General features: G+C 43.5%; 3 protein-coding genes and 3 non-coding genes across 6 annotated transcripts in view; all 6 read right to left on the minus strand.

Annotated features, from left to right (window-relative positions):
• Positions 1-12013: 12013 nt before the first annotated feature.
• NCL (nucleolin) lies at positions 12014-21481 on the minus strand. Its single transcript, XM_037850094.1, has 14 exons — positions 21297-21481; positions 20036-20152; positions 17904-18378; positions 17335-17538; positions 17140-17226; positions 16822-16960; positions 16121-16245; positions 15254-15377; positions 14778-14935; positions 14202-14325; positions 13837-13970; positions 13163-13289; positions 12622-12848; positions 12014-12487 (listed from the first exon to the last, which is right to left on the minus strand). Exons 1-14 carry the CDS (start codon positions 21312-21314, stop codon positions 12414-12416), a joined length of 2133 nt encoding a protein of 710 aa, XP_037706022.1. The 5' UTR covers positions 21315-21481; the 3' UTR covers positions 12014-12413.
• On the minus strand, positions 12961-13095 carry LOC119545014. Its single transcript, XR_005219005.1, has one exon. It is a non-coding gene; the product is annotated as a small nucleolar RNA SNORA75 (small nucleolar RNA).
• Positions 13618-13696, minus strand: LOC119545027. Its single transcript, XR_005219009.1, has one exon. It is a non-coding gene; the product is annotated as a small nucleolar RNA SNORD20 (small nucleolar RNA).
• On the minus strand, positions 17028-17094 carry LOC119545026. Its single transcript, XR_005219008.1, has one exon. It is a non-coding gene; the product is annotated as a small nucleolar RNA SNORD82 (small nucleolar RNA).
• A 20712-nt stretch (positions 21482-42193) lies between the features above and the next one.
• On the minus strand, positions 42194-59086 carry LOC119544699 (general transcription factor II-I repeat domain-containing protein 2-like). The gene is made up of 7 exons (XM_037850196.1): positions 58863-59086; positions 53346-53803; positions 50922-51060; positions 48394-48518; positions 47645-47768; positions 44388-44523; positions 42194-43693 (listed from the first exon to the last, which is right to left on the minus strand). Exon 7 carries the CDS (start codon positions 43677-43679, stop codon positions 42342-42344), a length of 1338 nt encoding a protein of 445 aa, XP_037706124.1. The 5' UTR covers positions 43680-43693; positions 44388-44523; positions 47645-47768; positions 48394-48518; positions 50922-51060; positions 53346-53803; positions 58863-59086; the 3' UTR covers positions 42194-42341.
• A 12133-nt stretch (positions 59087-71219) lies between these two features.
• Positions 71220-71551, minus strand: part of NMUR1 (neuromedin U receptor 1) — a 6678-nt gene continuing 6346 nt past the window's right edge. Inside the window, exon 3 of the mRNA XM_037850197.1 lies at positions 71220-71551. This exon is cut by the window's right edge and continues 1520 nt beyond it. The gene's annotated coding sequence lies outside the window, so the exon portion shown is untranslated.

A 71551-nucleotide genomic window follows, 5' to 3' on the forward strand; every position in this document is an offset into this window, starting at 1 on the left:
ACCCAGTGTTCTTTTTTACTTCAATTGCTCTTTTTCACTCTAATTATTATTCTTGTTATTTTTGTGTGTGTGCTAATGAAGGTGTCAGGGATTGATTTAGGTGATGAATGTACAACTATGTAATGGTACTGTGAACAATCGAAAGTACGATTTGTTTTGTATGACTGCGTGGTATGTGAATATATCTCAATAAAATGATGATAAAAACAAACAAACAAACAAAAAAAAAAAACGAGTATTCCTGTAAAGCAATGAAATGATGCCCATAAACCAATAAACTGTAGAATAAACAAGAATGCTAAAAAAAAAAAAAAAAAAAAAAAGAAAGAATGAATGGGTCTATCAAAGATCTGAGTAGTCTGACTCAGGCAAAAAGAGAGTTCCCAGCCAGAAAGCACAGGCAGACGCTATTCTCCTTTTTCTCACCTGCCTTTGGGAATTACACACCTCTTCTGCTACACTGTACTCTTTAGAAGCAAACTTCTTAAGTCCAGCGCACATCCAAGGTGATGAAGAGTCACACTCCACCTTTTGCAGGGAGAAGGGTCGAAGAATTTGTCAACAGATTAAAAAACCACTGTACCTTATATATAAAAGATGTTATAAGAAACAGAACTCTAATATTCACATTTCTCGTAAAACCAGAAATGGCTATGTTTCTCTTGAGCAACCAGTTTGGCTTTTATTTTGTGAAGTGAATCATTCTGTAAGTGGTTTTCCTCTTTTCTCAGCTGTCAAGATGCTCAAAATAAAAATGTTGGCTTACCTTCAGCTTGTGTATAAGAACTTAAGGCATGTATTTTATGGATTAAACTTACTCATGACTTCAAAAAAAAAAAAAAAAAAAAGCCAATCCATTTCTGGTACTTTTCTTAACAGCAGCATTAGCAAACCAGAACACCCACTGTCATCATTGTTATTCAACATTGTGCTAGAAGTTCTAGCTAGAGCAATTAGGCAAGAAAAATAAAAGGCATCTAAATTGGAGAGGAAGAAGTAAACCTTTCACTGTTTGCAGATGACATGTTTCATACATAGAAAATCTAGAAAAATCTATAGCAAAGCTACTAGAGCTAATCAATGAATACAGCAAAATGGCAGGCTACAAGATCAACATACAAAAATCAGTAGTGTTGCTATACGCAAATAATGAGCAACTGGAGGAGGAAATCAAGAAAAAAGTTCCATTTATAATAGCAACCAAAAGAATCAAGTATTTAGGAATAAACTTAACCAAGACCACAAAGAAAACTACAAGAAACTGCTAAAAGAAATTGAACAGGACCTTATAAAAATGGAAGAACATACTGTATTCATGTATTGAAAGAGTAAATATAGTTAAGATGTCAATTCTACCTGAAGTGATTTATAGATTCAAATGCAATACCAATTAAAATCCCAATAACTTACTTTGCAGAAACAGTAAAACCAATAACCAAATTTATTTGGAAAGGCAAGCAGTCCCGAATAAACAAAAATATCTTAAGAGGAATGAAATGTGAGGTCTCACACTACCTGACTTTGAAGCACACTACAAAGCTACAGTGGTCCATACAGCATGGTACTGGCGTAAGGATAGATATACTGATGAAAGGAATCAAACAGTGTTCAGAAATAGACCCTCACATCTGTGGACAATTGATCTTTGATAAGGCAGTCAAGCCAAAGCAACTGGAACAGAGCAGCCTCTTCAATAAATGGTGTTTGGAGAACTGGATATCCATATCCAAAAGAATGAAAGAGGACTCCTATCTCACACCTTATACAAAAATTAACTCAGAATGGATCAAAGACCTGAACATTAGCAGTAAGACCATAAGACTCTTAGAAGAAAATGTAGGGCAATATCTTAAAGATCTTGTGATAGGAGGTGTGTCCCTAGACCTTTCACCCAAAGCACAAGCAACCAAAGAAGAAATAGATAAATAGATAAAACAGATATGTGGAATCTCCTCAAAATTAAACACTTTTGTACACCAAAGGACTTTGTCAAAAAAGTAAAAAGGCAGCCCACGCAATGGGAGACAATATTTGGAAACCACATATCAGATAAGGGTTTAATATCCAGAATGTATAAAGGGATCCTACAACTCAACAACAAAAAGACAAACAACCCAATTAAAAAATGGGGAAAAGACATGGACAGACACTTTTCTGAAGAGGAATTACAAATGGCTCAAAAACATATGAAAAGATGCTCAACTTCACTGGCTATTAGGGAAATGCAAATCAAAACCACGAGATACCATCTCACACCTACCAGAATGGCCATTATCCAAAAAAAAACAGAAAATTACAAGTGCTGGAGAGGATGTGGAGAAAGAGGCACACTTATTCACTGTTGGTGGGAATGTAGAATGGTGCAGCCTACTGGAAGGCAGTTTTGTGGTTCCTCAGACAGCTAAGTATAGATTTGGCATATGATTCAGCAATTCCATTACTAGGTATATTCTCAGAGGAACTGAAAGCTAAGACACAAATGGACATTTATAAACTGATGTTTATAGTGGAATTATTCATGATTGCCAAGAGATGAAAACAGCCTAAATGTCCATCAATGGACGAGTGGATAAACAAATTGTGGTAAATACGCAGGATGAAATATCATGCAGCTGTAAGACAAAACAAAGTAACGGAACATATAATAACATGGATGAACCTTGAGGACATTATGTTGAGTGAATTTAGCCAGAAACAAAAGGACAAATACTGTATGGTCTCACTAATATGAATTAACATTAATGAGCAAACTTTGAGAGTTAAAAGCTGAGAACACAGGTTATCAGGAGATAGAAAGAGGGTAGAGATTGGGCATTTGATGCTGAAGGAGTATAGAATGGTCAACAGGATTGATTATATGGATCCAGAAATGTATAGCATAATACTGTGTGATGGTAGCACAATATTGTAAGTGCACTGAACAAAGATGTCTGTGAGTAAAACTGAAAGAGGAGGGCTAGGAGCATGTATGACACCAGAAATAAAGATAGATGATAAAGACGGGGACTGTATAATTACTGAAAACTAGAGTGGTCCATTATTGTGACTAAATGTACAAATATTAAAATGTTTTTACATGTGGGAGAACAAATGAAAGTCAACCTTGCAAGGTGTTGAAAAAGGGATGGTATTGGGGAAGAAATATAGTCAAAGCAAACTAGAGTCTACGGTTAACAGTTTATAATATGCTTCCATTAAATGTAACAAAGGAAATATACCAAAGCTAAATGTTTATGAGAGGGGGATATAATGGAGGGGTATGGAATTCTCAGTAGTGGTGCTGTTGTCTGACCTTATTATTATATTGTATTCTATGGCATTTTTTTTTATCTTTTTTATTATTCTTAAAAAAATTTTTTTCATAGTAATGAATATGTTCAAGTGCTGATTGTGGTGATGAATGCACAACTATATGATGATACTGTGAACAACTGATTGTACACTGTGGATGACTGTGCATATGTGAAAATATATCTATAAAATTCCAGGGAAAAATATAAACAGGGATGTAAGTGCTGGAGAAAACATGGAGAGAGGGAGGAACCTATTTACTATTGGTGGGGAAGAAGAATGGTGTAGCCTATCTGGAGGACAGTGTGGTGGTTCCACAAGAAGCTAAGTATGTAGATGCCATAATGTCCTGTAACCTCCTTATGGGGCATGTACTTGAAAGATCTGAGAGCAGGGACACAAACGGACATTTGCACACTGGTGTTTATGGAGGCAGTATTCATGATTTGCAATGGATAGAAGTGGCCTAAGGGTATATCAACTGATGAACAGACTGGTGAACTGTGGTGTATGCATACAATGGAATATTGAGCAACTGCAAGGAGCAAAGCTGTGAGACAGGCAACGAGGTGAACGGATTTTGTGGACAGCATTTTGAGTGAAGCATGTCAGAAACGAAAAGACATACATTATAATGCCTCACCATTATGGACTAACTACAATATGTAAACTTGGAGAACTGAATCTTAGAGCACAGCTTCTCAGGGGAATGCTTATTGTGATGTTCCCTAGATTGTAAGCTCTTACAGCAGTCACATCTATTTCTGAGTTGTAAAGGCTATCTCCAAATTCTGAGATGCTGAGCTCTTTGTGTATAACCTGGTCAGTCCCTGGAACTTCGGGTATCTGTGTGCCACCTGAAACTCAGAGCTAGAGCTCGGCAGATATGAATGTCAGTGTTACCACATACAGCAACTGCTAAAAAAGCTGAGAGACAGTCCAGACTTCAATTAGAGATATGAATAAAGTGGATCTGGTTAGGATTAAGACAAATCAGGCCAAAGAGTAAAGGTCAATATTTGACTGTGTTTTAAAACTTCAACTTTTGTGTGAGTTCAAGGGAAGAGATGTTTATTTGGTGCAGGATCTATATTTTCTGCAGCACACTAAATAATTTAACTTTTATGGTCAATTTATTCAAACACCATAATTACATGTAACTTTGAATAGGAAGTGAAATCTGGCAGCTTTGTACAGGTTAGTGTGAAATACCTACACATCCCGAAGTAATTTGAGCAGAGAAGAAAAATATAATTGCAGTGCCCCCTTAAGGAACTGGGGAAAACTGGAAATGTTGGACGTTCCCATCTCAGTTATTACCAATATTCTCACAAACACTGAGGACTAACAATTTAGTAGGCCAAGCCCTCAATCTTGGGGCTTGCCCTTATGAAGCTTGTTACTACAAAGGAGAGGTTAAGCCTACTTATAACTGTGCCTAAGAATCACCCCCAAAGAACCTCTTTGTTGCTCAGAAGTGGCCCTCTCTCTCTCTCTAAGCCCATGTTGCAGGTGAACTCATTGCCCTCCCCCCTACATGAGATGTGACTCCCAGGGATGTAAATCTTCCTGGCAACGTGGAATATGACTCCCAGGGAGGAGCCTGGACCAGGCATCATGGGACTGAGAAAATCTTCTTGACCAAAAGGGGGAAATGAAATGAAACAAAATAGTTTCAGTACTAGATTTCAAATGGAGTTGAGAGCTCACTCTGGAGGGCATTCTTATGCGCTATACATCTGTGAAAGGATGGAAAAGATAAACTATGTAATCCTAGGCATAAGATATCCCCTTTTAGGTTTTAGTGTATTGGAATAGCTGGAAGGAAATGCCCAAAACTGTCAAACTGCAACCCAGTAGCCTTGATTCTTGAAGACAATTGTATAACTATGTAGCTTACATGGTGTGATGGTGTGATTGTGATAACATTGTGGCTCACACTCCCTTTATCCAGTGTATGGACAGATGAGTAGAAAAATAGGGACAAAAACTAAATGCAAAATAGAGTGGGATGGGTGGTGGTGGAATGATTTGGGTGGTTTTTTTTACTTTTTTTTTAAATTTTCATTCTTTTGGAGTAATGAAAATGTTCAAATATTGAACACACAACTATGTGATGGTACTTTGAACAGTTGATTGTACACCATGGATGACTGAATGGTATGTGAATATATCTCAGTAAAACTGAATTTTAAAAAAAGTGCACTGTAGTAGGGCTGCAGATGTTCCTCAAGCTGGGACACAAAAAAGCAAAACAAAAAACTATTAGGTGCATACCCATTTATGATTGCTGTATTTTTCTCATAAATTGACCTTTTTATCATTATGAAATGTCTCTTTATCCTTGGTTACACTCCTTATCTTGAAATCTACTTTGTCTGATATTAATATATCCACAACAGATTTCTTATGCCTAGGATTTACATGGTATATCTTTTCCATCCTTTCACTTTCAGCCCTTTTCTCTTGGTTCTTGTATTTTTTACCCAGTTTGACAATCTCTGCTTTTTAATTGTTAGCCCATTTTCCCTTAGTGTAATTATTGCTATGCTTACCTTCTTTCAGGGACATATCCTCTCCAGTTTCTATCTGGTATTGTTTGTCCTTCAACATCTTCAAAAGTTGTGTTTTTTTGTTGTTGTTGTTTAATATTTTGCCCAAAGTTGATAATTGCTATTGTCAAAGGGGTTACTTGTCTAACCATAAACACATATATGGTTCTAAATTAAAGTTGTATTCAAATATTTTGATTAACCTTCTTTCAATATAATTGGTTTCCTTTGTTTTCCAGCTGCTAAAACAAATACCAGCGTAACAGGAATTTTTTGGCTCAGTTTTAGAGGCTAGAAGTCTTGTTTCCTCCTGGAGTGTCTTCTGGCTGACTGGCAATCTTGTGGGTTCCTTGGCTTTCCCATCACATGGTGATGCTCACGGCAGCAGCAGAATCTTCTTTTTCTTCTTTTTCCACTTACTGATATCTGGCTGCTGCCACTGGCTTCTCCATATGACTTTCACTTGGCCTGTAAGGGGCTCCAGTAATCCAGATTAAAACCCAACCTGAGAACTTAAGATGGCGGCTAGGTGAGACAGGGCAAAAAAACACCTCCGTGAAAAATACTAGATAAAAACCAGAAAGTGACCTAGAATACCACTTCCAGCAATGCACCAGCTGGACAAGGTCTGCTAAATCCGCAGGGACCATGCATTTGGTGAAACCGGGAGTCTGCATTCTGAAACGAGTGAGTAAGCTGGCTGAAAGTCCTACGGCCGTGCTGCGGTGTGGGGAAACTGCGGGTTGGCGTTTGGAGATGGACTAGTTCTTTTTTAAAAAAAAACCCCAGGAGCGGCTACAGATACGGCAGTGAGAACCACGCAGTGAAGCACTGCAGGAGCAGGCTGTAGCCAGCACCTTGGTGTCTGGCGTGGAGGATAGCCCTCCCCACACCCGCTGCTGATTGTCCGAGGCCAGAGGGACAGAGGGCAGAGCCAAAAGGAGAAAGAAACTGCACCCCTTGCAGCTGGCTTCCCGGCGTGCTGGCAACACTCCTGCCCGGGACCAAGCTGTGCGAAGGCGGGGGGTGGGGGGGGGTGGGTTGAGACGCCCCATTCATCCATTTTTGCATCAGGCTGGGAGTGCCCCTGCATGGCCCAGCGGCCCAGGGCTTCCCTTGAGGGAAGGCGCACACTTGTGACATAGCACAGCCTTCCCTCAGCAGGGGTCCTGGAAGATCACAGATATCAAGCAAAGCAAATGCCAAGAAGCCAAAAACAACAGAAAATCTTAAAGCATTTGCTAAAACCAGATGGTACGGAGAACCCAATCCCAAACACCCAAATCAAACGATTGGAGGAGACACAGTACTTGGCACAATTAATCAAAGGACTACAATGAGAGCATGGCACAGGATATAAAGGACATGAAGAATAACATGGCACAGGATAGAAAGGACATCAAGAAGACCCTAGAAGAGCATAAAGAAGAAATTGCAAGAGTAAATTAAAAAAAATAGAAGATCTTATAGAAATAAAAGAAACTATCGGCCAAATTAAAAAGACTCTGGATACTCATAATACAAGCTTAGAGGAAGTTGAACAACAACTTGGCATCCTAGAAGACCACAGAACAGAAAATGAAAGAACAAAAGACAGAATGGAGAAAAAAATTGAAAAAATCAAAATGGATCTCAGGGATACGATAGATAAAACAAAACGTTCAAATTTAAGACTCACTGGTGTCCCAGAAGGAGAAGAGAAGGGTAAAGGTCTAGAAACAGTATTCAAAGAAATTGTTGGGGAAAACTTTCCAAACCTTCTACACAATATAAATACGCAAAGCATAAATGCCCAGTGAACTCCAAATAGAATAAATCCAAATAAACCCACTCCAACACATATTCTGATCAGACTCTCAAATACTGAAGAGAAGGAACAAGTTCTGAAAGTAGCAAGAGAAAAGCAATTCACCACATACAAAGGAAACAACATAAGACTAAGTAGTGACTACTCAGCGGCCACCATGGAGGCGAGAAGGCAGTGGCATGACATATTTAAAATACTGAGAGAGAAGAATTTCCAACCAAGAATACTTTATCCAGCAAAACTCTCCTTCAAATTTGAGGGAGAGCTCAAATTTTTCACAAACAAATGCTGAGACTTTGCCAATAAAAGACCTGCCCTACTTCAGATACTAAAGGGAGCCCAATCGACAGAGAAACAAAGAAAGGAGAGAGAGAGATAGAGAATTTTAACAGACATATATAGAACCTTACATCCCAAATCATCAGGACACATATTTTCCTCTAGTGATCACGGATTGTTCTCCAGAATAGACCATATGCTGGGACATAAAACAAGCCTCAATAAATTAATAAAAAAACAATTGAATATATTCAAATCACATTCTCTGACCACAATGGAATACAAATAGAAGTCAATAATTTTTGAACTGTAACTCCACTATTTACTTCCTACAGGATATAAAACACATAAACTCTAATGACAAATCAGTGGTTTTGGACTCAATGTAAAATATGTAATTTTTGACAAGAACTATATAAAGGCAGGGGAATGGAGGAGTATAGGAACAAAGTTTATGTGTCGTATTGAAGTTAAGTTGGTATCAAAGAAAACCAAGATTGTTATGGCTTTAAGAGGTTAAATTTAAGCCCCACAGTAAACACAAAGAAATTATCAGAGAATATGACCATAGAGATAAAAAATAGAGTATGGGCTATGAGAAGTGGGGGAAGGGGCAATGGGGAGTTAAGAAATGAGTGTAGGGTTACTGTTTGAGGTGAAGGGAAATTTCTAGTAATGGATGGTGGGAAGGCGATAACATTACAACATTCTAAATGTGATTAATCTCACTAATGGAATGCTAGGGAGGGGGTGAAATGGGAAGATTTAGGCTGTATATATGTTTCCACAATTGAAAAATAAATAAATATATACAGTCTAAATAGATGACAATTGAATGCCAAGGATGACCCTGGATGGGATCTGCCGATGGAGGACAGGAGGCTCAAAGGGACACAGTTGGGACATAAGGGGAAAAAAAAGGAAATATAGAACACAAGCTTTGTATCAATGTTGAATTTCTTGAATTTCTTAACTGCGCTTAATGGGATTGCATAAAAGAATGTTCTTATTCATGGGAATTGTATGTGAATTCCAGTGTTTGTTCAAGGATGTGTGCAGTTTGCTCTCATATGTTCAGAAGACAGAGCAATAGATGATGGATGATAGAGAGGAAGGGAGGGAGGGAGGGAAAGAAAGAAATGGTGGTGTGACAGCATGTTAAAGTTGAGGGATGGGGTATCGGGGGAGGGGGGTCAGGGTATGCTGTGTATGGGGTTTGTATTGTTTTTGCAACTGTTCCTGTAACTTTGAACTTATTTCAAAATAAAACTAAAAAAAAAAAAAAAAAAAAAAAAAAACCAACCTGATTCCATTGGGACACATCCTAACTGAAGTAACATCTTGAAGAGATCTTATTTATGGTGGGTCCACACCCACCAGAATGTGGATCAAGGACATGCCCAAACTGGGGTACACAATTCAATCCACCACAGCTTGCAATCTTTTGGTTTGTTTTTAGTGCTTTTTAAAATACATTATTGAAAACATTATTCTGAAAAGGTTTCAAAGACTTCACCAGGCTCTCAAGAGAATCCTTGGTACAAAAGTGTAAAGAACTAAAAATTTTTATCTATACAAAGGACTCCCAGACTTAAGAGCCACTCCCACTGGTACCATGGGGAATTCCTTAAAGGATTTTCCCCAGGGTTCACTTGTTCTGATTACTGAGAGCCTACTACGTGTCAGGCAGTGGTCTGGACTCACAGGACAGAACAATGAAAACCCCCATGCCCCCACTCAGAGTGAACAAGCACACTATTCTCCATGTTTCCACGAAGAGGGCTCAGCAAGAGGAATCCTCTAGCCTCTTCTCCCTCCACAGGAAGTGGGTTACCTCATCAGTGGGAGACAGCCATTGGCACACAGCTATGAACTGGGTGTTAAGTCTGTCAAAAGGCTCGAATCCCCGGGGATTTGTGTTCCTTCCTTCTTGGCCTCACCTGCTGTCAGGGAGCCACCACTCCCTGGAGTGTCTGCCCAACTTGCCTAAGGGTGGAGGGAGAACAATTTTGGGTAGGAAGGAGGGATGGCCAGTCAGATGCTACAGGGACTCAGGTAAAATGAAGGCCTGACCGCTGGGTTTGGCAGCCTTTAGTCATTGCCACCCTTGGTGAGCACAGCTGGGGAACAAGAGGCCACACTGCGGGCAATGGAGAGTCAGGGAACAGTGCTCTGGCACTTTAGTGTGAGAGGAAATTTTTCTGGGGGTTCTGCAGCATCTCTAAAAGCATGGTGGATTTCTTGCAGACTCCCAGCCCACTTGCCTGAAACTAGAGCTTCAGGTTTCCACATCCTTTCTCAGACTTATACTGCCACCTGGTGGAAAGATGCAAACCGTAGGGACAACCATTTGCTGAAGGGAACTGAATTGATGGCTTTTCTAAAATGGCTGCAAAACCCCACCAAAACAGAAACCAGACAGGCAACAGGTTTAAGATTAGGATGCCTTCAGGATTCGACCCTAAATGGAAGCCCTGGCACCCTCCTAACCCTACAGGGGTTACCTCCCTCCATGTCACCTCCACTCACAGGAAACCAATAGAATCCTGATAGGAACCACAGGGTGGAACAGCTTCTTTCCCTTAACAGAAAAGAGGCAGAATAGGAGGAGGTAGGAACCTGCCCTTGCCATGCACAGGTTTAAAGGGCCCAAGGTAGGCTCCCGGAAACCCCAATGAGTATGTAGGAGCAACTCCAATGGCAAGCTGGGTTTTCACATCCCTTAAAAAACGCAAAACCTGGCATTAGACCATGAAGTCCTGCAATTGGACTGCTAGCAGGGTCAGGGTGAAGCCTCCCACCAAAGCCCCTCACTCCCGGTCTCAAACATATTTAATAAGCACTGGCCATGAGGATCCAAGAAATTTGGCAAAGCAGCACAGCCAGAGTAGTTGCACTTGAGGATGCTGCAGTGTAACAGGGAAGGCACTGGCATCACCAGGTCTATCCTTTGATCTAATGTGGTCCCATAAGAGCCAGATTCCAAAGACCTCAAAAGTCCAATCCTATAGGCCTCAGAAGCCATCAGTGAGGTATCTTATCAGTGACTTATCTCATAGTGGAAAGAAAATGTGTGCTCCAGTCTACTGGGCCTGTTAAAATCTAAGACACTTGATCCATGAGGTCCTTGGTAGGCTTCAATTAAGACAATCAAAGCTTTTAAGTCCTGGTCTTGAAAAGAAGATTATCAAGGGCTCATTTTAGTTTCCCTCTTATAGCTTTATTTTCCCTCCTAAAAGCACCATACTTTCATTGGTCAACCTGCCCTCTAGGGTACGAAGACCATAGCAGTTTGCTCCCTGTAAAGGTACTAGGGCAAGTGGCAGGTGACCACACTCCATCCCAATGGACTCACTGCTTTGTTGCTTGGTATTTCACCAGTCTGGTTAAATGGGGCAATTACGAATCCCGAAGCCTACAGATTTGACTGCCTAGGACTTAAAATCACGCCCTGCAAAATTTTATGCAGTTTTTCAACTAAATTCATGTTAATGCCTTGACCTAGACCTGTCAAGGCCTTGTAAAACCCTAAGGTGGGAGTGCTAACACCAAACAAATTCAGTATTATGTATACATAATGCAAAGCCAGCATTTGTCCAGACACTGCGCAACAAATTCTGGCTCATCTTCTGGGTTGACATTGTGCACCCTCCCTAGCAGAAAGCCTCACTTCTCAGTCCCAAACCCTCTGCCATTTCACCAATCTCACATGACTTAATGTTATTCACCACCAGTCATTGCAAATCCCTGAGGTGCACCTGCACAGTGGGAGACCTGGCCAGTGTGCCCCAGCAGTTCTTTAGAGGGCTTGTGTAGGACACCTGACTCCCAAGCCTGCTAGAAAAGCAGAAGCCACAGGGATGTCCACCAAACCTCTTTTGTCAGGGAACACACAGGCCTGCAGGAGATGGCCACCCCACCATCATCTCACCGAAGCCCCTATGGATGGGTGACTCAAGAAACCAACCCACCCAATATTTGCACTGGGGGTGGGGTAGACCTGGAATAACAGAGCCGGCCCATCCAAGATTTTGCCACACCCACCAAAGTGACATTCCAGGTGAAACACTTTAGGAAACACAAGTCTGGCACCAGAGTTTAGGACTTTTAATTTGTCCCAAAGTCGCTGAAGCAAAATCATGATAAAACATTCTGCTTTCCTTTACAACCCCCCAACACAAAAAACTATCGTAGGAAAAAAATGGTTTTGTACATGGGATGAAACTTAATATAAATTCAAAACTTACAGGTAAGGGTTAGCTCTATCACTCATCTTTTTAAAAAGTTTATATGAATATCCAGTCAAAACCAACAGGGCATCTCCCTTGAAATGTCATCTATACGGATTTCCAAGTAGACCACAGGACTGTATACTGTCTTGGAATGTCCTCAGAAGGCTCTGTCATTGATCAGGTAACAGAGTAAAAACCCCAGAGTCCTTTCTTTCAAATGGAAGAGGGAAAGACAGACAGGGACAGAAGAAACTATTCAAACTTCGTCTTCTTTCCTTGTGGCTTGTGATCTCCTCCTCCTCTGCCTCCTCGGAAGCCTCCTCGTCCTGAAGAAAGACAAGGCATCATTAAAGCCCATCAATGGCAACCTGGTAACAGACACAGGGAACCCCAGCACAGGTTATGAAGTGCATGTGCCAGCAAGCATCCACTACAGACCAAGGCACCTCATCCTCCTCACCTCCAAAGCCTCCCCGGCCTCTGCCACCACCAAATCCTCCTCGGCCTCCTCTGCCGCCACCTCGGCCTCCAAATCCTCCTCTGCCTCCACCACGACCCCCAAAGCCACCTTCGCCCTTAGGCTTGGCCCAGTCCAAAGTAACTTTGTTTCCATCAATTTCACCATCTTCCATTGCCTCCTTGGCAGCCTTGGCATCTTCCTCACTGTTGAAGTCTACAAAACCAAACCTAGAACACCAAGTGAAACCACCGTTGAGAAAGTAAACATGTGCTCTTGCTTTGACAATAGAGTAGCTTTCTACAGAAAACTGAAATGGGTTTTACTGAAGCCTGAACTGCAGAATGTATCACAAAACAGCAAAATATACCTCTGAAGACAGAAGGTAAAATAACGCTAGCTCTGTGAATTGTCTCTTCTTCTCGTGCGAATCCATAAACTGCCACCGATTGACAGAAAGGAGCTCAATGAGAAGATGCATCTCCAGACAGAACGAAGGCCCCACCAACACTGGGAGCTGTCACTGCCCTACCCATCACCTTACCCTTTGGAGGATCCTGTTTCCCGGTCAGTGACTATCCTGGCACGAATAGAGCCATCAAATGACTCCTTCAATGTCTCTTCAGTGGTGTCCTCAGACAGACCTTTGACAAACAGAGTTTTGGATGGCACTGGGGGAGAAAAGTAAATAAAAATTATGCCTTGTATTAAGAAAAATCACCATTCATACTGACCAGATAGCAAATCCACACGCCTAGTGTAATAAGACTAGGAAAGCACCTTTTCACAGAAGTATATGCACACCAAAAAGCAGCTAATAGCAACTCAACTAGTGCTTAAAGAAAAGAACTCAAATCAACAGCCATCCCAAGTTTCCACTTCCACCACTGTTGCAAAGTGTTTGAGAGCCCGTCTCAAACCTAATGGAAAGCAGGACAAACAATCTAAACAAGCGAGAAGATAGTCTCAACAAAGACTATGCAGGGGAGCAAAACATAACTGGATCAGAACTTGACTATCTAGAGGAATTTTCTAGAGATTTCATCATTATTTCTCAGATAATCAATCATCATGTCCAGTATTTTTCACTCGGTGACAACAGAAAAAGAAACACTTATCTCTAGATTTTGGGGGTAACGTAAAGACTGGCATAAAAAATAACTTCAAGCAAAGAACTAAGCTTGAACCAACCACGTCATAATTTCAACAGTAACTTACAGCTTCTTGCATTAGGTGATCCTCTGGGCCCTTGCAACTCCAGCCTGATTGCTCTGCCCTCAATTTCTCTTTTATTACAGGAATTTAAAGCTTCTTTAGCATCTTCAAATGAAGCAAATTCTATAAATGCATACCTGAGAATGAAATAAATATTTAAGTATTCTAAGTTACCAAGCACGTGCCCCCTTTTGCTAGCACATCTGAAGCCACCAAGCCCTTTTCCCCAGGAGATACTTAAAAGCAATGGTATTTTGCACCCATCATTCTGTTTCTGCAGATGGACAGGAAAACATTTTCTCTTTAGACCCACGCAAGTCATTCCCTGACTTACAGCCCTAACTGACAATGTACAGCTCATTACTTACCCTTTAGATTTGCCATTTTGGTTCTGGGGCACCTTGATAGAAGTTGCCTTCTCAAATACTTCCTGAAGAGTTTCTTCTGTTGCGTTGTAGGAGAGGTTGTTTAAAACCAGAGTTTTTGATTCACCTATAAAGAGATGCCACAGTCTTAACACTCGGAAACAGTGGTTCCCAACTTCAGTCATGGCTAATAACTTTATTCTAAGCAACACCTGTGCCAAACCACTGTTGATGGCACATGAAATTCCACCTTGGTGACCTGACAAACTGGGTACCATATACAGTTATGTCCTAATCCCTTCCATTCCTGTTAATTATGTGTAAGGCTGACTATACAGTCTTTGTTCCCCTTTATGAAGTATTCTAACTACAAAACCCATGTAATCCAAGTCATTTAAAGTACAACAATCCCAATTTCACTATTATGTCCTGATGCAAAATGATTTCATAATTCTCATTCAAGTGACTCAGTGACTACTGCTTGATCTTTACCTACATCTGATTCATCAGTCAACTTATAAAGTACAAAGCCCTAAAGGAGGGTCCTTCTCCAATTCTGAAACTGTTAGCAAGTCTTACCACTCCAAGTACTGTTCTTTCCACCTCTATAGTCTTGACTTTGCCCTTTCTCTCCTGTGTAGTACAGAGAAATAGAACGCCCATCTATCTCTGTTCCTTGCTTTTCTTCCAATGTTTTCTCTGCATCAGCTTCTGTCTTAAATTCAATATAGGCAATTCTGTGATCAGGAAGACAGGAAAAAATGTAGAGGTATGATGTGAGTACGAAAAACGCCCTTATGTCTCACGATGACTGAAAAACATGGTTCTCCTATCTTTCACTTTCTTAGGCACACTTCTCAGTGCTTTACAGTTTATGTCATTCTCTCAAGTCACCTATGAATTTAATACATTATTCTGACTTACAGATGGTGTATTAAGACATTTTATATGTTAATTGAATTGCCCAACATCAAATACCTAGGAAAGTTGGACTGGAATTTTCTATAAACACATCAAGGAAATGGATTTAATTTTAAAAACTACTTTCAGCATACCCTTTACTTTTCCCATCCTTGCTGACTAATCTGATCTCCACAGCATCTTCAAACACTTCTTTTAATTCATCCTGAGTGACTTTGTAAGGCAGATTTTTGGCCAAAAGTGTTCTGGCATCTCGATCTAGATAAAGAGCATAAAATGAACAGTATCAATGTAGTTTAAAAAAAACAAAGAAACCCACAAGATTATTCAAAGGGAACAGAATGCCATCCAACAAATATTTGAGGATCCTACATGCAAGGCACTGTGCTAAGCATGGAGGGGACAGAACACACGTGGTACTTCTGTGCCATCACAACTTCCCACAAACTATATTGGATACAGTTCGACCCAGAACACATGTTCAATAATTTTGAATAAAAAAGATGACAAACATACAGCTTAAAATATAACTGGTTTTCTAGAGAACAAGAATGCAAAGTTAGCTACAGATCTGACCTAATTTCAGTCCAATTAAGAAAAAGGCCTGTGATAGGGCAGAAGAGAACAGAAAGAACATTCAAAATCATGAGTGGTAATGACTAGAAGTCCAGCATGGCTGGAGAATGTGAACCAAGCATTTACTACGATGTTACTTAATCTAATCTAAGAACTGATATATTCAAATAGGTCATCTAAACAATTCTTTTTCTGAAAAAGATTACCCTTGCTCGCCTGGCTCATAACACCAGCAAACAGTGCCAAGTACTTACCTATTCTAACTCACTTCATCCTCACAACAACAAGGAAACCAAGGGAAAGGTCTAATCCCCTGTCCTGACAGTCTCACTCCTAAACCCTGCTCTTACCACCTCAGACTACTCCCCAGATGCACACCTGGCAAGTTACCCAGCAGTCCTGCCATCACCTAAAGCCTTACATACCTTTCTTGCTGTCTTTTCCCTTTGGTTTCTCTAATTTAATTTCACTGCCAAAGACTTTTGAACCTGTGAGCTCCAAGGCTTTTTCCAGGTCTTCGGCAGATTCAAAATCCACATAGCCAAACTTCCTTTAAAGCAAGGGGGGGGAGGGGTTACAGATGAAAAACCAAAAACTGAAGAGTTGCACAATACACAATCTGAGCAAACCAGTACCACTGATGTGATGGCAAAGATTAAGTTAAAAAACATCTACAGTATTAACAAAATAAGTCAAGGCTCTGCATATTGCAGCTACAGAGCAAGGTCTATGTACCGAGATCCGATGCAAGGTCACCCACACTGTAACAATCTGAAGACTGTGACAAAAGAAACTGTATGAACTTAAAACGAAAAAATTCTATGGCTACTTGGGTCTAATAGTTTGATTTCCAAGAATATAAGCATCAAATCCCTTTAACTTAAAAAATTATTTAGTACTATACCAAGTTAAGGTACATCATACAAATTTCAATTTTGAGGCTTTGAAAATAGAACACCAATATTTATACTTTAATGTCTGAACTTTTTGAAAACTTTCATGTATTCTTATTTGAAGCTAGGAGATGAAGGTAAGTCCTTCCAAACAAGGAGAGAAGAAGCATTTGAACCACATGTAATTTGCAGGGAAATACCACAGTCCCCCAAAACATGACAACATTACTTACCTAGACACACCAATTCTGACGTCCACAACAGCAAGATCATTTTTAGCAAAAAGGTCACTGATCCCCGTTTTTAATTCAGGAGCAGATTTATTGAAGTTCAGGTTTCCAACAAAGAGATTGAAAGCTGTAGTTTCTAATGCTGTATAAAAAGGAGCTCAAATCAGTCTATGGAGCAAAGTTAACTTCCATTACAGTTTCTATGCACAGCACATCAGCATAGCACAGTGTAACATCAGGTCTCAGTATTAAGTCCCTTTGTTCATCATTTGTGCTATCAGACTTCCTTCCCCACAGCCCTCCTCCAAATTCTCAAATTACCTTCTACTTTCTGTTTCTTGGCCTCAGGAGCAGCTTTCTGTTTGGACATTTCCTTCTTTCGTTTTCCAGGTGCTTCTTTGACAGGCTCTGAACAAGATTTCAAACAATCTGCGTCATTAGCGAGTATCCACACATATAAGCGTCTTCCTTTAAACACAACTCAGGTCAGAGTACTTAAAAAACTAATCTGATTACCTTCCTCTTCTTCCTCCTCCTCCTCTTCATCATCATCCTCATCGTCATCCTCCTCATCATCCTCCTCCTCTTCGTCGTCCTCTTCCTCTTCCTCCTCGTCGTCCTCTTCATCCTCAGCCATGCTCTTGGCCTTCACAGGAACAGCTTTTGCAGGAGTTTTCTTTCCTTTGGCTGGTGTAGTCTCCATAGCTTCTTCTTCAGAGTCTACAAAGAGAGGCAGGCCATATACTCAGAAACTCAAAGAATCCCTTCAGAACCAACACTAGGAAAATTTAAAGGAAAAAATCTAAAAAAAAGCAATCCCGTCAATGCCACCACGCTTCAGAAGATTTAACATGTCTCTTGGAAGCAAAATCCTACACCATGAATAACATACTAAGAATGTGCCATTAGGCACATCAGCATTTTCTTAGGGGCCATCATTCCATGGGTAATTAGAACTAGGCACCACAACCAGCCTAGAGATTGCCTCCAGTTTGTCTCGGAAGGAATATGTCGAGTTGTTCCCAGAACCTCACTCCCTAAGGTATCTTGCAACCAGAAGCCCAGGAACTACCAAAAGAACTCACCATCTTCTTCCTCATCGTCATCCTCATCATCATCTTCATCATCTTCATCCTCATCATCATCCTCATCCTCTGAGGCAGAAGCAGTAGCTGCTGCTTTCATCACTGCTGGCTCAAATTCATCCTCATCCTCATCGTCTTCATCGCTGTCTTCCTCATCTTCCTCATCACTGTCATCCTTCTTGGCATTCTTGCCATTCTTTGCCCCCTTGGCTGGGGCCACTGCTCCCTTCTTACCAGGAGTCGCCACTACCGCTGCCTTGCCAGGTGTGGCTCCCTTCTTGCCAGGAGTTGCTACTGCTTTGGCTGGTGTAGCAGCAGCAGTCTTCTTGGCCGGTACAGCTGCTGCTTTTTTGCCAGGGGTGACAGCTGCTTTCTTGGCAGATGTGGCAACTGCAACCTTTTTTGTTGGGGAAACCACTACTTTCTTTGCTGGAGTTGTGGTGGACTTCTTGCCTTTTTTCTGAGGGATGACAACCTGGAAAATAAAAAGGCAATCATGACCAACTGTATAACTATGTAGCTTACACGGTGTGAACTCAATTACATGGTGTGAACCTTGTGGCTCACTCTCCCTTTATCCAGTGTATGGAAAGATGCGTAGAAAAATGGGAACAAAAATTAATAGGGGGGATGGGATGTTTTGGACATTCTTCTTTATTTTTATTCCTTTTTTTTTTGGAGTAAAGAGAATGTTCAAAAATTTATTCTGGAGATGAATGCACAACTACATGATGGTACTGTGATTGTACACTGTGGATGACTGTAGGGTATACAAATGTATCTCAATAAAACGGAGTTGAAAAAAAAAGGGAGTCATGGTCCCACACACAGATGAGTGCCAATTTCTGACATTGCCTCTAGTTCAACGTCACATATATTAAAGGCATTTTAAAGTCTAGGTCACATTACATACTACTCTATGTACCGCGACGTTACAGCCCTCCCTCCTGCATTAAGGTAAAAACCGAAACGTAACTCTTCTCAACACTTAAAATGCAAGAAACCATACCTCCATCTCTGCACCACACACTTTTAAATGATTCCATCCATCCTTAACCCAAGTAACCACCCCGGTTAAATAATCTGTCTGACAGTTCAAAAGCATGAGACTGACTAGGGGGTGGGGGGATGGGGGTGGATCCCACCTGCCACTGACTATAACCTTTAAGTTTTTAAAAACTTTAAAACTCAACTTCCTCTATCTGAACAGTGCTAACCTTCCATGCTGTTTTAAGGATTTTGTGAGTTGATACATGTAACTTACTTACAAGTCTCGCACATATAAATTTTTAAATGTTATCTGTAAATACATCATTTGGGGGCTCCGGCGGTAGGTAGCAGTGTTACAGAGCTCTTTGACAAGTCAGTTCTTACAACCGGAGATTAAAAAATGAACCCTGGCAAAACTAGCAAGCCACAGTGAGCACAATAAAAAGTGTCATTTATCAATATTTAATTTAGTTCACACTAAACTACAGCTGTTTTGTTAAATACTAGCCCTATCAGGTGAATATGAATGAGTAAAGCCTTTATAAAAAAGTCTAAACAAGATATCTGAGCATAAACACAGTGGTTGTCTTTATTGAGCAAACAGCAGCCAGTGTTAACACCAAGGGAGGTGGCAGCCCCCAACCCATACCAGAAACAATTACACTATGTGATTGGTGTTATAAAAGCTTACATACAATAAAACATAGAAATCAATTAATTAATCCTGCTTAGAGGGAATGAATTAATCAATTAATCCTGCTTGTAGAGAAGAACCAAAAAGCTGGGTCCTCAAACCTCAATATTAAGCTGTCATTCAGAGTTGTCCAGACTGTTTCCTCATCTAGCATGTGGGACTAACATGCTGAAACTAGAAAAACGTCATCATTTAACCCAACCCAGCATATCCAGCCCAGCAGAGGGCCCATAAAAAGGTGTTATGTAAGCCTCCAAGTCTTCTTTTGGGTCTCAAACTGGTTATTTATGTAATTACCCAAATGTTATCTTGAAATGTGACACTCAGCCATTACAAATTATGTATGAATTAATATAAATCTTATGTTTTCCAGTATTTTCAGACATCCACCATCACCTGTTTTACTCTGGATTTCAACATATTTCTGGATTAAGCTGTACATAATTACCTCTTCTCCACTACTATCTTCTTCTTCATCCTCTGACATTTCCTCATCATCACTATCTTCTTCTATCTCCTTTGGGGGAGGAGCCATTTTCTTGGGGTCACCTTGATTTTTGCCGGCCTAAAATGGACACAATTAGAACATTACACCTCCTTTGCCATTTCATGCCACTCTTCTAGTGCCATCGTTCTTCATGACAAGATAATTATCGCCTTTCTTCTTCCTTAGAATCCACTTTTCGCAGTTAGAGAATCAACCTAAAAACCACCATGGACGAGCAACTCAAAACAAAATTCTCAATCTCCTGTCAGATTTTACTAACAGAAAACCCACAATGGATAAAAAGACAACTTCAAGGAAATATCTTCCCTCTTCCTGTTGCCTTCCTTAACCCCACCGTTTTAAAAACATTACTTCCACCTCGAATTATTACATTGTCTACGAAGCAATCTTAACTGTACAGTGACTTGCAACCGGACCATTTTCCAGTCAAGGACTCATCGTTCTTCACCGTAGCGAACATACCCAAAAAGCCTTTAGCAAATTCTGGCACATTCTTCCACCATCCGTGAGGATGGTTCAAATTAGGGATGAGAATTTTTAGGCAATATTTTCGTGTCATCTTCTAACATAACCATCTCTGGACTCCTCATCAAATTTTCCCTTCCGGGAGAAAACCCACCCCTTTCATACCTGGAGCAGCCACGTGGGGTACCTCACGGGCCACCATGTGCGCGCAGAAAGCACGCACAGGGATCTCTTCGTGCGGCCCACCACGTGCCCGCACGCCTTGCCCGAGTGGAGCGATCCCCAAGGCCGCCGGGTAAACTCAATCCCGCCGCTCCGGGACCCAGGGCCGGGTCCCCACGGGAGACTCCCAAGACCCACACGCTGCAGCCCACGTGGCGGGGCGCGCGCGTAAGTCGCGCACGTGCGTCAGAAGGCAGGGCCCAGCTCGCGCGCGTCGCAGGAGTTTGGCCTCATCCCTCCGCCCCGAGGCCCAGAGCCCCGTCTCCGCGTGCCATCGCGCAGTACTACGCCGCCGCATTCGCCACCCCGCGCACCTGCCGAAGCTCTTCACCTCGCCGCCATGTAGCCCCAACCGCGAGAGCTCCTTGCTAATCGCGCGAGACTTCCCTCAGCATGGCGAATCTCGAACACGTCCGGGACGGCGCGCAGGCCCTACTCGCGACGCCGCGCGCGCGCGCGCGCTCCTCGAAAAGCAGGCCGCGGCGTCCGTCCTTGCGCAGGCAAGGCCTCTTACCTTCGCGAGCTTCACCATGATGGCGGCTTATGACGGCGGAGTGTACGGCGGACGAGTGGCGCAGACGAGCCCAGAGGAACCCAAGCGACGACGATAGCGGCCGCAGCTACTAAAGATGCCGGAGCGCACCCCTTGGCTGCCAGCTAGAGCTCGAGACTGAGGCGAAAGACTGAGCCTGCCCAGTAATCGCCTCTGGAAAGGCGACGAAGGCGCCCTCGTGACTGCGCCTCGGCCAACCAGTGCTCGCAGCCTCCCTACGGGCCAATCGCGAGCCGCTACCCGAGCGCGGCGCGGGGCGGGGCGCGGACGGGAGTGGGCGGGCCGCGGCGGCTAGGGGAGGGGGAGGGGCTCGGCGGTGGCGTCCTGGAGGCGGGACTCGCTTTGTGCTTGGCTAGTGCTGATTGGGCGGCGGAGCGCGGGCCCCGGAGCCGCAGTATTGCCCGCACTCGCGGCGCCTGCGCGGAGTGACGGGCAATTTTGGCGCCTTGTGTACCCGGGCTGAGGGGTGCTGGGGATGGGTGTCCGCGGTTGGCGAATGTGGCCCGGTCCTCGTGGCGGCCTGCACGCCCCGGTGAGAGAGGAGTGCGAGCATATTCCTGCTGATGAGTTCGAGCCCACCGGAAGTTCAGGGACCACCTGTTTAACACTTTCCCTTTCGGGTGCCCCCCTTCTCCCTGCTCTCCGGGTCCAGAAACGTACCTCTGGCTGCAGGTGATTCCTCTGCAAGCCACGTGCCTGCGGCTGCCTCCTGAAAGACGTTGATAAAGACAATGGCATTATGTTTGGGAGGTTTACCACGTAAAGGCGCTGCCGAGCAGGGCACAAACATCTCATTTAATATCACAGTTACCTCGTGCGTAGGGTATTTCCCCCGAAGGGAAACAAGCTCAGAGAGACTTCCTGACACTCAGAGTTTTATAACTGTGGGGTTGAGAGAGGAGGACCCTGGGCAGGCAGATCACAGGCCCGACCTTTGACCGCCTAGCAAGTTTCCTCCCTTTTAATTGGGGCTAAAGCACCCATTAAAACGTGAGGGTTGAGAGACCTGTGGCAAGGTGGCCCAGAGCAGATCAAAAAAGCCAGAGATGTTCCCTCCATGGAGAAGGCACAGAAGATTGTCTTTGCATTGTGATTTTGCCACTTATGGGTTATCTTGTGGATGGAACGTAATTTATAATTGGTGCCAAACTTAACAAACCAGGGCACTTCCTTCGGTTTAGAGCCTGCCTAGGATATATCAGGACATATGGTACCTAATTGTTCCTACAAAGCCAGGATAGCTGTGACATTTCCCAAACTGAACTGATGTTAAGAATCTCCCCTGGAGATTCTAATTAAAGAGGTCTGGGTTGGGGCCCAGGATTTTGTATTTTAACAAGGACCCATGGGGATTCTGGCGAGCAATCGAGTTATTTTGCAATTCTTGCTGGCACTCTCCTGAGACAAAGTGTATAGGAAACCCACAGCTCTCCACTGGGGTTCTCTGGGCAGGGCAGGGGGTTGGGGCCAGTTCTTGTCTGTTGATCATCTGTCTCCCCCTCTATGAGAACACAGACTTCGTTCTCTGCTTTATTCCTGGCACAGTAGTGTTGAAAATTATTTGTTAAATAAATGAATGAAGTTTTTAGGTAGAATAAGCAACAGAGGGAGCCAGTATAGCTTAGTGTTCAAGTGTGTTGCTTTGGATTCTGGGGTAGAGAAATAGTCAAACCTAACAATTATATCACACTAAGTGTCAGCCACTGTTCCAGTGCTCTATATATCAACTCATTTAATATTAAAAAGAACCTTACAAAAAAGGTGTTATCACTGTTTTACAGAAGCTGGAGCACAGAGAGATACAATAACTTGTCCAGAGTCACGCAGCTAGTAAATGGAGGAGCTAGGGATTTAAATTGATACTCTGCTTTATCACCTCACTTTCACTATCTATAAAATGAGGGTAATGATAACATATACCTCTTGGGTTCAGAGGATTGAGTTAATAGCTGTGTTTTTTTTGAGGGCCCTCAATAAATATGTGCCATCGTTATTACTGACAGACTTGGTGACTTGTCTAGAGAGAGAGAATAGCATTTCTATTTTCTGTTGATTGTATACAGGGAAATGGAGCCACACAGGCATGGCTGCAAGTTGGGGGGCAACAATGAGTCCTGGACACGTTGAGTTGAGGTACGAGAGGGATGTTCATATAGGGAGGAGCTGCAGGCAATTGGCTGTACAAGGCCAATCATAAGGAAAAGGCAGTGGCCTGGGCCTGCAGATGGAGGAGTGTCCCTGGGGTGGCAGTTGTGGGGTGGACATGCATGGGCTGAGGAACTTATCCAGAACAGCAGCCCGAGTGGGGAGAGGCAGAGCTGGGCAGACCCAGTCCCAATGGGGGTGGGAGAGGAAGGCCCAGAGGCAGGAGCCAAGCTATAGGAGAGGGGCATTCAGAAGCCAAGGGAGGAGAGAGTTTCCAGAAAAAGAAGGAAGGAATAGCATCTGATGAGACAAGAAGGTTAAATAAGGTAAGGCCTGAAGAGCGCCTTCTGGGTGGGAGTTCCAAGACATGATCTGGGCAGGGACAGATGGGAAGTGGAGGCGCCAGGTGTAGCTGCTCCGGGGACCCTGGGTGAGGGGCGTTCGCTCTACCCAGCGCTCTCACAGCGTAGCAGGGAGCCAGTCGATGAGGAGGTAGAGGATCAGAGAAGAAAATGGAGGGTACGAGATTTAGCAACCAACTGGGGCCACCTCCTGGCCTAGACAAATCTGAGAATAAAGGGCAGACACTGGGGTAAGCGTACCTCAGAATGTAGGTTTCTGGGGGGCGGGTTGGACTTACTGTCTGGAAGGGTGCCTGGTGCACAGCAAGCGCTTACTAAATATTTGCAGAGTGAATAGAGTGTGGTGGTGAGAATCATGGCCATTCTCCCTTACTGGTCTCTTCTGGAAGAAGAGGATGCTGTCGTCTGGGAGGGAAGGGAGGGAAGGTTGGATGGGAACTTTGTGAGTACAGAGGACCCGGAGAGAGGATGGGGCAAGTTCTTAACCTGCAAAGGATAGAATTAAAAGAAAGGTAAACACCAGATAAAGTGCCTACAGCAAGCTAGGGAAGAACAGATGACTGCTTTGAACTAGGTACTGCCCTAGAGATCCAGACGCCTTGGATGAGTGGAAACTGGAAAATCTGAAGCTGCCCTGGCATATTATGGTGGGTGGGAAACATGAAATACTGTCTCTTGCCGTGTGACCTTGGGCTTCAGGTTTTTATCCATTAAATGAAAGCAGTAACTCCTGTTTCCTTTCCTGAGGCTGTGCCTAAATACCAGGTAAGGATAAGGCAAAAAAGGATTAGTGCCACATCCTCGAGGGCTTTAAATCTGGCATCCTGAAAGGGAAACCATGGGTGGCTGTCCAAATTCCCAGGAATTTAAGTAAGCCTGCTTCCAGCTTACTCTCATGCCCTCCAGAGTCCGAGGGTTCTCCCCCATCCCCAGCCTGTAAATAACCAGGACCACAAGTTGTGTGCAGAGTGGGGTGGGATGGGGTGGGGGGTGAGAAAAAGAGCAGAGGTTTGTGTACAAATGCTTTTTTTTTTAAGTTTTAAAGAATAAATTATTTGGTGAATTACAAAGCAGGCACGTAGCACAAAATTCAAGAGGTTCAAAAAGAAACAGTAAAAGTTGTCTCCTTCCCCTCCCTGTCCACTAGCTCCCCAGTCCCAGAGACAGTGACAGCTGCAGTTTCTTGTCTGTCCTTCCAGACACAGTTAATGCATTTGTAAGCAGCTGGGTACAGTTATTATATTTGATACAAATGCTCTCATATCCCATATGCACCATTCTTTCTGAACTCTCCTTTAAAAATTTTTTTATTATCTTGTCGCTTATTCCACATCAGTGCAAGGATAGCTGTGTCATTCTTTTTAATAGCTACAGAGTGTGCCTTATGTGGAAGGATCATAATTTATTTAACCATTTCCCGTGGCGGGACATTTAGAGCCGTTTCCTATGTTTTGCTGTTACAAGGTGCTATAGTAAATAACCTTCTTATATACTTTATTTTGCACATTTACAAATATCTCTGCAGAATATTTAAAGGTAGAACAGTCGGGTCAAAATGTAGGTGTTTTACAGATTGACAGATGCCCTCCCAAGTCCTGCCTTCACAGGCCAGCTTTGGGGAGACAAAGGCTGGTTTTCTCCAACTCTGGCCCCTGAGCCCAGGAGTCATGGTTGCCTCAACTCTGTGTGCAAAGGAAGACTGGCTCACAGGCCAAGCAGGCCTGGCAAGGGAGGGAGAGCTTAGGATTCCCTTTTAGTATCTGGCTGGAAGTTCTGGGTAAAGTTGTAGGCGACACGTGAAGGCCTCAGGGACCCAGGAAGATAGCAGTAGGCTGGGCTGGTAAAGGAAATGTCGCTCTGCCCATCTTCACAGCTTTGAGCAGACTCCCAGGCCTCTGGGCTCGGGCAGACTTGGAGCACGGAGAAGTTGAGCAGTGTTGAGGTTTCCTGTGTAGTACAGGATGATCCCATCTGCCCTGATGGTGGGGGGTTGCTTCCCGGGAGCTCCACATGGGGAGACAGTGCGGTACAGTCCCCTGGACCTGGGCCCGGCAGGTGTGCCACCACCACATGCCCTAGGAGCATCCCTCTAATTCTTTCCCCTGAATGTTCTCAGTGGGGAGTTGAACCAGCCCAGAAGCCCCAGCCCTGCTTTGAGCAGCCGCAGCCACCTCTTCACGCCCACAGGGCTCTGGCCTGCCTGCCCACTGCCCAGCTGCCCCCCACGCCCCATCCCAGCCGGCTGTGCACCTCAGACCCCGGGACCCCAGGAATTAATCGGCCACAGTGGGCTACGGACGCGTCCAGACAGCCCACTGGAGGGAATCGCGGGTCTTCAGAAGGCCAACCTCCAGTTCCCAGATCCAGTCCTCTGGAACCGAACACCTCAGTTAGGCTCCCACCAGCCTGAGAAGAACTTAACACAGAAAAATACTTAAAACTGAGGGAGGTGAATGCAGGGACTCAGTTACCCAGGTGGTAGAAGAAGGCAACAGCAGGGAGCTGCCGCCACCCTCGGGCCAGGGTCCCCTGCAGGCTTGTCCCCTGGGAGATGGAGCCGCAACCAGGGCAGCTGCCCAAGGCCGAGGGCCCAGGGGGAGGGTGTCATGGGTTGAAATGTGTCCCCCAAAAAGATATGTTGAAGTCCTATCCCCCGGGGCCAGAGAGGGTGGCCTCTTCTGGAAACAGGGCCCTTCCAGATGGGATTAGGCAACTTAAAGTGAAGTCCCACTGGATCTGGGCAGGCCCAGAGGCCAATATAGCTGGGGGGTCCTTAGGAGGAGAGAAGAGAGAGAAGAGGCAGAGGGAGGTTGTCATCTGCAATGGAGGCGGAGACTGGGGCAGTGCCAGCAGAGGCCAAGGAACTCCCGGAGCCACCGGAAGCCAGGAGGGAGGCTGGGAACAAATTCTTCTCTGGAGCCTTGGGAGCGAGCATGGCCCTGCTGACACCTTGACTTCAGACTCCTGGCCTCCGGAACTGGGAAATAATAAATTTCTGTTGTTTTAAGCCACCCAGTTGGTGGCACTTTGTTACGACAGCCCTGGGAAAGCCCTGGGAAACTAAGACAGGGGTTTAACCTGTCACACCCTCCACCTCCTCCTCCTGAGTTCTAGGTCTCCCATTGGTCAAATCCTGGCAACACCCAGCTAACAGAGCCCGCAGGGCGAGCCCCCTGCCATGTAGCAGAAGATGGGAAGGGCAAGGAGTGGTTGGAAGGCAGAGGGGACCCGGACCGGGGCCACCCGCCAGTAACCAGTGACACAGTGGCCCCAGCTCATACCCTCAGCATGGCTCAACCTCAGGCCGCAAGGCTGCCTGAGCCCAGGGGTGCGGATGTCCACTCAGAGCTTGTGAAGAAGGCAGAGCGACAGTTCCTTTACCAGCCCAGCCTACCTCTGTCTTCCCAGGTTCCCGGAGACCTTCCCATGCCGCTCAGAACTTCACCTAGAACTTTCAGCCAGATACAAAAAGGGAATCCTAAGCTCTTCCTCGCTTGCCAGGCCTGCTTGGCCTGTGGGCCAGTCTTCCCATGAAATGCAGAGTTGAGGCAACCGCGCCTCCTGGGCTGTAGCCCTTTCTCCCTGAAGCCGGCCTGAGAAATGCCCTCTCCTAATTCAGAGACTTGGGAGTCAGCCCCTAAGCTCAGCCCACAACACTGGCAGCTGGGAGTCCCCTGAGCCTGCTGGGGGAGCGCAGGGAGCAGGAACCAGCTTCTCCCATCCCTGACTTTCCAGCTGCACCCCCACCCCCACCCACCCCCAGTCCAGGCCCAGGGTCAGCCCTCCCTTCTCCACTGGGGAGGTTGGCTGGCCCAGCTGGAGAGAAATCCTGAAATGCTGCAGGCCCAGGGTCTCCAACCGCCCTGGCTATCAGCGCTGCCCAGGGAATCTTCTGAAAGCCCCCGATGGTCTCCCTGGTGTCTGTTCCCAGCCTCTTCCCCCAGAAGCCCCCCACGGCTCCCTCCCCAGCTCACAGAGGAAAGCGGACCTCCCCAGGCACTCCCACCTTCTGATTTACCTACAGCCCAGCCGTGCTTGGTTTCTCCCTCAAGGCCCAGGGGGAGCTGGAGCTGCTCTCTCAAACCACACCCCTCCCCTGTGCCAGGGAGCCCATCCCCACCCACCTCCTGGGACATCCTCAGCCACAGCCTTCCTTTTAATGTCCTGTTGCCCTTCTCTAGGGGAGCGAGCTGGGAGGCTTGGTGGCAGTGACTGCCCAGTCCCTCCCAGGCCCACTCCTCTGAGGAAGACCCCAACACTCCCTGTTGCTAGTCCCCTGGGAGAAGGCCAGTTGTCCAGCTGACATGGAGCTTGGACGTCACAGCAGGGCAGGGGCAGGACTAGGGTGAGGCCAGTGAGGCAGTTGCCTCAGGTGCAAAATTTAAGGGGGTGCTGCTCTAGTTTGCTAATACTTCCGGAATGCAAAACACCATAGATGAACTGGCTTTTATAAAAGGGGGTTTATTTGGTTACACAGTTACAGTCTTAAGGCCATAAAGTGTCCAAGGTAACACATCAGCAATCGGGCACCTTCACTGGAGGATGGCACGTGGCTGGCATCTGCTCCAAGGTTCTGGTTTCAGAACGGCTTTCTCCCAGGACTTCAGCAGAATTAGAAACTTTTGTGCTTCAAAGGACACTGTGATGGTTAATTTCATGTGTCAACTTGGCTAGGTTATGGTGTCCATTTCTTTGGTTCCCCCACCCCACCCCGGGCTCTAATTTCTGTCTATAAATTTGCATATTTCACTGATAGCATATAAGTGAGATCATACAATATTAGTCCTTTTGTGCATGGCTTATGTCACTCATCATGATGTCTTCAAGGTTCATCCATGTTGCAGCACATATCAGAACTTCATTCCCTTTTACGGCTGGATAATATCCCATTATGTGTATATGCCACATTTTGTTTATCCATTCATCAGTTGGTGGACACTCGGGGTGCTTCCACCTTTTGGCTATTGTGAACCAGGCTGCTGTGAACACTGGTGTGCAGTATCTGCTCAAGTCTGTTGAGTACACATATTTTGTGTGAACCAGAGGGTTAGGGAGAGCCTTGGGGAGGAAATGCCATTTAGGCTGAGACCGGAACGAAGGGCCTGGGAGCAGAACAGCACGTGCAAAGGTCCTGGGGAGAGAGGGATGATGCCTTCGAGGGGTTCAAGGGAGACCACCAGGCTGATCAAGGGGAGAGGAAGAGGATGGCAGATGGGCTAGAGAAGCAGGTGGGACTTGAAGGGCTTTTGGAGTGTATCTGAAGCCCAGTGGGAGGCCCTGGATTGGTTTTAGGCTGGAGAGTGACTGATGCTGTCTAATTTTTTGAAAAGATTCCTCTGGATGCTTTACTGAGGCTGGGTCACAAGGATGCACAGGGGAGCGGTGAGTGGCCAAGTCCAGACCCGACAGGGAGTTCAGGAAAGAAAGCTCCCTTTAGGTCCTCTTCTTACAGAAGTCAGTGTTCCCATAGCATGCTGCCCTCCTTGGAGGAAACATCACCTGCTGTGCCAAATTTGTTAAATCAGATCCAATATTCCAGTTACTTCCTGTGTCAAATGTCAGAGTGAAAGGAAGTTTAAGAGGAGAACTATGTTGAATATACTTTGCATTTCTCTGGACGCAAAAAGACGGTTTTTAAAAAAATCGATAGCTGCACGATGTCATAGGAACTCTTGACGGCAAAGTGGATAATTGGGAAACTTTCCGTGTGAAATGGGCCAAATGTTACCAGTGGTCATGAGATCGTGGGGTCGGTGGGGGGTGGAGAGGGTGGGTTTTCTCCTCGTGTGTATGGTTGCAGTTTGTATTTGTGAATTACTTATATAATTTTAAAACTTTAAACTGACTGGGGGGGGGTAATATTGTTGCTAGGTTTTTTGTTTTGTTTTGTTTTTCGGCCGGTGTTGGGGGGAAGAGAGACCCGCGCTGGAAGAGGGCTGAAATTTCGGGTGACACCAGCTGCCCGCCCCGTTAGCGCCCCCGTCCGGCCGATATGCGCTCAGCAGCCCCCGCCGGCCTCGGCTCTTCTTTCCGGCCCTTCCCCGGGGCTGGGTGCGGCTCCCGCCCGGGAGGCGGGACGAGGGCGGCGGGAGGTGGAGCTTGGGGAGAGGCTGAAGCTCGCTGAGGGGGGCGACCAGGGCTGAGAAGTACTTCAGGGCCTGCGGCTCCAGCAGACGTGGTCTCTGGGACCGGCGCACTGTGCGCCCTGGACGCACAACTGCCAGCGCGGCCCCTGCTCCCCACCTGAGGACTGGGTGGGGAGCACAGTGCTTGTTCTCGGGGCCCCATGAGGCTCCACTCACCAACTCCTCTGAGGCCAGGTCAGAGTGCTGATGTCCCCAACAGGAGCTGCCCTAAAGGCAGAGCTAGTTGTAAGAGGAGAATGGTAAAGGCAGGGGACAGACTGGAGCAAGGGAAGGTAGGCACATCAAAGTGGGAAAGGACCCTCTAATGGGAAAGGAGTGCCCTGAACCTGCAGCCAGTCCCTGCCCTAGTCTATGCCTCCGTTTCCCTATTTTTCTCCCCAGACAACAGCTCATCTTGCAAGCAGCAGGTGATGTGGTAGAAAGAATGAGGCTTTTGGAGCCTTCAGACCTGAGTCTAATTTGGGGGGCCTCAGGTAAAGGTGTATCTGTTAGGATACCTCTCACTGCAAGTAGCTGCTCAAACCTAAACATTCAGGGGATTCTTGGGCTCACAGCCCTGCAAAGTCAAGAGCTGCAGGGCTAGTCCGACCCAGCAGCTCTAGGGTGTCAGCCCACATTCATATTTTTATTTTTCTTTCCCCACTTCTCCATGCCAGCTTCCTGCTCAGTCCAAGCTTTCATCCTGGTAGCAGATGGCTCTTGTTGTGAGTCAAGGACTCAACAAGAAGACACCTCAGGGTTCAGAGAAAGCTGAAAATACCTTTCACAGAAGCCCCCCCCCCAAAAGAAAGTCCCCTGCACTGTCCCAGGATTAGATGCCCACCCCGTGGAAGGAAGTGGGGTACTGCTGGTCAGTGGGAGAGGTACGGGTACCCAAAGCATGTCAGGGGTGTCCCTAAAGAACAGGGAAGGGTTATGGGAGGCAACTGCAATAGTCCCCGCACCCAGAAAACTCAAATGCCTAAAATCACCTCCTTTCCTGCAGATGGGGTCAACACCTCTACCTTGAGGGATTTTAAAGCATTGAGCTCAGTTGAAGACAGCAGCTCAAGCGACAATTAAGTGCTGCCATCGTCACTGGGGTGCTGTGGCCGGTGTGACCTCGGACAGAATGCCCCTACCCATGGTGGGGTCTGTTTCCTCCTCTGTGAACGAAGGGTTGGTCACCTGGTCATCACCAAGGCGCCTCTCGGGCTCGAGTCAAGGGAAGTGCAGGGGCCCAACCTGGCCAGCAGATGGCAGCAGCGAGGCAGCCTGTGGCGGCCCGGCCTCTCCGCTGGACCCCGTGGGCTCAGTGCCTTTCTGGGCACCCCGGGCTCCCAGGTAGTGGCAGGGCCGGCTCCAGGGCTTGTGACCTTGCTCCAAAGGTCCCTGGGTGTGCTTGAATGCTCTGCCATTGTGTCTCGAAATTCTTAGTAAATGCCGAATAAGGGGCCCTGCGGTTGCATTTTGCACTGGACCCTGCCAATTAGGTAGCCAGTCTAGGGTGGCAGGACTCAGGGGTGCCCCAGCACAGCTATTTCCAAGAAGAGTGCTCACCTTCCCGGGCTGCCTGGTCTGATCTGGAGAGGACGGGGACCCTACACCAGGCCTGGGGAGGGGCCAGCAGGCTGCTGACAAGAGGCCCTGGCAGGAGGCTCAGGTCGGGGCCCGGGAGGCAGGCAGGAAATCCTCACTTCACAGGCAGACAGACAGACAGGGTCTGGCCAGATGCCAGGCAGTTGGCCTGGAGAGCAGGGCTCCGGGACAGTGAGGACCCAGGGCCACTGGCTGGTGCTTTCTGTCCACCTCCAGGCAACCTTCTGAGGAACGGGCGATGACTAATGTGTTTCAGAGGAAGAGATCGGCCAGGAGCTTCAGAACTTATCCAAATCAGGCAGGCGAGGCAGAGACAAGCCTGGGATCCACCTGGAGAAGGCGGAGGACCAGCCCAGGGCAGGCTTTGCTGGGGGGAGCTGGGGGCCAGGGGCCGGGGCCAGCCTTGTGGAGGCCTTGAGTGCAAGCCAGGAGAGGAGAAGCCACTGAGTCCCCAGGAGAGGACACAGGACTTCTCCCCAACATCCGGACGCTCCAGGTTCCCCCAGCACCGTCTTAGGTGTGTGTCAGGGAGGGGCAGGGGGCTCAGGGCTTCCTAGGGGAGGCACCTAGGGAAGGTACCTTCCTAGGGAAGGCTCCGGGGCAGCATTTCTCTGAGGCTGAGCAGGGTCCACGGTGGAGCCCCGACATCACCTGCCCACAGGCAGACACACTCCTTGGGCCTGGCCAGGGAGGCCAACTGGGGTCTGGCTTCCCAGGCTCTGTCCCTACCAGGCCTGGTTTCTTTGTTGTTTGTTGTTATTTGTTGTTGTTGTTGTTAATGCACTTTTATTGATATATTCACATACCATACAATCTATCCAAAGTATACAGTCAGTGGCTCACAGTTTCATCACATGGTTGAGTCATCACTACCATCAATTTCAGAATTTTCATTACTCCAAAAAAAAATCTCTAAAAAATCCCAAACATTCCATGCTTCTTATCCCACCCCTAACATTGGTGTGGTACATCTGTTACTGTTGATGAAAGAATGTTAAAATACTACCGTTAACTATAGTCCATAGTTTGTAATAGATGCATTTTCTCCCATATATCACTATTAACTCCTTGTAACAGAACGTACATTTGTTCTAGTTCATGAAAGATCTTTTTATATTTGTACAGTTAATCACAGTCATCATCCACTACAGGGTTCACTGTGTTGTACAGTCCCATGTTTTATCCTCTAGCCTTCTTTCCAGTGACATGCACGACTCGAAACTTCCCCTTTCAACCACACTCACACACATAATTCAGTGCTAATTATACTCACCATAATGTGCTACCCTCACCTCCATCCATTTCCAAACATCTAAATTCAACCTAGTTAAAAATTCTGCACATATCCACTCCCCATTTTCTACCCTCTTTCTATCTCCTGGTAACCTATATTCTAGATTCTGTGTTTATGAGTGTCCTAGTTTGCTAATGCTGCAGAATGCAAAACACCAGAGATGGATAGGCTTTTCTAAAACAGGGGTCTATTTCGTTACACAGTTACAGTCTTAAGGCCACAAAGCATCCAAGGTAACACCTCAGCAATCGGGTACCTTCACCAGAGGATGGCCAACGGCGTCCGGAAAACCTCTGCTAGCTAGAAAGGCAGCTGGCGTCTGCTCCAAAGCTCCGGCCTCAAAACGGCTTTCTCCCAGGACGTTCCTCTCTAGCAAGCTTGCTCCTCTTCAAAACATCACTCCCAGCTGCCCTCCGTTCCTCTCTGAGTCAGCTCATTTATATAGCTCCACTGATCAAGGCCCACCCCCGAATGGGCGGGGCCACACCTCCATGGGAACATCTCATCAAAATCATTACCCACAGCTGGGTGGGGCACATTCCAAGCAAATCTAACCAGCACCAAAACGTTTCTCCCACAAGACCACAAAGATAATGGCATTTGGGGGACACAATACACTCAAACCGGCACAATGAGTTTATACATATTATAATTAGTTCATGTTAATGAGATCATACAATATTTATCCTTTTGTGTCTGACTTATTTCACTCAGCATAATGTCCTCAAGTTTCATCCATGTTGTCACGTGCTTCAGGACTTCATTTCTTCTTGTGGCTGAGTAATTCCATCTTATGTATATATCACATTTAATTATGCATTCATTGTTGGTAGACACTTGGGTTGTTTCCAGATTTGGGCACTTGTGAATAATGCTGCCATGAACATTGGTGTGTAAATGTCAGGCCTGGTTTTGATAGAACCAGAGGTGGCGTGAACATCCGGGGCTCCCAGGTTGCTGTGCCTGAGGTATGGATGGGAGGCTTGAGAACCCAGGACGGGCACCACAATGGGTGCGTGAGGCAGGAAGGTGGGGCAGGAGCTGCTGGGATGAGGCTTCACAGGCCTTGTGGTTTAGAGGAAGGGGGTGGAGGGCTGTCAGACTGTCTGGCTCTGTGGCTCCCCAGCTGCGTGACCTAAGGGAAGTTCCCTACGCTCTCTGAGGCTCAGGCATCCCTCATCTGAAAAAGGGCTTGCAGGAATTTTGTGAGGATTCATGAAATACAAAGCACATAAAAGACCTCCCATAGAAGAGGGGATGTTTTCTTGCCTAGATTTTACAGTTTCTATCCTTCTGTTAAAATCAATTACCAGAAAGTTTCATAAGTGGATTTCTTCTGCCATTTGAAAGAACACAATTATTATTTGGTATGCATGTTTTGGCTTTCAATGCTGGTGAAATCAAGAGCCAGAGGAGGACATTTCTGTAAAAGCGCCCCTGAGCACATCTCCGGCCATCCAGCCCCGCCTGCTCACCTCTACTGGCCCACCCAGGGAGCCCCGGCTTGGCTGGACACCTGGGTCTCAATCCCCTCCCGGTGGTGCACCTGGATTCAGCTCACTTCTTGCGATGCCTCAGCATCGCCGGCAAAATGGAGATCCAAAAAGTCCCTGCCCCTGTGGGGCGGGAGGAAAAGTGGATCCCACAGGAGGGCGTGTACCTTTACAGTTTGCTCCTGTACCCCCCTCTGCCCTGATTACCCCCCGTCTCCATCTCGTCCTCTGGTCCCCATCTCCTCTTCACCACCTAGGCAGTTCACCCACCCCTGTGGCACACCTGCTGGCATCCGCACCCATTCTCAACTCCTTCCCCTTCTCAGGAGCAAAGCTGCCCTTGCTCCCAGAGGAGGCGCCTCACCCACTGTACAGCCCACCACGCCCATTCTCCTCAAGGGCGAGACTCACCAAAGCCTTCCTCTTCCTCTGATTTCATCCCTTCCTCTCCCCTCACGGCTCCCCTCCCTTATGTGGGCCTGGCAGGGGCCTCTCCTCTCCCCCCTCCCTTTCCCTCCTTAAAGGAGCAGCAGCCCCAAATGTGGCTCCGCCTCCGCAGCCCGCCACCCACCTGCTCTGGGCAGGTCACAGTGGCCTCCTGGTTGACAAACCCAATGGAAGCCTTTTGGGCCTCATCTTCCTTGACCCCTGTTTTAGTTTGCCAGGGATGCTGGACAAAGCACCACAGACCAGCTGGCTTAAGGAACAGACACTTAGCTCAGGTTTGGAGACTAGCAGGCTGCAATCAGGCTCGTGCTTTCTCTGAAGCCTGTAGGTCCTGCTGGTGGCTGGCAGCAGTCCCTGACTCAGGCTCTGCCACCGCCATGTGGCCACCCCTGTCTGTCTGTCTGTCTTCTCCTGTGTCCAAATTTCCTCTGCTTCTAAGGACTCCAGTCATACAGATGAAGGCCCACCCTCATTCAGTTTGGCCTCACCTTAAAGAATAACATCTTCAGAGATCCTATTAACAAACAGGTTCACACCCTCAGAACCAGGGGTTCTGGAAAATGTCTTTGGGGGGACAGATTCGATCCATAACACCCCCTTTAGCATTTGATACTTGGATTTGTATCATTTCCCCATTTGGAAACCCTCTATTCCTCTATCCCCTGGGTTCTGGGGACTTGGCTCCAGGACCTTCCTTCTCTGGCTCTCTGCCCCACTGCCCCACAGCCACCAGTGTTCCCTGGACTTCCATTCCAAGCTCCGTTTTTTTTTTTTAATTGAGTTTTATTGAGCTATATTCACATACCATACAATCATCCACAGTATACAATCAGTTGCTCACAGTACCATCATATAGTTGTGCATTCATCACCATAATTTCCAAACATTTTCATTGCCCAAAAAAAAGATAAAAATAAGAATAAAAATAAAAGTATAAAAGAACACCTAAAACATTCCATCCAGCAATACACCCCATTTTTCATTTAATTTTTGTCCCTATTTTTCTACTCATCTGTCCATACACTGGATAAAGGGAGTGTGAGCCACAAGGTTTTCACAATCACAAAGTCACATGGTATAAGCTACATAGTTATACAATCATCTTCAAGAATCAAGGTTACTGGGTTGCAGTTCAACAGCTTCAGGTATTTCCTTCTAGCTGTTCCAATATACTAAAGACTAAAAAACGAAATCTATATAGCACATAAGAATACTCTCCAGAGTGACCTCTCTACTCCATTTGAAATCTCTCAGCCACTGAAACTTTATTTTGTTTCATTTTGCTCCCTACTTTTGGTTGAGAAAATTTTTTTCAATCCCACGATGCTGGGTCCAGGCTCATCCCTGGGAGTCATATCCCACGTTGCCAGGGAGATTTACATTCCTGGGAGTCATGTCCCACGCAAGCTCTGTTTTTTAAAAGTCACACTTACTGAGGTATAAAACTCACCCATTTTAGGTGAACAGTTCAATGAGTTTTCATAAACAAATACAGTCATGCTATTTCCCCCCTCACCCCCAAATTTCCCGCATGTCCCTTTGTTGTCAATTCTCTCCCTCACCTCCAGCCCCTGATCTGTGTTTGGTCTCTATGGTTTTAGCTTTTTCAGGGTGTCATACAAATGAAATCACTCAGGATGTAACCTTTTGGGTCTGGCTTCTTTCACGTTCATCATGTTCAATCCGTTTTGGATCTTCTCACTCCACTCTTTGTGGTCCCCCATTCACGGCCACAGTTTAAACCACCAGGCTCTGCTGCTGGCCCCTACATTTATATCTCCAGTTCACTTCCAGGGCTCCAATCTTACCACTGCCCTCTCCAAAGCTCTGGTTCCCTTAAACCAGCTCCTCAGTCTCCAAGCTGGGAAGGGGATGGGCACCAGATCCAGAAACCCTCCCAGGGACTTCCCTCCTCTCCACCTTCTCTGCCCACTGCCTGCATTCAGGCCCCCTCCTAAACTGCTGCAGCTTTCCACCCAGCATCCAATCCATCCCACTCTAACTCTGGGCAGCAAGCAGGGTCCTCTGACGAGGGAGGGGGTATGTGGCTTTCTGGGCCAGCGCTCCCCACGTCCCACGTGACAGCTTTTGCAATGGCCAAGCGGACAGCAGTCATTTCCCCCAAACTTCCCATGCTGCTTTTCATGTGCAAAAGGCATGAAACTAGTCAACAGCTGCACAAATTCTGACGGGTGAGACCGCTGAAATGAAACTGTTGGCCCATAAACAGCACCATATTGTAATAGCTCCAAACATTGACTCAGGTTTTCTGGGTTATTGTTAAGTGGAAAAAGCAAAGTGCAAGAGAGTATCTATAGTATGCTACCTTTAGTGTAAGAAAGAAGGGGGATTAGAAAACATACAGGTGCAAAAAAGAAACACAGGAAGGGTAACCCAGGAACAAATGAGATTGGTGGCCTGCAGACAGGGGTGGCGGTGGAGATGGGTTGAGGGGGTGAGAGGTGGCCCTGACAGCTCAGCAGAGAATGGAGGCCAAGGATTGAGAATGGCCCCATCTACTCAGCACTGGTTTCTTTTTTTTTTTTTTTTTCCTCAGCACCCCAAATCAGGTGGGGAACACCAAACATGATTGATCCAGGGTGGAATTTGCTAGGCAGCAGATGACTGAGAGGTTAGGAAGACCAGAGATTTGAGAATATTGTCAAGAGAGCATCTGACCTGTTGTCCATGGGGTACAGGGTGCATCAGCAGGAAACATGATGGGAGGGGGCTGATGGGTTTGGGAAAAAGTGGAGAAGTCAGGGAGCTGGTTAAAGAACCTGAGAATAGTGGAAGTAACTGAATGAGAGAGGAGACCCCGTCAATGGAGTTCAGTTCACAATTTCACAGGTGGAGGGATACCTGCCAATTTATTAGGGCGGATGTGGCCACGTGGAGGGAAGGTCAAGAGCAGGGACCCGAGCGTCCAGGGTATCGCTGGGCAGCTGAGGTCCCAGCAGTAGGGTGGGGGGGGGGACCCAAACTAACAGGTGGAGAGAGGCCTGCAGATGACTGCAGCCAGGAGGGGGAAGGGCATGAGCCTCAGAGCAGCCAGGATTTTGCAAAAGGTTGAGAAGTCTGGGTCTGGCCACTGCACTTGGGACTCAGGCTGCTCCCCGTTTTTCAGGGGGACACTGGGAGCACACCTCTGGCCCAAACTTTGCTCACCCAGACTGAAATCACTTGGGGCTGAAAGGATTAACCACAGTGGCCTGACATTTTGCAGACCCCCTTGCCTGGCCAATCTCCCCTTCCTCAACCCCGGCTTTTCTCTGCATTCCCGGGCCCACTTCCCACTGTCCGCCTTGTCAGGCTCAGCCTCCACCTTCATCCTCTCAGTAACAGGGCCTGGGCCCACCCATCCACTCCGGAACTGTCCCCAGTCTGTCCTCTGAGAGAGAACAGTCTCACACTGCCACCCCCTCCCCACAATGCCTTTGTCAGCATCCCCCCAGTAGTACAAAGAAAAATGTGGCTGCTTTTTGCCCCCAGTTCCTGAAAGGTAACCTCTACTTTGAAATTTCCTATGATATAAGTATCTTTCGTTCTTCTCGGCGGGACCAGGACCACTCCAGAAAGTTCATATGCTAGTGAGATGACAGGGAGGGGCCAGCCACACCTGTAGCCTGAGGGTGGGGGCTGCCACACTGGAGAGACCAGCTCTATTAACTGAGGAGCTGTCAGCCCAACCTCCCCTCTGGGAGGGGTCTGGAGTTTGAGTTCAAAGACACGGGCACTAACTTGAAAGGTGAAATCACTGCCCTCCCCCCTACGTGGGATCAGACACCCAGGGGAGTGAATCTCCCTGGCAACGTGGAATATGACTCCCGGGGAGGAATGTAGACCTGGCATCGTGGGACGGAGAACATCTTCTTGACCAAAAGGGGGATGTGAAAGGAAATGAAATAAGCTTCAGTGGCAGAGAGAATCCAAAAGGAGCCGAGAGGTCACTCTGGTGGGCACTCTTACGCACACTTTAGACAACCCTTTTTAGGTTCTAAAGAATTGGGGTAGCTGGTGGTGGACACCTGAACTACAACCCAGAACCCATGAATCTCGAAGACAGTTGTATAAAAATGTAGCTTATGAGGGGTGACAAGGGGATTGGGAAAGCCATAAGGACCACACTCCCCTTTGTCTAGTTTATGGATGGATGAGTAGAAAAATAGGGGAAGGAAACAAACAGACAAAGGTACCCAGTGTTCTTTTTTACTTCAATTGCTCTTTTTCACTCTAATTATTATTCTTGTTATTCTTGTGTGTGTGCTAATGAAGGTGTCAGGGATTGATTTGGGTGATGAATGTACAACTATGTAATGGTACTGTGAACAATCGAAAGTACGATTTGTTTTGTATGACTGCGTGGTATATGAATATATCTCAATAAAATGAGGATTAAAAAAAAAAAAAAAAAGATATAATGCTGAGCAAAATAAGCCAGGCACAAAAAGAGAGATATTGTATGTTACCACTAATGTGAATTCTGTGAAAAATGTACAATGTTTTATACTGTAGAATGTAGGGGACCTAGAGATACCAATTAGTGGAGGGGGAATGATAATCTAATAAGAACAGATAAACTATGGAGGGTAGTCTCAATGTTATGGGAATGCTCAGGAATGATTATGGTTTGTAAACTTTCTTGGATATAGTAAGATCATGTTGGAAGCAATAGAGTTATTTTAGGTTTTTTTTTTCTCTTATTCCTTTGTTTCCTTAGGGGTTGTTAATTTTCTTGGGGTATGGTAGGAACATGTTGGAAGCAATGCAGTTATTTTAGATTATTTGTTTTTCTTACTCCTCTGTTTGGACATGGTTTATTAATTTTCTGGGGGTATGGTAGGAACATATTGGAAGCAAAGTAGTTATTTTAGGTTATTTGTTTTCCTTAATCCATTGCTTTGTTTGAAATGTTGTGGGGTTTTTTTGGTTGTTGTTTGCCTGTTTGTTTTTAATTTTTTGATAAACAAAGTTAAAAAATTGAAAAAAAAATCAGTAGAAAAATGGGAGTAAAAACTAAATGACAAATAGGGTGGGATGGGGGGATGGTTTGGGTATTCTCTTTTCACTTTTATTTTTTATTCTTATTCTGATTCTTTCTGATGTAAGGAAAATGTTCAGAAATAGATTGTGGTGATGAACGCATAACTATATGATCATACTGTGAACAGTTGATTGTATACCATGGATGACTGTATGGTCTATGAATATATTTCAATAAAACTGAATTAAAAAAAAAAAAAAGACACGGGCACTGATTCCACCCACCACGCCCACGTAAGAAGACCCCATAGAGACTTGGGACACGTGGTGCTCCTGTGAGCTTCCATGATTGCTAAGGTACATCCCTGAGCAGGGAGGGTGATGCCTTCTGACTCCACACGGAGGGGACCTGGAAGCTTGCGTTGGAGACCCTCGCAGATCTTGCCCTATGGTCTTTTCTTTTTGGCTTCTTATTTGTATCCCTTTACTATAATAAAACTATAATTGTAAATATAGCGCTTTCAGTGAGTTCTGTTAGTTTTCCTAGCAAATTATCAAACCCAAGGGGGTGGTGGGAACCCCTGAATTTATAGCTAGGTGGTTAGAAATGAGGGGGGCCCTGGGACCCCAAACTTGCAAGAGGTGCCTGATAGGCAATCCTGCAGAGGCTCGCCCTTCTCCTGTGGAGTCTGGCCCCTCTAGGTAGTCAGAATTGAGTTGCATTGAGTATCTGCAGTGTTTGCAGTTGGCATCAGAAGCTACTGAAGTTGACAGAAGTTTTGGCAACCTTGATACCCCCCAATACCTTCACCTCCACATTCCCACCCTGTCTTTACAATCAACTCTCTCTTGCATTAAAGGAGGGAACCTCGACCCGGGTATGTCTTCTAAGTCAGTCAGCTTTCTCAAAGGCTACCAGTGCCGCACCCTCAACTGCCTGGCCCTAAAGGCCCTCATCCGTCCTCTTTGTGGCTGTGCTAAGCTGAGTTCTTCACTCATTAGTGGTCCCAAGAACTCTGCTGGGAGGCTGTCCTGCAGATCACACAGATCCTCAAGATCACTGTCTTTCCTTCCCTGGTGGCCAGGGTTTCCTCCTGCCTTCTCAGAGCCTGGCAGAGGGAGGCAGAGGGAGCAACTTTTAATGGCCCACACTTGGAAATCAACCCCTGCTGTGGCTGATGTTATGACAATGGAATTCACCTAGGCTGGCAAAGACCCATTACTGCACACCCAACAGAATCAAATAAATGCAACCTTGAGCTTGGAAGACTGTCAAATGTTTAGGATTTACAATTGGTGGGGAAGCAGGGGAAGGAAGCAGAATACAAAATGGCCCATTCAGAATGCCTTCAACCATGGAAAATTGGCAAAAGGGAAATGTGCCAATGCGCCTCTCATTGTTGAGATTATTGGTTTTTCCCCAAAAATCTTTATAATTTCCAAATGTTCTACAATAAGCATATATTACTTTTATAATTAGGCTAAGTTTTAAAATACAGTTTTGGCACTAATGAGCAGTCACATTCCAATTTCATAGGAAGAAACACCATTTGGATCACAAACCTCTTTAGGGGCCTTCCTTCATACTCTACTCACCATTCTGCATGCCCTAGGGGTGCTCCTGACACCAAAGGAAGCCCCATCCCTACCTTGAAGAGGCAGAATGGCTCCTGGACCATCCAAAACTGACCAAGCTGACTAATATTAAAATTTCAAAACAGATGTGCAAGTCCAGAATGGAAGCACCCAAAAAGAGCACAGAAGCCAGCCCTGTCCAGGGAAGGGCTGGCCAAGTCCCAAGATCACCAAGGCAGGAATGTCATCCTTGGGGATGGGGTTGTACCAGGCATCTAAACATTTGGATTCACCCAGCTGTCACCCTGGTTCACATCCAGGCTCACAAGCACCTTTGAGAAATATGTGGCTTCTCTTAGGGCAAAGGTTTACAAACTCTCAGGGCCAGAAAGGAAAGCATAAAAAAATGAACTGCCAGAAGTATCATACTTTATTTTTATATGGTATAAGGTGTAAAAAACATACATGATACCAAAGCTTGTACTTTAAATTTGAATGGAAAAAATGTGTAATTTTAAAATAGAAATGATTATTTAAAATTTCATAACTTACTACTCCTCAGACTTGAAATCAGAAATTGCTATCTTTTTTCTTATGCCCCAAGATGTCAATCAATGTTAGGTCATGAATCTTATGTAACAATATGCAGCACAGAATTGATCTCTGAGTCAGCTGTGGGCAATTTCTAAATTTTATTTAGTTTCCTAACAGAAAACAGCTGCTCATAAACATAGGCGCTTGCAAACATGGACAGAATCTTTGCACAATGGTTTTTATATTTAGGGTAACTATTTCCTAGGTATTTGTAGAATTCTGGTATTCCAACATCATCGTATTTAGTTTTCAGGAGAGTGTTGCACTGCAATTCAATAACTACCATTTGTAGCTCTTCATTCACATTATTAATATTAATTGAAAAAGGTGAGCTGAACAATTCTAGTTCATTTTCATAAAGTCTGAAATCAGAGAACCTGCTTTGGAATTCAGTCCAGCTCTCTAATTTTTGGACTATAGTTGAGGCTATCACCTTCTTTTTCCAAAACTAATTTCAGTGTAGGGAAGTGGGCCAGATTGTTCCTTGCCAAATGAGTTTCCCAAAGACACAATTTCGCTAGGAATGAGTAAATGGAATCATACATTTGTGTAACTACTTGTGAACGCCCTTGTAGAGAAGTATCCAATGCATTCAGATGGGTCGTCATGTCAACCAAAAGGGCTAAGTCTTTGATCCAATCTTTGCTAGGAAGTTGAGGTACAGATTTTCCTTTAGAAGACATGAAAAAGTCAATTTCTTCCAACAGTTCAAAAAACTGCTGCAGCAGAATGCCATGACTCAGCCACTTACCTTCCATGTGGTAGGACAGACTTCCATATTGTGCATCAAATTCACTGAACAAAGTACTGAACTTTCTATGGTTCAAACCATGGGAACGTATCCAGGTTACGGTGTAAATTACTATGTCCATGACATGATCCATTTTTAACTTTTTAGTGCAAAGTGTCTCCCAGAGAATGATGCCATGCACAGACTTAAGTTCTGTGTCTTTGCAAAGCCCTGACACCTTTGATTTAAGTTCTGTAACAAGCTGCTTAACACCAGCTGTTGCAGAATTACCAACTGTGGTAACACTTACTAGTTTTGACCAATCTACATTAAATTTTTTAAGATTTTTCTCGATGCATAAAAATAAATCATTTCCTGATGTTGTGCCTGTCATTGGTACCACGTCCAAAAGTTCTTCAGTCACATCAAAAGTTTCATCGACACCACGAATAAATACAGCTAACTGGGTGGCATCATTTACATCTGTGCTCTCCTGAGCTGCAACAGAGAAAGCCACAAATGATTTAACTTGGTCTTGCAACTTGTCCTCTAAGTTCTCAGCTGGACAGTCTACATGCTGAGCAACAATATTATCAGTCAGTCTTATATTTGCAAATGCTTGCCTCTGTTCTGCTGCACTCAGTAGACAGTCTTTTAGAAACTCACCATCTGTAAGAGGTTTGGATGCCTGGGCAATTTTTTCATTTAATACATAGCTACATTTCATTGCAGCATCACTTATTTTACTTGCATTCAAAATCAAATCATGTTGAAATTTCAGTCTTTTCTTCAGTTCATTAAGTTTTTTATCACGCATCTTTTCTGTATATCCATCGTGGTTCTTACTATGGTTTGTTTCATAATGGCGTCTTAAGTTATATTCCTTCGACACAGACAGACTTTGTTTGCATATTAGACATGTTGGAATATTCTTTACCTCCAGAAAGAAGTAAGCTCTCTCCCATTTTTCTTGAAACACATGGCTTTCCTGTTCCATCTTTCGTTTTCCCACTTTTGAAAGAGACAAAAGCAAAGGAAACAATAACGTTTTATCTTTTCTTCAGGAAAAGAGCACTACTATATGAGAAAAAAAGTATTAACTATTTATTTTTTAAAATGTAAGAGTGATGTTCACAGCTGTAGTGTTGGAGAGAACCTAGGGGACGGTGGGAATAATAGCTGCACCTAAAAGGCAGAAGCTGCTTGTCATCTCCAGCTGACTGCGAACAAGCGGGGCTGCAGGCCAGGTGCTGCCAGATTTCCCCATGCATCAAAAGAAGCAGGAAATCCAGATTTTTTTATGTGAAATCTTGATTTTTAAAAATATTCATAACAAATTCAATTGTTTTTTGTTTTTTTTTTTTAAATATTGTGTAAGCCATAGGACGCTGGTTAAGATCTTCGGTTAAAACCTGACAGAATAATATTCCTAGTTCTAAAACTATAGCCATAGGAGCTTATTCAAACAGTATCCTAGAGCACACCTAAAAAAGGAAACCAAACTGATGGTTCTGTGACGTGAAATCTCTTTTGCAGACACCAAGGATACACTTGATAAGATTATGATGATGATTTACACATTTGGTACAGGAGGAAACTATTTTAAAATGTCAAGTGACCCTGACCTCATGCTAGCCCCTCTGTTGCAGAGAATCCCACCACAGCCCTGGCAGGTCTCAATCTACGGAGTATTAGTATTCCTTACCTCTCCAGGGGCAGCTCTTTCTACCTCTATTTCCTGGGCCTGGGTGCTTCTCTCCAGTATGATCCAGAAGGATGGCAAGCCCACAGATCTCTGTTCCTTGCTTCTCTTCCAAGGCTCTCTCTGCATCAGCTTGTGACTTGAATTCAATATAAGCAATCAAGCAGTTATGGGGATGGAGTGGGAGAGCAAAGAAAGAACAGTCAATATTTAGAGCCGGGTGCTTTTATTTGTTTTTGAGTCAGTAATATACATAAAAGATTCAAATTCCAAAAGGTAGAAAAGAATATAGTGAAAAGCCTTCCTTCCACTCCTATCCCAAGCCACCCAATTCTATCCTTAGAGGCAATATTCGATATATACATAGACATACTCTCCCTTTCCATTATTTGATTAAACAGCTTTGAGATATAACTTACATACCATATAATTCATCGACTTCTAGTGTACAATTCAATGGTTTCTAGTGTATTTACAGAGTTGTGTGACCTTCACTATAATCTAATTTTTAAATATTTTAATCATCCCAAAAAGTACCCACCAGAGCAGTCACTCCCCCCAATCTACCCCCAGCCCTAGGCAACCACTAATTTACTTTCTGTCTCTATAGATTTGCTTATTCTAGACATTTCATATAAATGAGATCATTACTAGGTGGTCTTTTGTAACTGGATTCTTTCACTTAGCATGTTTTTGAGGTTCATCCATGTTGTAGCAAGTATCAGTATTCAGATATGCATATAGGTATGCATATTTCAGTAAAGAGATTCCTTTTTATGGTTGGATAATATTCCATTGAATGGATATACCATTTATTTATTCATTCATTAATTGATGGACATTTGTGTTCTTTCCAGTTTTTAGCTATTACAAATAATGCTGAAAGGGACATTTGTGGAAATGTGTGGGTATGTTTTCATTTTTTTTGGGTAGATAGCCAGAAAGTGGAACTTACGGGCCATATGTAAGTCTAACATTTTGAGGAATTGCCAAACTGTTTTCTAAAGTGACTGCACCATTTTACATTCCAACTTGCAGTGTATGAGGGTTCCAATTTTTCCCCATCCCTGCCAACAATATCATTGTCTATCTTTTTTTATTATAGCCTAAATCCTAATGAGTGTGAAGTAGTAACACATCATGGTTTTGATCTGAATTTCGCTAATGGCTAATGATGTTGAACATCTTTTTGTATGCTTATAAGCCACTCATATATCTTTTTTGGAGAAATGTCTATTCAAATCCTTTGCCCAATTTTAAATTGAGTTTTCTTTTCATTGTTGACTCGTAAAAGTTATTTATACATTCTGGATGTAAGTCCCTTATCAGATATATGATTAGCAAACATTTTCTCCCAATCCATGGTTGTCTTTTTACTTTTTTGACAGTGTCCATCAAAGCACAAATGATTTTAATTTTTATAAAGTCTAACTTATCAATATCCTTTTTCTGCTTGTATGATATCCTAAGCCAAGATCACAGTTTTCTTCTAGGAGTGTTTTACACAAAAAGTAGAATACCATCTAATTGTTCTATACTTTCCTTTTATAATTAGCAACGCATAGTGGAGGTTGTTTCAATCTTTTTCAATTCCATATAATTGTCTTATGAAACTATCAGAAAATTTTAACCAGTTTCCTATTGATACATATTCAGGTCATTCCTCATTGCTTGCTAGAAAACATCACTTTGCATCAAAAAATTTTGTAACAAATTATTTCACACTTCTCTGAGGCTCTCTGTAGGATAAATCATTAGGAGCAGAAGTGCGGGATAAATTGGCATGCGCAACTACAACTTTGACAGATGCCACTAAGTAACTAATCTCTGCAGAGGTTTCACCATGTTCACTTTCACCAACAATATATGAGCATGCCTGTTTCTCTGCACACTCTTCAATACTGTGGGAACAAAGTTTTCGATCTGTGACCATCTGATAGGTGAACAGCTGTATCTCATTATAGTCTTTAATTTACAATTCTTCTATTATGAGAGAAGATGTGTATCTTCTCTTACGTTCAATTGCCACGTGTATTCCTTTTTGTGACTATCTCTTGGTAACTGCCTGTATTTCTACTAGACTCTTGGTCTTTTTCTTACTGATTTATAAGATGCACTTTATATCTCAGTTGACATTAGCTCCAATCATGATATGAATTATGAATATTTTTCCTGGTTGTGTCACCTTTTTTTTTTTTAAATGAGCATGAAAGAAACTCATCTTTATTTATATATATCACATACAAATAAAAGGGAGAAAGAAAATGAAACCTGATTCACTTCAGTATCTATTTGCCTGGGTTATCACTACCGTTGGTTCATGCAGTTTATTTATGAAAATAGTATTGCTAAGTGGCACGCAATTTAAAAATGCACAAAGAAGTAAAGGCTTTCAAATTTAAGCAGAATTCAGGCAGTATAAACATTGCTATTTAATTTCCTGAAAGGTTTTTAAGGCACAGTAGCTATAACAGAGCCAGTGAAGCACTGTTATACATGCTGAAAGACTTTTTCCTTTTGGTGAAATATTTCTGTTACACAAATGCTTAGACTTAAGTATGTGACACAACTAAGTTGTTTGATCTGGATGGGGTTTCAAGCAAGCCAAAGGGAATTTAAGGTTTTCTTTAGAACTCTGTATTGTCTAAACAGAACAATAGTCTTTTCCACTTAACAGCAGGAAAAATTTTCTCTCAGCAAATTAATAAAATCTGCTTTATTTGAGATACTTTCCAGAAAAGTTGTCACTGTAGCAAGTGGTAAGGTATGTCGCTCCCTCCTACCTCCCCTTCACAAAAATTATTTATTTAAACAAGAAAAGATTCTGAAGATTTAATTATATCTAACTAAAGTTAGAGAAATTATGTGGCTTTTGGCAGGACTCTCTTATTATGTGGTTTTCCAGTGTTGCTATCTGCAAGTACAGCGAGTGCCTCCAAATCGCCTCCAAGTAAACACTGCTAACAACTTGGAATTTACCCTTTCAGACTATCAGTGAAGTCTCTCAATATTTAAGCTTGAGCTTGGGAACAGAATAAGTCTTCATTTTTCTATGCAACTACTAGATTTCCAGAACTTTTGGCAGTCCATTTATGGTGACTTGTTCAACTTTTTATATGCCTACTGGTAGAAAGGTTAGATAACAACTCTTTTCTTCTCTAAGATCAGACTTAACTAATTTAGAAGTAAGTAATGAAATTCTATTGTTTGAATCCTGGAGACATATATTGTTTTTCAGTACAAGGCACCAAAAAACCTACCTTTTACTCATCCCATCCTCATTCACTAATCTGATTTGAAAAGAATCCTCAAACACTTCTTTTAATTCATGCTGAGTGACTTTGTCAGGCAGGTTCTTGATTAAAAGTGTTTTGGCATCTCCATCTAGATAAACACAAAAGATATTTTTGGTCTGATTTTGGCTCTAATAAGTACCAAAGTCCTCTAAGACAGAAATACTATTCCTCAAAGAATTACAGAATAGAAACAACAATACCCAGTCTATCAGTTTACCAATATTTTAATACATGCTCTGTGCCAGGTCCTGTACTACATGCTGGCTGTGAAAATACAGCCAGGGCCTCTGCCTTTGGGAATTGGTCCTGGTGGCAAAAAGGCTAGTAAATAAATAGGCACGTGACTACAAACTGTGATAAGTACCAGGAGGGAAAAGTAAAAGGAAATGAGAAAGGCTGGTAGGAAGACAAACTAGTCTCGAGGGTGAGGGAAGACTTCCCTCATCTGAGGAAGGGACGCTCAGGCTGAGACTCAAGAAAGGGTCACAAGGAGCCAGGGAACAAGAGCTGGAAAGAACAGTGTGGCCAAGAAAGGCCCAGCGCAGCAGAGCCCAGGGAGTGAGAGCGAGGGTGATAAAGCCTGTGCTGTGGGGCAGGTGTCCCTGAGGAACTGGAGAACGCCTGCACTGAATTACAGAGAATGTGATGTTCCTGCCTGACCCAGAGTCTTCCAGATACACAGAAACCTAAAACAAATTACCCTGTGGGCATACCTTTCTTTGTTTCCTTTCTCTTTGGTTTCTTTAATTTAATTTCATAGCCAAGGACCTTTGTATCATTAAGTTCCAAGGCTTTTTCTTGGTCATCAGCAGATGTGAAATCCACATAACCAAACTTCCTACAGAGATGTACAAGAAAAGGAAAAAGACACACACAGGTAAGAAGAGAGCCATACATCTCTGCTCCCAGCTCATCACAATGCATGTGAAAGCGAAAACCAGCAGCAAGTCAAATGCAGCTGCCAACCTTACAATTTAAAACCAAGGCTCTGCAGACTGGAGATGTCAACATCACCAAGTGCCTAGAGGGCAGTGACTCAGCGGGGGGGGGGGGGGGGGGGGGGGGGGGGGGGGGGGGCAAGCTTGCCTCCAGGGACATCTATATTGTCTGGATTCCTGGCCGTTACCACTGAGGCAGTGCTCCTGGCATCTAGACCACAGAATCTGCTGCTAAACACCCTACAGTGGACAGAACGGCCACCCACAACAGATGTCAATAGTGCTGAGAGCCAGTCCATGTTCACCTGTTGAGGTCTTTATTGATGTTCCAACCCAACAACTGACAAAAGTCAACCAAAGCTATAGAACAGGAAGCCTGAGTTTACAAGTATTTAAATTTCTGTTTTAAAGTTACTGTGTTCATCTCATTTTTAATCATTTAAATATAAAGTTGAAAGACCACTGAGAGGCCACAAGAAAAAACAACCACATGTCTTTATGAAATGGAACAGAAGAAATATCATTCATAATACGGAATGTGTTACCAAACCTAAGGGCTATTACAGTAAGAATTTTTTAAACACAACAGGAATTCTTATTTACTGTAAATACAATCATATTTCAAAGTATAGTAACAAAAACTGCAAGAAGAGAAATGTGACAAAAGTTGTGATTAAGGTTCCTCAAAAAGGTAAACACAGAATTACATTACGATCTGCAATTCCACTCCTAGGTATACCCACAATAATTGAAAACAGGGACTCAAAAAGACACTTGCACACCAATGTTCACAGCAGCATTATTCACAGAAACCAAAAGGCCCAACAACAACCCAAATGTCCACCAGTGGATAAGGGGATAAACAGAACGTGGCACAGCCATATTATTTGGCCATAAAAAGGAATGAAGTACTGATATATGCTACAACATGGATGAACCTTGTAAATATTATGCTAACTGAAACAAGCAAGACACAAATAAAATATCTAGAAGGGAAATTCATAGAGACAAAGTAGATTAGCAATTACAGGGGCCACAGTGTGGGGCAGGGTTAGGAGCGGGGAATGGTTAGTTATTGTTTCATGTGTAAAGAGTTTTTATTTGGGATGATAGAAAAGTTTTGATAACGTATACTAGTGATGGTAACAAAATACTGTGAATATAATTAACACAACTGATTTATATATCTGAATGTGGTTAAAAGGGGAAACTTTAGGTAGTACATATTTTTAAAAACACAAACTACCATAGGACTACACAACACAGTGAACCCTAATGAAAACTATGAACTATAGTTAATAGACAATTATACGAATATTCTCTCATCAGTTTTAACAAAGGTACCACACTAATTCAAAACGTTAAAAATGGGAGTGGATATATGAGAACTCTGAATTTTCTGCATGATCTTCTTTAATTGAAAAGAAAAAAGATCAAAATAACAAATTTATGTTATATTTTACCACAATTTTTTTTTAAAAAAGGTTTCAAACAAATGACTAAAAAATTGAACCACAAACAATTAATAAATAAGGATCTGGTTCTGTTTAAAACAAAAAGTTGTGCTTAAGAGAACAGGCTTTGGAGCCACAGCACCAGGCTCAAACCTTGGCTCTGCTTCTTTCTCGCTGTGTGATACTGGGCATGCACTTAACTTCTCTAGGTCTCATTTCCTCCTTTGCAAAATGGGGGCAACCACAGTAATTGCCACCTAAGATTGTCTTTGGAGACAATGAGTTAAACATTCAAGGAACTAAGAACAATACCTGAAGAGTGAATGCTCAGTGAATGTTTACTGTGATCATTTTTTGTTTTTTTTTCCCCTAGGAAATTCTGTGCACCATAGACAATAAGCTTATACCCAAGATACATGCTTATGAATTCAACTCAACAAAAAGCAGAACTGATAGCACCTGTATTTGCCACCAAAGCTACATGGGTTTTATAATTAAACTTGCTACTTATTCTAAAATAATTCTGGGCAAAGAACATTGCTAGGCTGAAAAACTATGCTTCCCCAGAGACATGGAACATCTTGGGATGATTTAAATGTTTGGAAAGGTGGGTAGAAGTTAAAAGTTTAATATAATGGGTTTATTGAACTGAAGTACTCATTTGGAACTGTGATGGGCTGAAGTCAAATCCCACCAAAGGGTAATGAGCAGGTAACAGAAGGATTTAACAAGACAGAAGACAACCCATGTCAAAGTATCATAAAGCTACTGGAACTCCTAAATTCTCCAGGAATAGTAAGTGCTGCACTGATGAACACCAAATGACATTCTTAATTTATCGGTATTTACCTTGACAAGCCAACTATGACACCAACGACTGCAAGATCATTTTGAGCAAAAAATTCACTGAGACCAGTTTTTAGTTCGGCAGCAGTTTTGGTGAAATTCAGGTTTCCAGCAAACAGCTTGAAACTTACAGGTGGTTTAGCTGCCACAGAAAAAGGGAAAAAAAAAAGAACTCAAATAGTAATACTAAAGGAAAATTCCATTAAAGAATTTGTGATAAATTTTAACACCAGGGTTCAATAAAAAAACCCCTTTGCTCCTCATTTGGGCTAACTAGGACTTCATCTTTTCCCGTGTCCCCTGTGAAGGGAGCTTTAAAACACGGCAAAGAAGGTACCCTCCAATTTTTGTTTTTTGGTTTCACGGTAAGCTTTTTGTTTGGCCGGTTCCTTCTTCCGTTTATCAGGTGATTTGTTGACAGGCTCTGTGGACAAAAGCCAGGATACTGCATTTTTAATAATCTGTGCCACTAATGAGTAAACAAGAAGCTTTTACACTGCCACAAATATCAATCATAAGCTATGCCCATTCTTCACAAGATACCCTTGTTAGGTCTGGTCAGAGCACTTTTTTTTTTAATTAATTTTTTTACGGAAAAGGTAATACAGACTCATAGAACAACATTCAAAAGGTACAAGAGAGTGAAAAATTCCTTAGGCACCCAATTCCTCTCTATGGAGGTAACTACAGTTACCAGTTCCATGTGAGTTCTTCCAGAGATGCTTTAGCATTTAAAATATACACAACACATGCACACAGAGCAGCATAATGCATATGCTATTATGCAACTCCTCTTTTCCCCTTAATTACATATCTTGGAGATTGTTTTTTATCTCAGTACAAATAGAGCTGTTTCACTCTTTTAAAAAGCTGTATGACATTCCATTATATAGATGAACCCCAATTTATCCAATTCTTCATTGGAGGACTTGTGGGTAATTTCTGATACCTTGTTATTATAAAACAATTATAAAACCACTTAGAGGGCTTGTGAGATTAAAATGTTTAAAGATATCTTTGCCCATCTGTGCAGGGGAAAACAGAATCTCTTTGTAGTTCCAATTTGCATTTCTCTGCTTACAGTGAAGTTGAGCATCTTTTCTCCAGAAAGTTTTACAAGGATTCCATGCCAACTGCCTCATCTGGTATACCACTACAGTCTTCCCCACTTTGAGTAAAAACTCCAATACCCTTCTCTCTTAAATGTTCACTTAGGGAAATGTAAAAAGGGGGTGCCCTTAGGCTGAAAGGTCCCTAGTAGTGAGACCCTAGATGGTACAGCACCCCCAGTGCTCCTGTCCTCTGCAGTTCTCCTCTTCTGATTCTCTGATGGCTTCCTAAGTCTCTTCCACCAGAGGTCTACGGTTTTTTCACCCCTTGTAGAAGACACCACTAGAAGTCTGACTGTTCCTTCTACTCATCTTGACTGGTCAGGCCTCTAAGAGGTTCAGGCTCTCTATATTAGTCAGGGCTTATGAGAAAAGCAGAACCACTAAGAGATTTTATAAACATGCATTTATATATATATATACACACACACACACTCACACACACACCTCATTTTAAATTTATTTATAGAGTGTACATTATATTATGTATTTATACATCCTATATTATATTATACATTTATTACAGGGATTTGACCTTATCCAATAGTGGGAGTCAGTTAAAAAGTCTACATAAGAGTACTGTTTCTAAGGCTGTTGGTGCTGGAGCCTGAAGTCTCCAAGCAGGCAGTCAAGAAGGAAACATACCATGAAGTGGGAGAAACAAAGATAAGATGAACCCTGCCAGGCTGAGCTGCAGCTGAGGAAGATGACCTGGAACCCTCGTTAGTCTCTAACAAACTTTAAGCCTCCAACCTTGCTGACGGGGATGTTCAGAGTACTTTTAGAAGAATTTACAGATTAATTAGAAAGCTCTTCAGATTCATCAAAGAAATCCAACAGCCCCTGCCCAAAGGCTTCCCTTACAACTAGCATTTTGTGATCTGAAACTCCACTTTAACGGAGCTGATTCAGATTACTCCGACCTTCTTCCTTGGCCTCCTCCTCACCGTCTCTGTTATTGTCATCCTGTTCATCGGTGGCCACCTTAACAGGAAGGGCTTTTCTCCCTTTGGCCCATGAAGAACATATTGCTTCTTTTTCAGAATCTAAATGAGAATCCACCTAATCAAACACTGCAACACCAACTTGTTAAGATTGAGAATACCAAACTGTTCTTGCAGAAAAACTGTTCATAAAAAAACTCAGAAAAAGAGTTTAACTTTTAATTTTGAAAAATTTTATATGCATTGTCATTGTATTTTAGTAACAATAATCAGAATTATCACTTGGGAAGCAATCCCATTTAAAATGTTATACAGACACCAACAAATACAAAATAGAGTCACTGAGAAGTAAGTGTGTGGGAAAACCTACCTACCTGGCTCATAACCTCCAAGGTAGAAATACTCAATGTGTACTATTCAGAGCGAAGCTGTCCGATTCTGGTTATGTGGGCAAGCCAGAAGAATCAGCCAGGGGTTGCCAAGGCCACTTTCAGAAGGGTGGTATTTTCAGGAGCCCCTCAAAGAGAGAAGAAGTGCAATGGTGTGCAGGAATGGCCCTAGATATCTTAAAGCCACGTGCCAGGCACCACCCAGAAGAAAATCCTTTACCTTCCTCCTCCTGGTCCAACTCACTGTTCTGGCCTTCATCCTCCTCACGGTTCTCACTTTGGTTCTCAAGGTCCCCCGGCTCAATGTTCCTCCTGTCTTCTGCCTGCCTGGTCCATGTGGCTCTCTTCCTGCTTGGTGATACTAGTTTCTCAGCAAACATGGGAGCCAGCGACTTTTTTCTCCCTCCCTTCTTTCCTGAGGCAGTAGTAATCTTCCCGTGGTTCTTTGGAGGGGGGAAAAGCAGGAGGAGAAATAGCAACAGTGAAAAGCTGTCTCATCTACGCACATAAGGTTACAAACACATTGCACAGCCAATGCATGCGAGGTTTCAGTCAAGCACATGTCAACCACTCAAGGACAAATTTCTCAATGTGCAGTTAAGAAAGCTCCAAGCACCACAACTATCTTGCATGCTCATTCAAAGGGAAAAAAAAGAAAATTCTTCAACTTCACCCAGAGCAATCAAATCAGAATTTTTACAGGGAAGGACCCAGGTTTCTAAAACTGTGAGCACCACTGCTCTATGAAAACTCACCAAACCCATTAATTACTACTGTTCATGTGGCTCCACAGGTCTGTGGGGTTCCAATTCTGCATACCAGTGAAACCCCAAAGAAGGCGGGCCAACCCAGGCAATTGGAATCTGTGTAGGAACCAGGCCAAACCCCAATGATTGGACCTCATGCTTTCTAATTACACCGTCAATTCCCACAACCCCTTCCTTCCTTGAGGCACCTCTGTTGGAAATGGTATTATAAAACCAAATGACAAAAAATATAGGACAGAGACTTAAACTGTGTTGAAAACAGTGAGGGCAAACCGAAGTCTGACATAGATCCCTGGAAAATTTTAGTACAGATTAAATGGTTTATGAGAATGACCTATTTAATGAGAAAGATGCCTTTATTAAGACCAAGTCACAAGAAATTAAATCAAATTATTACTTTTTTGTTTAAAGTATGAAGATGAAAATTTTAGCAGGGCATTGAATGAAGTCTCTTGATATACAAATGGACAAAATGAGGCGACATGGGCATTAGCTGCAGACAATATGCTCTTATATTTGGAAAATCCTGAGAATTCAATGACAAAGCTACTTGAGCTAATAAATAAATTCAGCAGAGTGGCAGGATATAAGATTAAGACACATAAATCAGTAATGTTCCTATACACTAGTAATGATCTAACTGAAGAGGCAATCAAAAAAAAAATTTCATTCAAAATAGCAACTAAAAAAATCAAGTACTAGGAATAAACTTAACTAAGGATGATGATATGATCTTATATTTGGAAAATCCTGAGAATTCAATGACAAAGGTACTTGAGCTAAAAAATAACTCCTCAAAACCAAAAGCTTCTGTGCTTCAAAAGACTTTGTCAAAAAGGTGAAGAGGCAGCCAACTCAACGGAAGAAAATATTTGGAAACTATGTATCTGATAAGAGACTAATATCCTGCATATATAAAGAAATCTTACAACTCAACAGTAGTACAAACAGCACAATTATAAAATGGGTAAAAGATATGAATAGGTATTTTTCTGAAGAGGAAATACAAGTGGCTAAAAAACACAGGAAAAAAATGTTCATCTTCACTGACACCAATAAGAATGGCTACCATTAAACAAACAGGAAACAATAAATGCTGGAGAGATTGTGGAGAAAATGGAACTCTTATTTATTGCTGGTGGGAATGTATGATGACACAGCTGCTGAGGAAGACAGTTTGGTGGTTTCCCAGAAAACTAGAGATCAAATTACCCTGTGATATGTCTAGTCCACTTCTCAGTATATAGCCAAAAGATCTGAAAGCAGTGACGTGAACAGACATTTGTATACTGACGTTCATAGCAGCATTGTTCACAATTGCCAAGAGATGGAAACAATCCAAATGTCCTTCAACAGAAGAGTGGATAAACAAAATGTGTATACATACACTGGAGTACTATGCAGCAGTAAGAAGAAACAAGGTCCTGAAACATATGGCAACATGGATAAACCCTGAAGAGAAAACGCTGAGTGAAATAAGTCAGACACAAAAGGAGAGATATTGTTTGTTACCATTACTATGAAATCCCTGAACAATGTAAAATCAATGTCTTATAATGTAGAATACTGGGGACCTAGAGATAGACAGAAGCTAGTGAAGGGGGAATGATAACCTAATGTGTTCATATATGTTAATGATGGTTAATTCAAAGGTATGGGAATGAACAGGGTGATGATTTTTTGTTAATGGAACTATAAGTATCAGAGCTTCATTGAAGGCGAACAGGATTGAAAGGGGTCGTTTAAAGGCATGTATCCCACAGATCAGCAGTACAAATATAGTTAGGTGCTTGCATGATATTGTTCTAAGGAATGACACTGGTAGAAAGTTGACAACAGAGTGGTATATGGGAAAAATCTACCTATTGCATACTAGGGACTATAATTAATAGGAATACCTTACTAGTACCACACAAATAGGGACAAATAATTAAGGACTGACAAGAGCTATGGGGTATTTCTGGTCATGAGAATTGTTTAAAATGGAGAGTGATGAGGATTGTACAACTAAGTGATGATAACGTGAGATATGGATGGATTATCGTGGACAGAGCATATGCTTTGTGAAAGTAGGAACCCCCTACTTTATAAGTCAAGCCTTCAATCTTGATGCTTGCTCTTGTGAAAATTATGGTTGAAAAGTGGCTAAGCCCACCTATAATTATGCCTAGGAGTCACCTCCAGAAAGCCTCTTTTGTTGTTCAAACGTGGACTTTCTCTCTCTAAGCCGAACTCTGCAAGTAAATTAGTCAAACCCACCCCTGACGTGGGACAGGACCCCCCAGGTGAGTGAATGTCCCTGGCAACATGGGACACAGATTCAGGAAGTGAGCCTGACCCTTGCATTGATGGACTGAAAATGCCTTTGACCAAAAGGGGAAAGAGAAAGGCAACAAAATAAGGTTTCAGTGGCTAAGAGATTTCAAATAGAGTCGAGAGGCTGTCCTGGAGGTTACTCCTATGCAAGCCTCAGCTAGATATGCCAAATGACCACACTAAGATAAGCCCAAGTCAACAGTAGTCCCCAAAACCCCAAAGAATATCTGGATTCCTCTCTGAGAATCTATAAAAGTTTCACTCACTAAATTTATACTTCAGAAACTTAAATCCTCCAGAGAAGGGTAGCAACAGACAAAATAAAATTTAACAAAAGATTATGAATATTGAATCTCTATATAATTTTCTTTTTCTTGGTTGCTAGAGTATTAGAATAGCTAGAAGGAAAGAACTAAAATGGTGGAACTGTAACCTATAATATTTTTTGAAATTTGCTATATAGCTACTTATTAAATTGTAATTTGAAAGTTATCACCTTTTTGTATATACCTTATATTTCACAATCATAACTGTAACTATGGTACTGTAACCCATAACATTCTTGGAAATTTCCTACATAACTACTTGTTAAATCGTACTTTCAAAGTTATCACCTTTCTGCATATATGTCACATTTCACAATAAGGAAATAACTGAAACTGTGGCAATGTAACCCATAAAATTCTTTGAAATTTGCTAACTACTTGTTAAATTGCACTTGTAAAGTTATCACTTCTATGTAAATATGTTATATTCCACAATTAAAAAATATATTTTTACTAAAAAAAATATAAATGAGTTACTTGGCTCGTTACCACAAAGGAGAGTCTAAACTTGCATGTAGTTGTGCCTAAGAGTCTCCCCCGAGTACCTCTTTGTTGCTCAGATGTGGCCCTCTCTCTCTCTAACTGAGCCATCTCGACAGGTGAACTCGCTGCCCTCCCCCCTACGTGGGACCCGACTCCCAGGGGTGTAAATCTCCCTGGCAATGCAGAATATGACTCCCGGGGATGAATCTGGACCCAGCATCGTGGGACTGAGAGTATCTTCTTGACCAAAAGGGGGATGCAAAATGAGACGAAATAGTTTCAGTGGCTGAGAGATTTCAAATGGAATCGAGAGTTCACTCTGGTGGACATTCTTATGCACTATATAGATAATACCTCTTAGGTTTTAATGTATTGGAATAGCTAGAAGTAAATACCTGAAACTACCAAACTCCAACCCAGCAATCTGGACTCCTGAAGACAATTATATAATAATGTAGATTACAAGGGGTGACAGTGTGATTGTGAAGACCTTGTGGATCACACCCCATTTATCTAGTGTATGGATGAGTAGAAAAAGGGGATAAAAACTAAAGGATAAATGGGGTGGGATGGGGGGATGATTTAGGCGTTCTTTTTTCACTTTTATTTTTTATTCTTGTTCTGGTTCTTTCTGAGGTAAGGAAAATGTTCAGAGATAGATTGTGGTGATGATAACTATGTTATCATACTGTGGACAGTGGATTGTATACCATGGATGATTGTATGGTGTGTGAATGTATTTCAATAAAACTGAATTAAAAAAAAAAAAATGAGTTGCTTGGGGGAAGATTGAGAAATGAAGTAGGAAAGAGTAGGGGCTCTGGAATCAGCAGACCTATGTGTAATTCCCAGCTCTGCTACTTATTAGTTGGGAAGCCATGAGCAAGTTAGTTAATGGCTAAATCAGTTTTCCCATCTATAAAATGGAGCTAACGCTGCCTATCCCATATGGTGGCTGTGGGGATTAAATGAGATAGTGAATGCAGCCCCAGTTAGCACTGCGGCTGCACAAAGGAAACATTATACATCCATTAGTTGTGTCCTCACTTCATCCCACCCCCTCAATTCTCTTGGGAAGCTCTTAATTTAAGCCTACCTCTATTCAAATACTAACGTGGAGGCTCCCAGCCAGAAGAATATAATTGGGACTTACATATCATAAGAAGAATAAGTACTGAAACATGCATTTGGTGGGCACACAAACCAGTGCATTAAAATTAAGCAATTGTAAGACTTTCTTGCAAACCAGTATCTCCAGACAACCAATATTACTTCTCTAACATGAAATACTTCTGCATCCCAAAATAAACAGTGCTTGGTCACAATGTATCATTATGTCTTACTCTTTTTACATAGCACTAGATTTAATTTGCTAATATTTTATTTGGAATTTTTACATCTATGCTCATGATAGTGGCCTGGGGTTTTCTTTTCTTAAGATGATCCTGTCAGATTTTAGTATTAGGTTTAGGGCAGGCTTGTAAAACCCTAGTTGAAAAGTGTCCCCAATACCACTTTTCAGATAAAGCAATACTATTCAATTGCTTTACACTGGATTTTGATTGTTAACATTAATAAGCCATTCTGCTCTGCATTGTATATATAGTTACCTTATCTCTACTGCCATTGTCCTTATATTCTGACATCTCATCTTCCCCATCTTCTGTCTCCTTTGGGGGAAGACTCATTTTGTTCAGTTCACCTTTTTTTTGTTTTTTCCTGCTTAAAAGGGACAAGATTATTAGGCACTTCCCAGGGCCTTCAACATTCCATGCCATGCACGTTTTGCCACTAGTTCTAGCAGTATTACGTTTGCATCCATAATAAATTCATGTTAGGCCTCATCCCAATTTTTAATTAAAAAAAAAAAAATTCATTTGGAATCTTTTACTCGTACCAGCGAATACCAAACAGGAAAACAAGATAATTTCTGGTGTTTGTTGTAGGTCATGTCTCCCATGCCTTTTCTTTGGCCAGAGTCTAGAAACGGAAACTCCTCAAGGTAAAAAGGCGAACTTCCAGGGATTCCGTCCTTTTCCTCTCATTCTGCTCCCTAATCACGCGTTTCCAAGTAACTGTGATATTTTTAAATGGAAAGGCATAGGGCCAAAATGAAGCCCCGAATGGGAACGAAAGTAGTACCTACAACTCAAGTGCCTTTATTTCTCCAGACTGAGAAATCAGTGTAAACTGGGAAAGCTTCCATCACTACCTCCATCAGAATACAAATAAGAAGTCTGCGGCCAGATCCTATAAACACCACTTCCCCAGTTAACCCGCACGTCTAAGCCCGTATCGGAGTCTCCACCCTCGAGGCTATCGCTGGTGCAGCGCCCGCCCTCTCGGGACGGGCCAAGAGCCCTGGAGTGCGCCCCTGCGGGCTACCAAGCGCGACAGCTCCGGGCAACGCGCCTACAGGGAGCCGGGAGAACGTCTCAAGTGCCCAGAAACAGGGCGCGCGGTCTGAGAAGCCGCCCACTTCACCAGGCCCAGGAGGAAGTCGGCCCGGAAGGCGACGTCCCTCGTGACTCCGCCTCGGCCAACCAGGACCCGCGCTGCCCCTGGGCCAATCGCGAGTCAAATTCAAGGAGCGGTGGGAGGTGCGCGAGCCTGGGGGCGGGGCCTCGGCCTGAGAGAGTGGCATTCTGCCTGCGCGCGGAACGGGCATCTTGGCCGCTGCAAACTGTAAGGTCTGCGGTGTGGGACTGCGGGTCGTGGTCGGCGCGGGGCTTTGCGCCTTCGCGTCAGATTTGCCGGGAAGGAGACGCAGAGGCCGCAAAGTTTGAGGCCCCGGCGGGCGGCTGGTGGGGCTGCCGGAAAAGAATCAGCGGTCGTGATAACAGCTATTTGTTGAGGGCTCGTGTGCCAGGGTGGACACCAGCGCTCGCTTCCGTAAGGCAGTTTGGGCCACACACCAACTCGGGAAGTTATGTGTTAGTATTTTCCCCACTTGCAGCAGAAACGGAGGCACAGAGACTCCCACCTGAGTGTCACACGAACAAGGCGAGGTGGGGCGGAGACTCGAACCCGGCAGTGGGACTTCACGGCCGGGCGGCCGGGTGGGTGTGCCGTTCCTTGCTGCTACTGACCTGCATCAGTTAGTGATTGGTAGTAATGGTTTTAGCTAGTCTGTGTACCAGTTGCCTTTTCATACATCGTATCGTGGGCTTTTTACAACAAACTTGTGACTTAGATGTTAGCTCCATTTTACATTTAAGGAATTTGAGGCTCAAAATTTGCATTCGTTTAATACTGTGTACTTCAGAAAGGCACAAATTGGAAATGAAGGAGAATAGGGAGAACAACTTGCTTTAATATTTTAGATTCGGTGCTTCACTAAACACTTTTACCTAACTTACTTTACAAGACTAGCCCAAATGTGTTAAGAACACTGATCAGGGACAACTCAAAACAAAAGCCCGTTTCACTTTTTATCAAAGATGCGCGATTCAAATAAAATATTAGCAAATAAAGCAAGTTGAACCGAGCAGTGTTGTAAAAGAACGTTCATTAAATAGGATTGATCCCTGAAGTGAATGCAAAAATGTTTCAAGAAAGAAAATAGGTCTGTTAAACTAAGACTAAAGGAGGGAAAAAAAACAACAACATTGTTTTAGATAGGGAACGTCTTTTACTTGATAAGGCTTGTCTGTGAAAATGTAAAATAAGCATTTGATGAAAAAAATTAGGAAGTATTCTTATTAAAATCAGGAACATGAGCTTAGACAAATTTCTTAAGACAGCAAAATCCATCAATTATGACACATTATAATTTAAAACTTTGCAAGAGTCTTTATAAACAAATTTAAAATAGTAAGAACACATTGGAAGGAAATATTTGCAATATGTAACAAAAAGTGAGTATCAGAATCTAAAAAGAACTACAAATCAATAAAGAAAAAAGAAGACCAAACATGGGCAAAGGATGTGAACAATAATTTTCAGAAGAAATTTAAGTAGCCAATGAAGTTGTGAAGAGATGCTTGACCTCACAACCACCAGGGAAATGCAGTTTAAACCAGTAATGAGATACCGTTTTGTTTTGTTTTGTTTTGTTTTTTAATCCATCAGATTGACAGAAATTAAAACCTCAAACAAATGTTGTTGGGTTTGGGGGAAAAGGGTGAAAAGGCAAACTGTTCCAAACACCAAGAAAGATTTGGCAATTTCCAGTAAAGATTATGTTTATAGGTATCCAACCTAAAGAAGTATACTTGCTGATAGACATATACATGAGCATTGATTGCAAACTTAAAAAAAAAATCTGTGTAAATTTTCAAGCATATGTTAGAGAAGAGGTTAGTATAATGAATCCCCTTTAACCCATCACCCAGCTTCGAAACTTTAATATTTTTGCCATTCTTTTGCCCCACTTTTTTTTTTCTCCTTTCTTTCCTACTTTCCTACCTTCCTTTCTTTGGGTATTTTAAAGTGAACCCCAGGCATCATTTTTCACCTGTAAACTTTTCAGAATGAATCTCTGGGTGGTATGGACCTTGATACCAGCGAATATCTAGTCTTTCTAATTTTCTCTGTCTCAAAAAATGGCTTTCTATGGTTGGTTGGTTTGAATTAGGATTTAAAAATTTCTACACATTACATTTGGTCGATATGCCTCTTCATCTTTCATAGGAATCTTACCCCCCCCCCTTAAGTCCATTTATATGTTGAAAAAACTGAATCATTTGCCCTATAGGATTTGTCCCTATTCTGGATTTGGCTGACACCTCCTGGTGTCTTATACGTCTCCATCCTCAATGTTTCTTTTCTTTTTTTTTTTTAGCCCTTGTCTCCAAATATTTTAATTGCCATAAATTTGTTTAAAAATACACATTAAATGCGTGTTTGACACTCTAAACTTTCTATAATCTCCATACCACAAAATACATATACAGATGTGGAAAAATCTAGTTAGTATATAATATTTTGCTCACCATTAACAGCTTTATTATGTGAAATGCACATACTGACTTAGAAATACTAGATTTTGAGCCCCAAACTCAATGTTTCTTGAAACTGGTGGTTAGATCTGTAGCTTTGTTAGATTCGGGTTTGATTTTTTTGCAGGGATATTTCATGGTTGGTGCTGTGCACTTCTGTTACATCATACTACGAGGCACTTAACGTCTGGTTCCCCTCTTTGTGTGATGTTAAAATTGATCAGGCAGTTTGTTTATGTTGGCTTGATCCATCCATTATAACCATCAACCTTCTACCCGATGGTTTTAGGCAGTGTTGTTTTATAAAGCAAATTGTTCTGGTTTGCTAATGCTGCTGGAATGCAAAACACCAGAAATGGATTGGCTTTTATAAAAGGGGGTTTATTTGGTTACACAGTTACAATCTTAAGGCCATGAAGTGTCCAAGGTAAAGCATCGACAGTCGGGTACTTTCACTGGAGGACAGCCAGTGGCGTCCGGAAAACCTCTGTTGGCTGGGAAGGCACGTGGCTGGCATCTGCTTGCTCCCAGGTTGCATTTCAAAATGGCGTTCCCCAAAATGTCTGCATCAGCTTCCAATGGCTACCTTCAAAATGTCTGTATCAGCTACGGCTACTCTCTCAGCTTCTGTACATTCTTCAAAATGTCCCTTTTGGCTGTAGCAAGCTCGCTCCTTCTGTCTGAGCTTTTATAGGGCTCCAGTGAATTAATCAAGGCCCATGCTGAATGGGCAGGGCCATGCCTCCATGGAAATTATCTAATCAGAGTTATCATCTACAGTAGGGTGGGTCACATCTCCATGGAAACACTCAAAGAATTACAATCTAATCAACACTAATACTTCTGCCCACACAAGATTGCATCAAAGATAGTGGCATTTTGGGGGACATAATACATTCAAACTGGCACACAAATGGTGGGAAACAATTTATTATTCAAGAGCAGGAGAAAAATATATGTGGAAAAATGATAGGAATTAAATTGCTAAAATATTAACAGTGGTTAATTTGGGTGATGAGAATATAAGTCATTTTCCTTTTTTTTTTTTTGCCTTTTTCTTCATTTTTTATCACATCTCCTAAAAGAGAAACAGAAGAAATTCTGCCTATGTATGTCTAATGAAGGTGCGACAGCTAGAGAAAAAGCCTGGAGGCGATGTTCCAAATCGAAGCTCCAGGAAAGACAGCCAAGGAAGTCCAGAGAATGACAGTTATGGTAGTGGACCATAGTGTTTTGGTTTTTGTTTGTTTGCTTGTTTTAAGTTTCTTTAGAAACAATTTTATTTATAATCTTATTTTTCTTCCCCAATTGTTCCTGTGTTACATGAAGAAATATTATTATGCTTGTCACTGATGAAACATTAGGAAAAGGATTTTGTATCCGTTAAAAGCTTTCAATACTCATAGCACCCTGATTGGCTCCATAAAACAAAGCTTTATCCAAGTTCAGGTAAATTCTATTATAACTATTTGAAACTTCTCATTATTTCTCTATCAGTGAGTGATTCATCATAATTTCCCTTTAGTTACACCCCTTAAAATCCCTGAGAGAGAGACCTGTAATCCATTTTGCAGATGACAAAGCTGAGGTAAAGAGTGCTCCTTGGACTCGATGACATGGGGATGTCAAAGAGATTATTGCTTCTGACCTTACTGAGTTTCTTAACCCTTAAATTTCCATTCCTGAGTCCAAAAGTGGGAAGTGTTTTGAGATTTGCTCTTCTGTATACTGGAAATACCTCGCATCAGATTCACAAAGGGCTCCAAGTACATGGCGCCAAAAGACACAGCAGCTTGGAGCTGGGTATCAATGGAGTGTTGATTGTTAGGTTAGTTTATATTCTTCAGAAGTTAGAGTATGTGATATATACATTCAATTTTTTTTTTTTTTAATCACAAGTCATCATCCATCTGCAGTGTCTTCCCTGGAATCTTCTAGTGTAAGAAGTGCATAGCTTTCCTCAATCCACTTGGTGCACTTGACAACACAGACTGATGGCTGGAATTAGTAATAGACCAGCAGACAGCAGAAAAGTGAAGCCAGGGTGCCAAGCAACAGTGGCTGAATAAATTCCATTAAAAGTAGAAACTGCAGTGACTCCAGCAAGTGTCTCTAAGAAAGCAGTACAAGCAAACTGTGTACCTCCTGCAATACAAAGATGGGGTTGCTTTTGTTTTCTTCACACTCAGAAATATTGCTATCAATAGCAATATTGTGGTTGCTTGTTTCTTCAGTGGTGTGGTCAAAGTCATAGCAAAGGCACTAAGGAAAATGGCAGGTTCTACAAATAAAATCCTCATAGTGCCTGGGTAAGTGGCTGAAACCTGGAGCAGAAGCTACTAGAGCCATCAACTGGTAGACACACTTAAATGGCCATTTTGATGAGTGACTGGAGGTGGGGTGTGGATAGCCTGAGAGTAAGCAGCAACCGGGGAATGCAGTTTCAGAGAGGCCCCCTCGATGTCATGGGTTTTACCTCCAGAAACCCCAGGAGATTCTCCAACTGTAGTGCTTTTGTTTGTTTGTTTCTTTTTGCCTGCCCAGCAGCCATCTTCCTCCTGGCAAAGCCCTCATTTCCCTCTGGGGTCTTCCCCTGCCTCCCCTGGATTTAGTTTTGGTAGAACCATCATTGAAGATGACTCCCCTGGCCAAAGTAAGGAGGCCTATCGGACACCCTCTTTCATGAGTCTTGAGCAGCATCATGTCTTCCTGAAAGCCTTCCCTCCACCAGGGCAAGTGCTTCGTGTCCCCAGAGTCCCAACTGTCAGAGCACTTAATATGCCAATATGTTTATGTGTCTGTACCCCTGAGGCCCTGTACACTGCCTAGCATATACTTGGTTCTCAGTAGATGACAGTTGAATGAATGAGTGATGCCCATTTTGCCTAAAGCTGACAGAGGGACCTGATTAATAGATAGAAGGAACCCAGATACTCTCATAGTTGTTCCAGAGAATGCGACAGCAGCTTCCAGGCCCTCCAGTCTAACCCCAGCCTTGCAGCCATCTTTCCTGAGCTGGGGTCAGCCAGGTACAACCTTCCTTGAATCCCACTGTTCCACTTGGGCCTCAGTTTCTGTTCCTACCCAATCCTACAGTTGTCCTCCTGAGCCTGGAAGGGCGAGGATGGTGCGTTGCCTTTTTTTTTTTAATTACATTCAATTTTATTGAGCTATAGTTACACATATAGTCACATACTGTACAATCATCCATGTTGTACAATCAACTGTTGTTCATTGTACCGTCAGATAATTGTGCCTTCATCACCCCAATCTATTTTTGAATATTTTCCTTACACCAGAAAGAAAAAGAATAAAAAATAAAAGTAAAAAAGAACACCCAAATCATTCTCCCCTTCCCATCCTATTTTTCATTTAGTTTTTGTCCCCATTTTTCTACTCATCCATCCATACACTGAATAAAAGGAGTGCGATCCACAAGGTTTCACACTGTCACCCATTATAAGCTACATTGTTATACAATTGTCTTCAAGAGTCAAGGCTACTGTGTTGGAGTTTAATAGCTTCAGGTATTTACTACTAGCTATTCCAATACATTAAAACCTAAAAAGAGTTATCTATATAGTGCGTAAGAATGTCCACCAGAGTGACCTCTCAACTCCATTTGAAATCTCTCAGCCACTGAAACTTTTATTTCATTTTATTTCACATCCCCTTTTTGATCAAGAAGGTGTTCTCAATCCCATGATGCCGGGTCCAGATTCATCCCCGGGAGTCATGTCCTGCGCTGCCAGGGAGATTTACACACCCCTGGGAGTCAGGGCCCGTGGCGGGGGTGGGGAGTGAGTTCACCTGCAGAGCTGGCTTAGCTAGAGAGAGAGGGCCACATCTGAGCAACAAAGACGTATCAGGAGGAGACTGTTAGGCACAATTATAAGCAGGTTTAGCCTCTCCTTTGTGGTAGTGAGCTTCATAAGGGCAAGCCCCAAGATAGAGGGCTTGGTATACCAAACCACCAGTCCTCAGTGTTTGTGAGAACATCAGCAACAATCCAGGTGAGGAAGTCCAACACTTCCGCACTTTCCCCCAGCTCCTCAGGAGGGCCCTGCACATATATTTTTATTCTCTGCCCAAATTACTTTGGGATGTGTCGCTATTTCACTCTGACCCATACAAACCTACTAAGTCTCACTTTCTATTCAGAGTTCCATGTAATTATGGTGTTTGAACAAACTGACTGTACAAGCTAAATTGTTTAGAAAATATGGACCCTGCACCAAATAAACATCTCTTCCCTTGGTCTCATATGGAAGTTGAAGTTTTAAACACAGTCAGAGACTGATCAGGTTATACAAAAAGGGATCAGCACCTCAGAATTTGAAAGTTGTGTGTTGCCTTTTAAAAGACCACACTTGGGTACGTTTACTTTAGAAGGTTGCCACAATCCTCAGACTGTTTCTGCTTAGTGTATTTAGAAATCTGGACTGTTAGGAAGGGTGTGGGTGTCAGTGTTTGCCTCTGAGTCTATTTATGTGCAGGCAGATTGCACATTTTTGCTTTCGAAATGTCAGTACCTTTCAGTTCAGTGTGACTTTGGCCTAAGGCCATTCTGACTTTTTGGGTAATTAGCGAGTGCCTGGGCAGGATTCAAACCCTTGTGGTCTGACTCCAGAGTCCTTCCTCACAACCCCTATACTCTCCTGTTTTGTCAAAAGAGGCATATTAGGGTTCTTTTGTTGTGCCGAAGGAGGCTTAGACTGTTAGAAAAATATATGGATGTTCCCAGGATCAGATTCCTTAAATCTGTCTTCAGTTTTTCCGTCTCTTAAAAAAAAAGAATTTTAAAAACTAGAGAGAAAAAGTGAATGAGGATAATTATTAAGTATTACAGTCTGTAATTTGAGTTTTTTTTAAAAAAGTAGTGATGGTATCTGTTCATCCTAGAAATTAGTCAAGATAACCACTAGTAGAACAGAGTGTGTAACCTTCAAACCAGTGGCCAGATGGATCTGTCAGGGTTCTTGGTTGCCAACAACAGAAAATGGCTCTGGTCAACGTAAGCAGCAAAGGGATTTATTGAAAGACTATCAGTAGCTTAAAATATTAACAGGAAGCCTGGAAAACCTGGCAGGGAAAATGAGCAGAAACCAGGGGAGGTTGGGTAGAAGGAGCCCCAGGAATAGTCCGCACAGGGTGCTGCTGCTGGCACTGCCGCCCCTGGGATGGACGCTCTCCTGGGTCTTGGTATTACTTGTCCAGGTCATGCCTCTGGCTGGGTCCATACAGTACTGTACAGTAGACTTCAGCAGGTGTTGAGATCCCTTTCAGCTTCTGTAGTGGGAGCCTGTACTTGGTCTCCCACCAAGAACCACACAATGAGGGATTCTTCCTAATGGGAAGGAAGTTCAGATGCTACAGAGCCCCACCATCTCCCCTTCCCCCAAAAGGGCAAATCCTATATGAGGGAAAACTTGGTTGATCCATTAGAAGACAAGAATGGGGGAGGTGGGGAAACTCTGAAAAATGGGCAAAATTAGATGGGCTCAAAACCATTCTGAAAAAGAAAAAAATTGGAGGACTCCCACTAATAGTAATGTAAAACTTACTACAGAGCTACAGTAATAAAAACTGTATGTACTGGCACAAGGACAGCTATAAAGACCAAAGAAATTTAACTGAGAATTCAGAAATAAACTCCTTCATCTTTAGCTAATTGATTGTTGACAAGGGTGCAAGCCCACTCAATGGGGAAAGAACAGTCTCTTCAACAGCAAGGCTGGGAAAACTGGATATCCACTGGATATGCAAAAGAATGAAAGTGGACCTTGCATCACAGGCAAAAATTAACTCAAAATCACATACAATTCTTAACTAAGTTTAAGAATCAAAAGTGAAACTCCTAGAAGGAAACATAGGGAAGCATCTGCAGGGCCTTGTGTTAGGGAATTGTTTCTTAGACTTTACATCAAAAGCAAGAGCAACAGAATTTTAAATAGATAAATGGAACTTCACCAGAGTTAAAAACTTTCGTGCATCAAAGGACTTCAACAAGAATGTAAAAAGAAAATGAACAGAATGGCAGAAAATATTTGGAAACCATAGCTGATAGAGGTTTAATGTCCATAATATATAAAGAACTCCTATAACTCAACAACAAAGACAAACAACCCAATTAAGAAATGGGTAAAAGACTTGAACAGACATTTCTCCGAAGAAGATACACAAAAAGCATACAAAAAGATATTCAACATCATTAGCCATTGGGGAAATGTACATCAAAGCCACAATGAGATACCCTTTCACTCCCACTGGAATGGTTTCTATTAAAAAAAAAAACAGAAAATAAGGTTGGAAAAGATGTGGAGAAATAGGAACCTTCATACACTGATGGTGGAAATGTAAAATGGTGTAGCTCCTGTGGAAAACAATTGGCAGTTCCTTAGAAAGTTAATTATAGAATTACCATATGACCCCAGCAATCCTACTTCTTGGTGTATAACCAAAAACTTTGAAAGCAGGGATTCAAACATATATTTGCACACCAATTTTCATAGCAGCATTATTCACAGTTGCCAAAAGTTGAAAGCAACCCAACTGTACATCAACAGATGAATGGATAAACCAAATGTGGTAAATACATGTAATATAATATTATTCAGCCAAAAAAGGGAAGGAATGAAGTTCTGATACATGCTTGAAGACATCATGTTGTGCGAAATAAGCCAGGGACAAAATGACAAATGATATATGATCTCACTTATATGAATTAATTAACATTTGAAAATTCATAGAGTCAGAAACTAGAATACAGGTTACCAGTGGCTGGGTGGGATAGGGGAATAGGAAGTTGATGCTTAATTGGTAAGGAGATTTTGTTTGGGGTGAAGGAAAAGTTTTGGTAATGGATGGTGGTGATGGTGAATGTAATTAAAACCACTTAATTGTATGATTGAAGGAGGATAAAATGGGAAACTTTTGGTTGTATATATGTTACCAGAATGAAAAAATAAATAAATGAGATGTGCTTGCAGATTAACCAGGAGTGACTTTGGAAATACCATGTGACTATGTAGAGACTAGACATGACGTGCTACATAACACTTCTCATTTCCTGAGTGATGCTTAACAGAAGGAAGGGTGAGCAGATGCAGCTTTGTAAGAGTTTGCTGATGAGAATAATCTTGGACTTTGGATTTCCAAAGAAAATCAACCTTTTCCTGAGCAGGAAAGAATGATTCCAGTATATTCACCCTGGCCTTCAGGAATTCTGCCAAAGAGGATTGAATGTGATGGACTCTGGGATCTAAGAACCATCAGAAAGGAGGTGAAAATCAGAGGACAATGGATTGGGGGAAAGCAGGGCAGTCAAGAACCCAGCAGACTAGGTGGGGTAGAAGAATCCATCTCTGGTGGGAGCAGTAGGGTAAGAGAGCAGGGAGGAGGCTCTCATGGGCGAGAGTTCACTTTCAGAAATAGAAGAGGTTCCTGGAGATACAGGTGGTGAGGATGGACCAGGGGGTGTGAGGCCCCAGGTCAGCACGTGGGCTTTGATGTCCTCCAGGGTAATGGCAGGAGTGGAGAAGATGGAAGTAGACGGGGCCCAAACTCTGGAACATCCAAGGAGGAGGAAAGGAGTGACCACAGCCAGGAGGGGCAGGTCGCCCGAGCCCGAGATAAGCCAGACACAGAAGAGCTGAGGATGCCTGGTGCAGGGGTGGCACTGGGGGGGAGGGTGTCCAGGAGAATGCTGCCGCATGTCCAGACCAGCTTGGAAGACAGCAGCCCCCCGAAGAGGGCCACAGCAGATGCTGCTTCCCCGGCAGAATTGGGGACTGTGGGTAGTGGTCTGTCAGCACAGTTCACGATACCTGACAGGCAGGGATGGGGGACCTCGGCTAGGTCCTTCTGGCTGGCCTTTCCCTCTCCATCCCTTGTTGTCAAGGGCTGAGCCCAGAACTGCTATTTAGATTTTCCACGGCAACCAATGACCCGTGACAAGCAGGACCTGTGTGCTGGCCTGCTGTGGAGACACTCGGGAGACGGACGCCTGTTTGCACTGGGGAGCACATGCCTTCTGAGAGCTTGCATCCCAGGCCGTGCCATCTGCCCAGGGCTTCTTCGCAGGTCTCGGGCCCTTTATAAATACACAGTGACTGAAGTTCCTCATACCATACATCATCTCTGATGCCCAAGAAAGGCCTCCGGGAGTCCAGTAGCCTAGGGAACAACTTCGGGTTCCAGCCCAAAGCCGCGCCTTCCACCCGACCCCAAGGCCCTGGGAGCCCAGTCGGAGGCAGTGCTTGGGCACTCGCAGTTCTGCACAGCCTCTTTCCACAATCTCCTTTCTCTACAGAATCCCTCCCTTCTCACCAGTTACCCCCTCCTTTACTCTCAACCCCTCCCCAAGGCCTCCTCTGGGGGCTGTCCCCGCTTAGGGCTCAGACTTGACATTTAATCAGGACAGGCTCAGGCCCAGCCACTGGGGAGCAGAGCTGCAGGCCCCTCTGGACCAGCTCCCTTTCAGCTCCCCTACCTGTGCCCTGGCACCATGAAAGCACCACTTCTCCCCATTATCCTTGGCCTCTGCCACACTCAGTCCCAAAGCCCCTGTGCTTCCCCTCTTACCCTCTGTACTAGCCAAGCCTCCTCCCTCTGCTGACTGCCCCGAGCTCATCCCACAGGCCGGTTGGCTCTTACTTCCCTGGCACCCAGGGTTTCTGCCAGGCTCTTCTGAGCCCAGCAGATAAGGAGGGTGGGACCTTACTGGGCCAATACTCTGCTGAGGCTTATGAGACCCTGGGAACTCACCCAGGGCTGACCAAGGCCACCAGGGTGGGGTCCACAAGCCCAATGAGTGTGACCCAGAGCTTGGATGTATTGTCTGCAGGGAAAAGGCAAGGTATGAAACTGACTTGGATCACCATCATTTAAACATTATTACAAGGAAACATGCCACAGTGGGTAGATACAGTGCTTACCTCTGGAGAGTAAGGTTATGGGTGATTTTAAATTTTTTAAAGTCTTTATTTTTGTTTATTTGTACTTTCAAGTTTTCTACAATGAGCATCTATTTTTATAACTGTGACCCTGTACAGTTGCCTCTTCTTTGCCGGCAGGGAGCTGGGCCCGAGCCGGTTGTTTGCTGTGGGGAGCACTAAACCCGCAGACCCTGACAGCAGGACGCCTTCTTCCCAGGCTCTATGCCAGTGTCCAGCCCTGCAGGCCAGGGTTTCCTTTACTCCAGAGTCCTCTCAGGAGGACCAGGTCCAGGGACCACTCAGATCCCTGGCAGCACGACTGAGCGACCCTGGATGAGTTTCACCCATTCATTGAGTCCTGACTGAGCACCATGTCAGCCCCATGGGATTCAGGATGGGACTCGGTTTCATGGAGTTACTTGG

Source organism: Choloepus didactylus, chromosome 9 (genome assembly GCF_015220235.1).
Source record: "Choloepus didactylus isolate mChoDid1 chromosome 9, mChoDid1.pri, whole genome shotgun sequence".
NCBI lineage: Eukaryota > Metazoa > Chordata > Mammalia > Pilosa > Megalonychidae > Choloepus > Choloepus didactylus.

Bases quoted from the DNA above. Each gene is read 5' to 3' on its own strand.
- NCL (XM_037850094.1), bottom strand. The intron at 17,227-17,334 runs GTAATCAGATTA...AATCTTGTTCAG, and splicing joins GGAGGAGGAAGAAGAGGAAG to AGCCTGTCAAAGAAGCACCT. The intron at 14,936-15,253 runs GTATGCTGAAAG...TCCTGATCACAG, and splicing joins AAGGATGGGAAAAGTAAAGG to AATTGCCTATATTGAATTTA.
- LOC119544699 (XM_037850196.1), bottom strand. From the start codon at position 43,679: ATGGAACAGGAAAGCCATGTGTTTCAAGAAAAATGGGAGAGAGCTTAC.